We start from the raw sequence: 56,443 nt of genomic DNA, 5'->3' as shown, positions 1-56,443 counted from the left end.
GTCTCTCTGTCAGCAGGTAACACTACGTGTGAGAGTGATCATCAGTGAGGTCGGGTTTGATCAGCGTGACGTGAGTTCTATTTATCCTGAAACTTTTAGCCTAATAAATCATTTTCATTGTTCATGAACAGACAGTATTTGGACTTATTAAATAATTCATTCAGATCAGATGATCAGTGATCAAAAATGTAAATAATGAACAAATAATATAAACACATAGTGCTGGTAAGAACACAGACTGCAGCCTGTTCTTCATGTGCAGGTTTTTGTTACACAGGTAACAGCATACATAGAGGAAACACTGTTACTGTGTGTTTTATTAGAATTAATACAGTGCACATGTCAGGGCCGGCTCTACCTAATTTAGTGCCCTAGGCGAGATTACTCTCCGGCGCCCCCCCCACACACACACACACACCCCGCCCCCCCCCCCCACACACACACACTCGATTAAATTACACCAGCCAAATGAACAATCACAACAGTTTAATTTGAACAAGAACAGCAAACTTTCAGGTAAGTTGTCAGTTGTTAATATACTAGTGATGACTATGGTAAAATTAATTTTCAACTCGACCAAACATAATGATGACGTGATGAAACTGAAATAAAATACCAAATCAGACCGGACATACAGGCAGAGATGATAACTGTGTAGAAAACTAATGAAAACTCATCACAAACATAAACAGCGCCGATGCAGTGCACATTTCACATTAAACACGGTGTAGCTAGCAAGCAGAAATAAATAAAACGTCTTCACACAAAATGGCATGATTAAAAAATGGTACAGCCTAATTTTACCTTTATATTGTAACTTCCTCTTCTCCTCCTCTTTTCTTCTTTTTGTTCTGCGCACCCGAGGGCTTGGACGGCCTTTTCATCGCGTAACAAAATCATCACCTGTCTGTGACCTGACCTCTGATCCCTCTGACCCGTCATGTGACAGCACCACATTTTAGGAACATCATTGTTTATTTATTTGTTAATATTTTAATCATTTTCAAGAGAGAACACACAAAGGAGGGCGACTGGGCATAGAAAATTATTTTTATTTTTATTGTTTTTAATTTTATTTTTTTTTTTCCTCAAGGCCAAGGGTGCCTGGCGGCGCCCCTCCAGCAGATGGCGCTCTAGGCGACCGCCTATATCGCCTATGCCAAGAGCCGGCCCTGGCACATGTGTACACACACAAACAGCTGTTAAAGCAGACTGACAGCTGATCCAGCGGTGATCAGCTGACGCCATCATCACAAACGGACGTCGCAGCACGTGACGCTTCATCGGAAAGGACGTCTCATGTCTCTTAAAAAACCCTCGTTTCCTCTCTCCTCTCTTGGTTTCCTTGCGTCTCTCCTTGCATCTCTGGTGGGGGGGACTAAGACGCAAGTGAAGGAAGCATGGATGCAATTTAAGAGACATGAGAAGCAGCCAAAGACAATGAACCAACACTGAGACAAGGGAGCACAGAGACTAAATAAACTTATCTAATCAGACACAGGTGACACAATCAAGAGGCAGGTGAAAACAATCAGGGCAGGGCACATAATCAAACAAGCAGGAAACTGAAGCATGTTCTAATATCTAAATAGGGAAGGGGAAGGGGGGTTTTAAGAAAAAATTGTTCCTATTTTTTCTTCTCCTTCTAAAAACGGGACGCCCTCAGAAGCGTCACAAAACTGAGGCTTTCCCGTCGGCGACGACACGTTCATTAATCTGTCGCCGTAGTGCTCACGTATCACTACTGGGACTATGCTAGCGGGCCCTTAGCCCTCAGGGAAAAATACGGCTAGTTTCTCTGTCCCTTGGTCCGGTCCCTACCGTGAAACCCCTACACGTCCTTCTCCCACCCTAAGGCCTCGTCCCTGACTTATGGCTAAAATACAAAAGGGAGAGACGCGAGAAGGGGAGAGGGCTGAAGGAAAAAAGCCCCCTTATCTGACTTTATTCACTGGCCTAAACACCCATAAGATTTTATCTTCCTCCGTAGGAGAGTCCTGTTAGTGGGACCCCTGTATGATTTAAATCCTAACAGCTATGAAGGCCTCAATAAACATAGATGCCTAACATAGCTCAAGAAGGGGCTCTCTACCCTGTGTGTGTGTGTGTGTGTGTCTATAAATCAGTAATGTCGCCGTAGTGTGAATCTCATGAGCTTACCTCGGGGGCGTAACGGAGTCCTTTGAAGAAAACCTTTCTCACTTTTTATTTAATACCACTCACTCCGGAACAAAAACTCCCTCCAAAGGATTTCTTAAAGTTTTACATGCCTTTAATTTGTTCACTCAGTTATAAATGACACAAATAATAAAAAAGAAAAAAAAAGAAAAGAAAAAAAAAGCTAAAACTCAAATTTGTCAGAACTGGTCTGGTTCTGTTTTCAGATGCCTTTAAATAAGGCTGATAATTTAGGAGTTGGACAATTTGGATGCAATTTAAGAAACCTTAAATTACATTCTATCTATTTATCAGCTAAATTTGGGAGTCTCTGGCGGGCATTGATTATTCACAAAACCTCGAGTCCTGTTTAGGTTTGTCTACCAAGAGATACCATGCAAACCCTCAATAGGCGTATTGTCGCTAGGAGCTTACAAGCATCCCCATTATGGCAGGCCCAACAGTTGTCAAAGTCTTGCTTCAAATCTAAATTACGCCAGAAGTTCAAGTCACAAACGGACAAGAGTCAGATTTAAAGTTTTTCAGGCTATCTGCTTTACCTCTTCCTGCGAATGGAGAATCTCTGAGAGACGGGAAGGCATGTCCTGAGGAGAGTGGAGCGGAGAGTGAGCCCCGATCTCCGGACATTTGCCTTTATATAGGCCTCTGCGCAAAAGCTGGAATTTCCCAGCTCCTGCACCTGCAAGTTCACGAGGCCCGTCCACCTGAGTGGAGGGACACTTTCCCAGCCCACCTATAACTATTGGTCAACCAGAGCCCTACCCCACGTGGGCCAGCTGCGTCCGAGGAGCCAATCATAAATCTGTGCACAGACAAGACCAGTTTCAACAACTCTGCGACCCACAAATAAGGACTCAAAGAGAAGTTCTCTGACAACTCAATAAATGTAAGCATAAATGATAAATGTTTAACAATACATAGTCAAAAGTCCAATAAATGGATATATGACATGGTTACATGAGTACATAAAAGTACATTGACAGAAAAATCAACCATGCAGATTGATGAAAAGACTAAAGTAACTACTAGAAGGGAGAATAGTTGCACAAATCATTGATTAAAAGTCAAGGTCAAAATAATTCCTTGCAATTCACAATTCACCAATAAATTGTGTTAATAAAAAGTCAACATAATTGAGTAATACTCCAAATACAAATAATATGTAATCAAACATCATTCTATTTTTCCTAGTTAAGAAATCAGATAATAATCCATTAATTAATAAACTCATACTATAAGTTGTGAGCTATAAGCTACACAGTGAGTTTACAATGTTCAAACTTAAACGCACACATATAATAAATCTAAAGAAAAAGACCAAGAGAGCAAAGGCTATAGTACATAAAGCTTGCTGGCTATAATGTTAAAGGCTGACATAAAGTCAGTGTAAATGAGGGAAAACTGGATATAAATCAAGAATAGGATCGTTAAAGACTCAACTGCAGTAATTCTCAAGACACTCAACTAAGAGCATCAGAGGCCAACATGGCAGTAAAACTTAAAGCATACATGTTAGACTCTGACACCTCAAGAGGAGTACAGGAGGAGTAGATTTAAGATAATACAGAGAACATAAAAGTGATATATTCTCAAGACTCAAACGTGCACAAGTTATTCATAACAAGTGTTCTGGCTACTCTTTCATGCCAGTGTAAGCTTATGGAGATTTCCTCCTTATCATTTGTTTTTGTTATTTTTAACTTGTTATTTATATAGTCCCATAAGGAACATGGGCGAAATGCAGGAGTCCAAAGACATGTAACCCATTACTTCCTACATAAACGCTCATTTAAAAAATATTTAATTATAGTAGTCAAATATTAACAACAATTGCATTTAATTTTACCTGTCCTGTCTAACAAAACACAAAGGCAGGAAGTGGATCAACACGAGAGACATGGTGACAAAGTAAAACAAGAAATGATCTAACCAAAGAGACACAAGTGAAATACTTAAAAAAAGACTAAATTGTGACCAGAACATAGACTACACTAAACACAAAACTAAACAATACGAATACGAATACATGACAACAAGAGACAAAGTGACCAAGTAAAACAGGAAATAATATCTGAACCCCAAAATACAAATCAAAACCATAACTAAACTAGAGTAACTCATGACACCTTTTCCTCTGCTCCACCCAGTGCAGCGTCACTTTGCCTGCTGATCTCTCTCTCTCTCGCTTAACCACTCGCTCACTACGTCCCTGCCCCACCGACACAAGTTACAGCAGGTGGAGAGGAGAGATGATGCAGCGATCATGTCATTGTGGAAATAAACAGTTTTTCCAGATGTTCCAAAACAGTAGTAAGAGTAAGAAGACCCTGAAGTAACTCGACTAATAAGATTATTAGAAGGATTTGTTGGATTTGGGTTTACAGGGGCTTTGACTGAACGACAGTTCTGCCTCTTCCATGTCTAATCCACACACTGTGGCTTCTACACCTGAACCACTTAGTCTCACCTACACAGACAGATGTAGATGATAAATAGAGAGGAGAGATAGACCAGCAGATGATGAGAGGTAAACAGCAGACACTACACCTCATTAATGTATCTGAAAATGTGTGTGATTTTATGAAAACCCTTTGTAATATTAAAATAAACTTATGGTAACATAAATGCATTTAACTTATTCTTCAACTGTAATCATTAAATGTTTAATAATTGCAGCTGTGCATCACATGTGAGGTACACACCTCAAATTATTTTACATGATTAATGTATTAAAGGCTCAGACGTTGTTGGCTCGGACGGATGTTTCATTGTCTGATGCAAGTTTTGAAGTTATATTCTATTGTTTCTAAGTTCAAGCGACAGAACGGCTGTGTTTTCACCGTGTTCTAGATTTAATGAAGTACACATGGCGATAATAAGTCCGTGAATGGACAGCATTATGCAGTAGCCGTTTTCCGCCAGCGGGTGATGCTATTGCCATTTGTATAGCCTTATAGTAAATAAGCCTCTATTAAGCTGTTGAGCCAAATAGAAATGTTTACATTTGTATGTGATTGTCTGCAAAGGAAATAACATATCAGTTGTATACAGTATTTATGTTAAATGAGTGCTGGTTGTTTAATTTAATCCCTTGTACTGTGAGTAGATATAACTTTTATTCATGTCAGTGTATTATGACCTTTGACTTTAATATACCAGTGCCTTATATTGCTAATGCTTATTTGAAATTACAGACTGGTGACAATTAGGAATAAAGACTGCTGGAAGCTGAGGCAGTAAAGGAATTACATCTCCTCACCTCATTAATGTATCCTGAGCGATACACCATCCTGTTTACAGTCTAAAACCCATGAAGAACTAGCCCTACATACTCACCTCACAAACAATTAAGACAGGTTCTGAATGTAAATAAGGGGCCCAGAGTGCATAAATAGCATCAAAATAGAGGTTGACTATTCAAAAAATGGGATCTTAAGTTGTGAAGACCTTGTTTTTGAAGGTGGTTTACAGTGAAGAATAAAGTTAATCACTCTCAAAATTCTGCCCACTTTCCAACACAATTTACTTGTACTTTTACTTTCAATACTTAAGTACAATTAATATGATGTAGCCCACTTCTCTCTGCTTCAATAGAGAAAGACCCTGAGTTTGTGTAACTAAATGATTTTTCTTAACGAATTGCTCAAAATAATATTTCTGTTTCTTGTTGAATCTACAATGATAGAAGTTATCTTGGTTTTGGAAATAATTAACTAATGAGCAGGATAAACAGTAAGATTTGGCTTAATTAACCTCTCATCTCTACAACCTCTTCCATATATGATAAATATCACACCAGAAACAGTTGTGGAATCAATAAACTCAATTATTTACTTAGGATTTCAATGCAGGACTAACAATGAATGTCAAACTTTTTATCACATAACCCCTCTTTAAGTGACACGGTTAATAGTGATATTAAATCCTGTTATGGTCTCTGAACACACTCTCTAAACACACACTCTGAACAAACTAACTTCAGTGGGCCCACGCTCCAACACACGCACACACACGCACACAGCCGGCATAATAAAGAAAAACCTCTCGTTGCAGGCCTGATGCAGTGATGCTTGAGAGCGATAAAATCCACAGCAGTTATCCGCTCAGTCCACAGAGCAGTGGAAGTCAGAAACAAACAGCAACCGCCTACCAGTCGGTGTCTCTGATGTCCGATAGGGCAACACACAGGCGTCCAAGGGCAACGTAGTCTCCAGCCAGGCAGCAGGCAACAGTGTCCGAGTGATGACCTTTGGCACACTTTCATTGCGCGTCTCATAACAGCTTCAGCGTATGACAATTCTCTTCCAGCTCTGATCCTATTCACTTTCTCTGCTTTTATTCTTTTTGGACAGTTTAAAGACCAGCCGTTTTTTTCCACATTTCCCACATGTTCTGATTCCTCTGCAAACAGCAGCAACATGTCTTTCCTTTCTGCTCAGCATCTCTATCCTATCCGTTCTGTTGTGCGTGATTCACAAATGTCTGGAAACTTCCCCCTTATTTTTAAATTAAAGAGAAGTTCAGCAGAGCTTTTTCCTGTTGTGGCATGTTCAATGCTCCAGTATACAGATACATATTTTCTTAGTTCATGTCTCCAATTAAGTCCTTCTGCTTGAGCAATCTTTATTCTTTTCATTAGTGATGCGTTTTGGCACTCAAGTTTACCATTTGCTTGAGCCCGTTTTTGTGATGTTTTGATGTGTTTTTTTCCGTTAGTGTCACAATATTCCTTGAATTATAGATTAGATACTTTATTGTCATTGCACTGATAAAACAATGCAACTCAACTTAGTTCAGCAGCATTTCATAAAGCAGCATCCTAATTGTCTTCAAATAATAATGTCTTTAAACCACTGTTAGAATGACCCGTTCCGCGGCTGGATGATGCAGTGCTCAGGTGGAAAAAATGCCAAGGTGGTGGTAAGGTGTACCAAAAGTCATTATGTTTATTTTAGCAAATATACAGCAGCAGTGACCAGTTTGGCAACATCGCCAGAGATCTGACCAGCAACACAGACAGATGGTAATTGGTGCCTTTTATACTGTGCCACAGGTAGACTCACATTAGACTCAACCTATCATGGGGTGTTCCCCACAATATTAACTGATTAGATGAGCCTTAACAATATGTATACATTATATCCCATATTCACAATATTTACAATAAATACCTACTGCAATTAAACAGCAAATAAACCCATTGTACATACCTACAATAAAATATAAATGTACACCAAACTATTTCACCTCCCCTCTGCCTATCATATTATCATAGTACTTGGTCCCTCCCGGAACGTTTATCTGAGTGTCCGTGCCCCTGGGGGAATCTTTTGGCCTCAACACCCTGGAGCGGACACAGGACAAGACAGGTGAGTGATCACACAACTATTACCATGACACAACTTCTATCAATTTCCTAAATTACGGCACGAGCACACACTTATTAGAACGATCATTACATCCCATTTACTGCACACATTAAACGGAACGCATGTTACCATTCGTCAATCATTAACCAACATAAACAGTATCATCAGTGAATCAATCATGGGTTTAAAGCATGCATAAATACTGTTGTTAAATAGTCAATAAATAACGTTGTTAAATATGCAATGTGCAAATATGCAATGTGCAAAATGTACTGTGCAAAGATTGATAATAAAGTGCAAATACCACAATCAAAGTGCAAAGTGCCATTAATAATTTAAGTTGTTGGTAAAAGTGCATAAAACCAAACCCAGTGTGCAATATTTACATGGCAACAAAGCCGTCAGTCACCAGTAACGATGGCTCTTCATTACAACCACTAATCAATCAATCAAATTTTATTTGTGTAGCGCCACAAAAAGAGCAGGTCTAGACCGACTCTTTGTTCTGTTATTTAAAAAGAGGCCCAACATGACTCACCATGAGTAGCACTTAGCAACATTCGGCACATTGGCAGAAAAACTTCCTTTTAACAGGCAGAAACCTCGAGCAGAACCAGACTCATGTTGAACAGCCATCTGCCTCGACTGGATGGGCCAAAAATGGGATAGAAGGAGATGCAGGATAGAGACAGGCAAAGAGAGCAACAACAACATATGTTCTTGTTATATCAACAACAACAGGTAATACATACTTATGGTTACAATGCCAATAGTGTCTTAAAATAAATAATTGCCTTAAAATAGTGATAATAAATAATAATAATAATAATAACCTTTATTTATAGAGCACTTTTCAAAATTGAAGTAAGAAAGTTTATTGGTAACTTCTAGTGGTTTATGATTCGTGACTAGATCAAATATTCTGCATACACATGCATGTAGCCTCTCACAAGCCCATACCAGAGCTAAGGCTTCATGCTCTTTCTGAGAGTACCTCCTCTCACAGTCCGTCAGGCTGCAGCTCACATAGCACACAGGTACCATCTTCCCCTGCTGGTCCTGAACCAGTACTGCTCCTAAACCTTACAGGACTTGCATCAGCTATTACCTTGGTTGGTGCCTCCTTGTCAAAATAAGCTGGGTACCAGCTCAGGCCAACTCATCTTTTATTTTATTTTTTTATGCATTTACACAAAAATCTTAAACTATGAAATCTGAAGTAAGCAAGAAAGAATAAACAAACAGATAAACAAAACATACAATAATATTAATGATAATAATAGTAATACTAAGCAAAATGTACCAGAAATAGACAACAGTAAAAAATTAAGTGGGAAAAAAAAGAAAGATAAGAGAAGGGGAGAGGGGCGGAGATACAGCAAATAGGTCCGATGCCAGTTTCGTGTGTATACACATCAAATTACTCACACTAAGGCCCTGGGTATATACACACATATCCTTATTCACACATTTACTTAGACACATATTTACCTATTCCTTTTTCATACAAATGTAGACACGTACATATCCACACATGTTCAAATAACAATTATATGCATATGTGTACCTATGAAAACAGAAAATACACGCATAAATAAATATAAAGACCCATTCATGTCTTCTGATGATGCAGTTATAATTTCCCTCCTAACAGATGCCATCTCTTCTCAGAAACATCTTCCATATTCCTTATTTTGTGAGCCCCTTTTCCATGCATTCTACTTTTTGAATCATTGTTTTCCATTTGATTACATCTGGGGGTTTAGTTTGTTTCCATCCTTTTGTTATTTGCTTCAGTGCTGGGATTCTGAATATTCTGAATAAATATCATCTCTACCAAGGCATGTAAGAGGTTTTCCAAATATGATATGTTCTGCTTTTACGTACAGAGGGTTTTTGAAAGTAATTTGCATCACCAATCAATCAAATCAATCAAATTTTATTTGTATAGCGCCAAATCATAACCAGAGTTATCTCGAGACACTTTACAGAAAGAGCAGGTCTAGACCGACTCTTTGTTATGTTATTTAAAGAGAGGCCCAACATGAATCACCATGAGTAGCACTTAGCAACATATCTTATCTTAGGAAATATCTTATGTGCATTTTCCAAGCAAATTCTCTCCAGAATAAGGAGTTGGTAGTTTTATATATTTATATATTTCTTCCCATTTCACCTTTGCATTAATTGGTTCCTCTTTCCCTCCTAAGACTTTACTTTACACATCGTATGTTTGAGTTTGCCATTATAGTTGTTCACGATAAGTTTCAAAGGTGAAGTGAATTGTCTATATATCTTTTATTTGTTTACTTTTTATATAACTTCTTATGTGCAGGTATTTGTAAAATTTATATTATGTTATATATTATGTTTGGAGATATTTGCGAAAGAGTCTATTTCATTGCCAGTAAATATAAATATCCAGTAAATCTCTTTTTTCCCATCTGTGAAATACAATGTCTGTTTTATTTGGTTTAAATTCTGGACCCACAGCAATGTCCTTCAAATAAATCATTTTATTTTCTGGTATTTTCATAACTTTAACAATCCTCTGCCACGTTTTAACTTACTGTTTGAGATAAAATAGTTATCTGTCCCACTCCTTATTTCTACAGAATATTACAGAGCCTAATGATTGGACTGAGTTCATCTCTATTGATTTCAAATTTTTTTTTATTTCACTCTTGGTTTTTTAACATCCCATATGAGTTTTCTAAGGATGTTGTCCCATTCCTTAAAACATTTTGGTGTTATATATGTTGGTAGATTTTGGAAGAGAAATAAAATTCTTGGAAGTATGGTCATTTTAAGTGATTTGATCTTTTCAGAGAGTGTTAGATTTAATAGTTTCCATCTGTTAAGGTCTTCTTTAATTTGATCTATTAATCCTAAATAATTAATTGGACACACCTCCTCCAAATGTTTTTGTTCTCAACACCCTCAATACCAGCTAATGCATTTGCTATTTCATGCTGGTATTGCGCTCTGGCTGACGATACACTGAATATCAGTCTCTTGAATCTGTATACTCTGTTGTCCACTACAAATGTCGTTTTTTCTTGTGAGTCTGGGGTCAGTTCTAACTGATGGTAACCCCACTTAAGGTCTAGCTTGCTAAACACAGAAGAGCCATTCATGCCTTCTAGAATCTCATCCACCGTAGGTACGTTCCCTCACGATTGCCTCATTAGCTTTTCTCATATCAAGGCACATCCTGATATCCTTATCGGGTTTTGGCAAGACCACCACTGGGTTCACCCAGGGGGTGGGGCCTTCAACAGGTTCAACAATGTCCATGTGCTGTGACGGTTTGGAACCGTGGTATCAACCCGGACTCAGAAGCAGATCAACAGACAGGGGAGATGGACAAAAAAGGGAATTTATTATCAAAAGTGCACAGAAGAAACTCAGGGGCTGTGGTTGGACTGGGCGCTGGGCATCGTGAGGCTCTGGTGAGGGATCCAGGTGAGTCCAGAGGTGAGGGGCAGCGCTGAGCCAAGTGGAGCGTGAGACTGGTGCTGGCTGGTGAAGCTTGGCTAGGGTCTCGGAGAGATGAGGGGTTTAACTGGTGAGTTTGAGACTGAGATTTATGCCGATGAGGAGGGGACGTGGTGGAATAATATGGGTACTCATGGTCCAGTGGAGGAGGGATGAGGACGAGCAGTACGGTGGGAGCATGGAGAGGCTGGGCGATGTGGCGCCTGGAGTTCGGTTACGGAGGCACAGGAGGAAAAACAGAAAGATAGCTCAGGATAGTCACAATGAAAAAAAGCTTCAGGAAATCACTAATTACAGTAGAAATTGAGAGTAGAGACACGATGGTCCTTCCACAAGAAACGATACGAGGTTAACTGGCTGACGTTACAAAGAGAAGAGACGGAAATAATCTGGCAGCATGGAGAAGGAGAACCACAGTGAAATAAATGCTGCAGCAGGTGATTAGTAGATGGGAAGCAGGTGTGCGCACCGAGAGCTCCAGCCACCACTAGCTAAGCCCAGCCTCTGCAGGGGGAGAAACACAGGGGAGGCCAGTACACAGACACACAGGAAAAAAGAACACTCAAAAACTACAGGACCACCACAGGTCCATCAGTTCAGCACTTTTCAAAAAAGCAGTTCCAAAGTGCTTCACAGTTAATAACAGAAATGCATAATAGCAGCATGAAGACAACAAATAAAATATATTTAAAATGCACATTATAAAAATGGAAGAAGATACAGTAAAAGCAATAAATATAATAACAAAAAATAATTACAAGGCAGCCGATGACATTGCAAGCAACAAACTTATAAAAATGCAAGCCTGTATAAGTAGGTTATTAAAAGTTTTTTTAAATTGTGGTACAGACTCAGCTGACCTTGCATTGAGGGGAAGGGAATTCCATAATGTTGGTGCTAAAACAGTAAAAGCACGGCTCCCCTTTGTTTTGAGCCTGGACCGAGGGATATCTAAAAACAATTGTTCTGACGATCTGAGAAATTTTGGTGCAGAGCATGGGGTGATAAGTTCAGAAATATAAGAGGGTGCCGTGTCAGGGAGAGCTTTGAATGCGATTAGGAGGATCTTGAATTGAATTCTGAAATGTACAGGAAGCCAATGTAAGTCAACTAGAAGAGGGCTAATATGCTCTCTTCATCTAGTGTTTGTCAAAAGCCTGGCAGCTGCGTTTTGTACTTATTGCAGATTCACTTAAACAAGAAAAAAGCGGCTTTACAATAATCCTGTTTGGAAGAGATAAAAGCGTGGATGATTTGCTCTATAATGCTCTTGGGCAAAGTTGAACAGATTTTAGAAATATTTTGGAGTTGCAAAAAGCAAGTCTGAACCAGTTTGCTAATGTGATGGTCAAAACTCAGGTTATGATCAAACCCAACAGCAAGATTCCTGGAATATGGTTTTACATTCCCTGCCAAATGCCCAAGGTTTGGACTAATGTTATTTGAAATTTAGTCTGGGCCAATGACCAAGATTTCAGTTTCAATGACATATGAGCCGACGATGACACAAAATCATCAATGGTCATCCTCAAGGATCTATCTGTAAGATATGATGAAAACCAAATAAGGACAGTTCCAGCTATGCCGACCCAGTGATTTAATCTATCAAGCAAGCTGTTATGATCGACCCGTCTATTCCGGGGATCAACGCTGCAAGAAGAGGGCGTAGCTGCACCTACACCAGAACCACTGCGATTCCAGTGCCTCTAAACTCATCTGGATAGGGGAAAAGAAACACTACAACGGGCAAACTAAAAAGAAATAATAACAAATGCACAAAAAAGAAAGCCCTGATGCAGTAGGTCTGGTGCCGATACCGCTACTGCCTCTTTTCTCAAAGTTAGAGACTACACTCTGTGCTTCCCCCTACTTCCCCCAACACGTGCCCTATGCATGAGCAGAACGCGACTGAGCAGAATATAAGCAAAAAAAAAAACTAAAGGCAAAGCAATGCTTTAACTCACGGGCAAGTTTCAATTAAAGGCAACAAAAGCTTTAATTAAAGGCAACAAAAGTTTCAATTAAAGCATAGACTGTATAAATAATGGACGTAGTCTCAGTGACGTCACCCATTGGTTTCTGAAGCAGCGTCTTGAAGCCCGAATTGCGCCGCCGCTGGGGGTCGCCATGTTGGAAATGCCAGAGCCGGCTAATCCAGAGGCAGGCAAAGAGGCGGAGCGCGACCGAGCTACAGCCTATGGCGGAGCTCGATGGGCGGGCCGCATGAATCAGCCAGCTACGGCTATGAAGCTAGGCTATATGCTCCTCAGAGTAGCTAGCGGTTATTAGTCATAGACTGTATAAATAATGTATGAGCTAGTTTGACTTTGCCAGGAGGAGATTCTGTCGGTGACTGACTGCAGGTGTTTAGTTATCAGACTATAGAAGTACGGACTCGCTGCTCACTCGCCCGGTGAGAGAGCGGCGAGCCGACACGTAACGGGAAACTTAAAATAACCGATCTTCTCATCACTGCAGTCCGCTGTAATCTCTTAAACTCCTGACTCCTATTTACTGGCCGACGATTAAATAAATGTTTGATAAACAAGCAGCTAATGTGAGCACAGAATGCCTGCTACTTAGTGCTAAAAATATTTCAATACAATAACACTTAACTCACCGAAAAGCTGGAGCTCAGACTTCTTGCACAGCCATAAAGTTCCATAAATCCCACAGAGAGATTATTTGTCCAAACTTTGAATGAAAAAAATCCCCAAAAGTCTCCAACAAGACAAACAGGTGGAGTTAAGCTCACTGTCTGTGTCTGTGTTGACATCTAGCAGACAGCCAGCAGGATCCACCTGTCAATCAAGTGATCCGGCCCCTATGATTTAAGGCTTAATATAATTAAAATGGGTGTGTTATAAAAAAATTCACCCCCCGTACAGTTATCGTGAACAATAAAATGAGCCATTTATAACAAAACCGTTTTCTGTACCAGGCTGTAAACATGTTTATTTCAGCTGTAAAAATTGGCATTTTCCCACCTGCTGTAATGTTATTTCTTGTTTTCTGGAGCCAGCCTCAAGTGGCCACTCGAGGAACTGCATTTTCCCTTCTGCATTGGCTTCATTTTTCAACACCGGAGGTTGCCACTTGAATTAAAGGCAACAAAAGCTTTAATTAAAGGCAACAAAAGTTTCAATTAAAGGCAACAAAAGCTTTAACTAAAGGCAAGAGAAGGCAAGACAACAGTGGCTGTCTGCAACAAAAAAAAAATTGAACATATAAATAATTTAACTAATTGACATGACACCAGAATCATAATTAAAGTAAACAAAAATAAAAAAAAGAGGTTACCTCGGCTGTCCGCAGCACTACAGCGGCATTGCTTAGTAAGCTCGTCACCCCGACATGTCATAAAACACACGCTCACCGACACAGCAGCGACAGCGACAAGTCAACCGCCGGCCTGGAATAAAGTTAAAATCAAGATCTAAACAGATACAACAGACCGCATGAAACTCAGCACGGCCCAGACCTGCCCTGGAAACAGAAGTACTGCAGAGGGCGAGGGGAGCGAAGGCAGGGTATTTTATCTCCAGAAACTGGATGAAGAGCCGCAGGCATACCCTGCTAAGCAGCCTGTTACAATAAGAATGGCGTTTGTGACGAAAACCAGATTGAAATGGGTCGAGAATATTATTAGCTTCCACTTTTGTGTAGCAACAGTTTCTTGGATGATTTTTGAGACAAATGTCAGCAGTTGTTGACTCTTCCCCGAGAGATTACAGCGGACTGTAGTGATTATAATACCGGTTATTTTACGTTTCCTGTTACGTGTCGGCTCTTCAGAAAACCACTTCTTCAGAAACCAATGGGTAATGTCACTGAGCCTACGTACATTACTTATACAGTCTATGATATCAGCGTTGAAATTCATCCTGCCGTCACGTCCTGACGTTGAATCAACAATGGAGGAAAAGCTATCTTTGCCATGTGCGGACATCCAGAGCTCTACGTTACGACTAAAAGACGAAGAAAAAAGGGTTTCTAGGAGGAAAGTGAGCGAGGAAGTTGTGTATTATGTGTTAATTCGAGCTATCACTTGTACTTTTCTGTGAACAAAGTTAGCACTAGCATTAGCCTAAGTTAGCACAACCGTTCACAGCAAACTTTCCCAGGCATACTTGTCTGGTTTACTAGCAATTTAGATTTAAGTTTACGTGTATATATTGTCAGAGTAGATATGCCGCTGGAAGTGGAAGGGACATTTACCAGAAGGAGAGGAGAAAGGAGACGGAGAAGAAGAGTGGGTCAGCAGCAGGGCCAGTGAAAAGGCTGAGGTACTCTGCGGTCCTGTCTTTCCTCAACCCCTTTGTAACCCTGAGAGAGATGAGCAGTAACATGTCTCGTGGGGGCGAGGAAGACAGGACCGCAGAGTATGATGCAGAAGTGGAGGACCAGGATTCAGAGGCTGCAGCAGGGCTGTCACAGAGTGACATGAGAGGTTAGTTAAAGTGAAGACACACATGCACACACACAGCGTGGGAAACTCGTATGGAATATTTTTTATAAATGGATAACTATTGTTTTTTGTCTCAGTAGAGATAATTCTTTACACGATATCTAGAATGAACAATACAAAAGGACAATTTAAGGGATAATTTACTGTACATCAGGGGCTCACTGCAATAAAAGGTTGTGGGAGAATCATAGGCTAGATATTATCATGGCTGGAAATGTGTGATGTATTCATGTGGGTGCATTTGCAAAATGCTTTATGTGCTGTAAATGGCACTGCAAGTTATAATGACCATATATCTGTCAAACAAAAAAAACCAAGACATCTTGGTCACTACAGACAAGCCACATAATCAGTCATCTGATGTCAGTGAGCCAGAGTCTCCCAGTCCTGCTGCTGCACCTGCAGCAGAGATGCCACCCATAGGTACATGACAGAAGTTGGATTTCAATTTATTAATGGTATCATTTTATGCATGAATTGTATGGTTTTTTTTTTACTATGACTATGACTATGAAGTCCTAGTAGAATTCATTGCTTTTCATGTTTGATTCATGTTTTGTTTCTGTTAACTGATTTCAATATTTTAACAATAATTTCACAAACTATGACTGATAAATATTGATAGATGGAACACAGTGGTTTCACAACATATGTTGTTTAAAGCGAATTTTACGATTTTTGATCCGGCGGTCCAACTTGCTCAAGTAACGCGAGGCGAATATTCGCTTCGCGTTACTTGTGAGCGCACAGTAAGAGGTATTTTAAAAAACAAATGGACTTTGAGGGAGAAATATCTTCTTTTCTTGTGATGACTTTAGTGGAAAAGAGGCTTTAAAACAAATGGAAAATAAGGGATTACAAGATGCAGCTTCAGCTGTATATTCTAGACAGAGACAAGTGTGCGGCAACCGATTTCAACGTTGATTTGGTTGAAAACAGGGTATGAGAACTCAAACTTCTACTGTGATTTACAGCTCTAAATGCGACTTGGACTGTCAAGTTATTGCATGATCTCTGCAGGTTACTTGTTATCCGGCAATCAGTGAATGGTCACTTGATCAGTCCATTCAGAAATCTCAGGTCCATCACTCACTCAGCCCTTTCAGCCTCTCTCACTACTCAAATATCTGCCTCCCCTCCCCCGCTTTCGTCAGCTGGAAAGACTCTCCAAGAAAACCAGTTTAACAGTTCACCTCCATGCCTACTCAGACTACCTGCAACAGTACAAGAACACTCTCAACACAGCGCGGTCCACCTACCTCATACACTCTGGCTCCAAAACCCCAAGACTCTCTTCTCCACAATAAACAAACTTCTCAAACCCACCGACAACACCTCCACATCCTTCATCCAAGTGCAACTCTTTCCTGTCATTCTTCCAAAGTAAAACCAACAACATCTACAGCAACCTGTCCACCTCCCCTGCTCCTTCAACCCCCCCACCTGCCTCCCCTCCTACGACCACTCAGCCTCTGTCTCAGTTCTCTCCGTTGTCCCCACAGGAGCTCTCTAACTTCACTATAGCAACATGTGCTACAAACAAATTCCTGTCATTCATGGATATAGAAAAAAATGCATCTATCACAGACAATGTAACCCCAACAACCTCTCTTCACTCTGAAAAGCCTCTTCTACTCACTCCTCCATTTACTTTGGCCTTCAGAACTGCCACTCTGCCGTAAATAAAATACTTTTCCAAACAAATGGTAAATGGTAAATGGACTGTACTTATATAGCGCTTTTCTAGTCTTTGCGACCACTCAAAGCTGCTTTTACACTACATATCACATTCACCCAGTCACACATACATTTATACACTGATGGCAGAGGCTGTTACGTAAGTGCCCAACTGTCAATCAGATATCACATTCATACCCGTTGGCTATGCCACCGGGAGCAATTTGGTGTCTTGTGTCTTGCCCAAGGACACTTCAACATGTAGCCTGAGGTAGCTGGGGATTGACCTTCCGATTGAAAGACGACCGACTCTACCGCTGAGCCACAGCCGCCCCACACTTACAAAACTGTCAGATATTCAGGTACTAGCCTTGACTGAAACCTGGATCCGTCCGGAAAACACTGCCACACCAACTGCACTCTCTGTAGACACAGTGTTCTCACACACCCCGCTCTGTTGGATGTGGAGGCGGTACAGGTGTCCTCATTTCAAAAACTGGAAATTCAGTAAGCTAACCCCAGTAAGCAATAACTCATCATTTTAATACCATGCAATCATGATTATTGCTCCCATCAAAATAAATGTTATTGTCATATACCGCCGACCAGGATACCATCTGGACAACTTTGTTGAGGAACTGGACATGTTACTCTCAGACATACCTGATGATGGCACACCACTTATTGTCATGGGAGACATGAACATTTACATGGACAAAGCCCAGGCAACAGACTTCCTATCTCTTCTGTCCTCTTTTGACCTCAAACAGGTCCTTACCCCTCCAACACATAAGGCAGATAATACTCTGGATCTCATTTTTACTCGCAACTGCCCCACAGCAAATCTGACCATCACCCCGCTACATCTGTCAGATCACTTCTTTATTCAATTCACTGTCTCGCCACTGGAACTCCTCCAAACTCCTTTGAACATCCGATCCATTACACAAACCCAGTTTTCTAATGAGGTCTTGGCTACCACACCTCCTCATAAGGAATTCACCACACTCTGTGTAAATATGGCTACAAACACACTCTGTTCCTTACTAGCCTCCTCGATAAACAAACTCTGCCCCCTAGTGTCCAAACCAGCTCGTAACACCCCCCCAGTACATGGCTCGCCGAGGTCATCAGAGAGCAAAGGGCAGGGCTCAGGACAGCAGAGAGAAAATTATGTAAATCCAAAGAGTCCACTGCCCTCAGTGATTACCATCAACGACTTCTTCCGTGTCTTTTTCCAACAGTTTAAAAACTGCTGAGACTGCTTATTATCAAAACAAGATCTGTGGTGCATCTGATGTTTGAAAAAATCTGCTTTTAACTCACTCCTCTATTCTCCGTCTCCCCCAACCTCCACTCTCACTCCAGACATGCTCACCACATTCTTTACAAATAAGGTTTCTACCATCAGAAATCAGTTCTCTGAGCCTGACCAACTCAGCCTGCAGCCACCAGCCAATAGCCCCACCCTGCAGTCTCCCAGATTATCAACTCTTCACTGTCAACAGGTGTGCTCCCCACTGCAAGCTCAGGTCACCCCACTGCTCAAAAAACCCACCCTCAACCCAAACCAGGTTGAAAACTACAGACCAGTTTCACTTCTACCCTTCCTGTCAAAAATACTTGAGCGCAGAGTTTTTAATCAAGCCTCTGACTTCCTGTCCAAGAATAATCTGTTGGACCCAAATCAGTCTGGCTTTAAGCGGGGCCACTCCACCGAAACGGCACCACTGTCGGTAATGGAATCACTTCGTCTGGCTAAAGCTGCTGGACAGTCCTCAGCTCTATTGCTGCTAGATCTGTCAGCTGCCTTTGACAAAGTAAACCACCAAATCCTCCTCTCCACTCTCTCTGAGCTTGGTATCTCAGGATCTGCCCTCCTCTGGTTCATGTCCAACTCTCAGGGAGATCTTTTAGAGTATCTTGGAAAGGAGAAGTGTCCAAACCCCACAGCCTATCCACGGGGGTGCCTCGAGGGTCAGTGCTCAGTCCCCTTCTATTTTCAATATATACCACCTCACTTGGAGCAATCATTCGCTCCCAGGGTTTCTCATACCATTGCTATGCAGATGATACCCAGCTCTTCCTGTCATTCCCACCAGATGACACTACAGTCCCGGCACGTGTCTCGTCATGCCTTGCCGATATCTCTAAATGGATGAAAGAACGACATCTTCAGTTCAACCTATCCAAGACTGAGCTCCTTGTCATCCCAGCCAGTCCCTCTATGCAACTACAGATCAACATCCAGCTTGGACAAACTGAAGCTAGCCTTTAAGGTTCATGTGGCCTCGATTGCTCGGTCCTGACGATTTGCCCTGTACAACATCAGGAAGCTCAGACCCTACCTTTCAGAGCATGCACAACTGCTGGTACGGGCTCTCGTGATATCACGCATTGATTAATACATTTCCCTACTGGCAGGCCTTCCTGCATGTACATTCAAATCTCTGCAGATGATCCAGAATGCAGCAGCGCGACTGGTCTACAATCAACCCAAAACAGCACATGTCACTCCACTCCACAGTCGCAGCTCGCATCAAATTCAAACCCTGTTGCTTGCTTACAAAACAGCAACAAAAACGGCTCCTGCCTACCTGAACGCCCTCATCCAGGTCTACACTCCGTCCCGCCCACTAGGCTCTGCCAATGAAAGGTGCCTGGTACTCCCATCACAACAAGGCCCTAAGTCGCTAACTAGACTTCTCTCCTCAGTCGTCCCCAGGTGGTGGAATGAGCTACCAAACTCCATTCAGTCCGCAGAGTCCCTTTCACCTTTAAGAAGAATTTAAAGACCCAGCTCTTTATGAACAACTCTGACCTTAATGATAATGATGCCATTTATGATGATGACACTGAGGATGTGGTTTACGTTGATTAGGATTCTCATGATGATGATGACTATATTGACCTTGTTGATGTTGCTGATCATGATTATTATAAAAAAAAAACACCCTGTGCACTGCCTGTCTGCACCAGTGTCCGATCGCACTTGAAACTGTTTGTTGGCACTCATTGACTTCGTTCCCTCCTGTCTCGATCGTTGCTTGTGTTGTATTAGCTCTCAGATGTACATCGCTTTGGACAAAAGCGTCTGCTACATGAAATTGTAGCATTGTAACATAAAGCACAGTAGGGGGTTACTTAAAGTAATTTATACAACAGTTATTATGTTTATTCTAAAACACTATATGGGTATAGAGAAAAGTTTATTAAACATTTAGCCCAGATGTTGATCTATTTTCAATATTGAAGAAACAGTGTTTCGGCTACATATAGGAAAGAATGAAAGTATGTATGAATATACAACAGAAAACAAAAATCAAAAAACAAATCAACATTACATAAGTTAACCTAACAAAGAAGACAGGCCAGAGTTGAAATTGTCTTTAGATATCTAATACAATAATAAAGCATCATCTAATGGCCTATAGGCTAGTCACTTATATATCAAGAATTATCTGCCATAATTTAGAGGGTGTAGATAGCCTACACAAATCATTAACATGAATAAAATATACTCAATGTTGTGTTTGTACCACATAATATTGGCAAATCCAAATTCGTTTATGTAAGTATAATGAAATTATCCACGTCCCAATGCTGCGTTCCGGACAACTGGGAACTTGAGATTTTGCGACATCCGACTAGAAAAATTGCTCTGGAACACCATTCAAAGTCTGAGTTCCTACTTGTGAAATCGGGGCAGATTTATCTACCCCCCGACTTCACGTGAATCAGATTTCTGAAGTCACAAAACAATGGTTAACATCGTTAATGGTGAACTATCAACTGAAAAGCAATGTTATATATATTTGCCTGTATGTAATTGACAAACAATTCTACTGTCACAGAAGATCACATGTTCTGCATGAAAATGTTTATAAGAAATGTCGCCGAGGTGATAAGGTGGCTGATTACTTTAAATAATCTCTGAAAGTTATCTTTTCTCCACAAAAGTTTTTCTGGAAAACATTAAAAATACAAAAAACTAAAGTTAAATTGGCTAAAGACCTGCCAAAGAAACATCAGTTCATCACGGTCGGCCATGTTTTGTATTTCAGTTTGGCATCGTGCACCTGGAACGCTCTGAGGTCGGAAGTCGGAAATTTCTATTGGGAAGTCATCGAGTTCCCAGCATCATCATTAACCCAAGTTTAAAACATCTATTTTGGATTTTATCCACTAGATGGAGCCATTGTTACAAGCAATGTTACAAAATGAGAGGAGCTATTCCGGGCTCCCCTGGTTCCGCTGTAACACAAACAGCAAGACATATTGAATGCAACATCCCTTGTGACGATATCACATATCAACCTTCAATGCATTAAGTGGCATACTCATTAAAGAGTGTGAGTCCCCCTGGAGACGACCCCTGAACTATTGATGTATGTGATGGACTTAACAACGCAAAACACTGACGACAGTGTAGCCTATTCACATGTAGATGTCACAGGACTGTCTCCTTCAGTAGGTTATCCGTGGTACTACTATCCACTCACTATCCTGTCTCCTTTAGTAGGTTATCCGTGGTACTACTATCCACTCACTATCCTGTCTCCTTCAGTAGGTTGTCCGTGGTGCTACTATCCACTCACTATCCTGTCTCCTTTAGTAGGTTATCCATGGTGCTACTATCCACTCACTATCCTGTCTCCTTCAGTAGGTTATCCATGGTACTACTATCGACTCCCCATACCAACCTTCCGATTGACAGACGACCAGCCCTACTACTGAGCCACAGCCGCCCCAATACATAGATGGATGAAGTTGGATTCAATCCCCCGACCGCTGCACCTGTTCAAGCACTCACAACCCTTGCACCACCGGTATGGGGTGCCGATTGTAAAGTGTTGCACATTGACATTTACAGCAACATTGTGCCACATTTAGCTCCAAACACCTTTGAAAAAAGTGGTGTGAATTTTTTCAAGTCAACATTTACCATTTAAATTTAAATCTAAATATTAAGTGTGAAATATAAATGTAAATGTTAAATCTTAATTATTATATCTTATCTTATTTTATTATGTATATTATATAATATAATATATATAAAATATATATTTAATATATTAAATATTTAGATATATTTAGATCAGACATTTATATTTATATAACATTCAACATTTGATAAGTTGAATGTTACATAAAAATAAATGTTAAATCTAAATCTTATATCTAAATCTAAATGTTAAATATAAATATTAAATTTAAATATAAATATTATGTCTAAATATAAATGTTGAATATTAAATATAAATAAGTGCAGCGCTGAAACTAAACATTTAGCCAATATGCAAATTCATGTCGCTGGTTATTGGAAGTACATCATAATAAAAACTCTAGCGCAAGCAAACCGCCGATAACCAGCAATGAATGAAGTTTGTTTTCTAACTTGCATGTTTTCTAACATGCTATCCAATGTTAGCATGCGTAGCCAGCTAACGATAACCCAGTAGAGACCAGCTATGCTGGCTTATGTATTGTGTCATTTGTGTCATGGCAGCTTGCGGATCGCCCTGTTGTAGGTGAGTCTAGTCCATTTTCCCTCTAAATGCACATTTGGCAGAGGTGCCAACTCGTAAGAAAGACTAGTTTATGTGAATACACAGCATTTAACTTGAGAGCCATATAGCCTATGTAGGTAACGTTAGCCTTGCAAGGAAGTAGACAATGCAGAAACAGCATGGGAGAGAAACAAGAGGTAAAGATAACAGAGAGCAGAGTATAACGTGAGTTTAGCTCCAGTCGAGAGTGGCAACAGGGTATGTTAATAGCATACATTTTGCATCTAATAATTAGACCATCAGTCCTGGCTTACTTCTCTACGACTGGACGCTATAGCATGCAGTGTGTCCATGCTTTAGAAATGCTTACAGATGCAGCCGCTGCACAGATTGAAATAAAAAACAAAGACAGATTGTAGAAGTTAGAGTGTCAAGTTGATTAGCTGAGAAGCCCCCTCACTGGCCCAGGTAAATGCATACTGTGAGTCAGTAGGAATTGGTGCTATACATTTCTAAATGTTTCTTTGGAGATGCTCCAGCAGCTCAGTGATGTAACGTTAGGATCTGAGCTGTTGAATTAAAATCCCTCTTTTCCCTTGCATGTCTCCTGTAGTGATGCTGTCGTCATCCTGCTTCCTGGCTGTCCAGCTGCTCCATGTAGATCCTCTCATCTCAGCTAAGGAAATCCCTCAATCGACAATCAAGTGAAAGAAAAGTGCAGCTCCATTAGCATTCGCCAGACAACACCAGAATTGGCAGGTCCGCCATTGGTGCCCCGTTCTCTTCACAGATGAGAGCAGGTTCACACTGGAGATGCCGTGTTGAACGTTATGCTGCCTGTAACATCATCCAGCATGACCGGTTTGGCGGTGGGTCAGTGATGGTCTGGGGAGGCATTTCCTTGGAGGGCTGCACAGACCTCCATGTCATAGCCAATGGTACCCTGCCTGCTGTTAGGTACTGGGATGACATCCTCCAAGCAATTGTAAGACCTTATGGTGGTGTAGTGGGCCCTGGGTTCCTCCTGGTGCAGGACAATGCCCGGCCTCATGTGGTCAGAGTGTGTAGGCAGTTCCTGGATGACGAAGGCATTGATGCCATTGACTGGCCCTCTCGTTCCCTTGACTTAAATCCAATTTAGCACCTATGGGACATTATGTATCGGTGCATCAGACGCCTCCAAGTACCACCACAGACTGTCCAGGAGCTCACTGATGCCCTGATCCAGGTCTGGGAGGAGATCCTCCAGGACACCATCCATCGACTCATCAGGAGCATGCCCAGACATTGTGGGGAGTACATACGGGCACGTGGGGGCCACACACACTACTGAGTCACATCATGAGTTGCCATGGTGACATTCATGCAAGTTGGATCAGCCTGTGATTTCAATTTTTTACTCTGATTTTGGAAGTGATTTTGAATCCAACACTCAATCGGTTGATGATTTTGGTTTCCATTGACCGTTGTTACATCATTTTGTTCTCAACAAATTATACAATGTACATCAGTAAAGATTTTCCACTTGAATTATACGTTCATCAAGATCTGAAGTGTTCCCTTAATTTTTTTGAGCAGTGTATGTTGCCTCTGATTATTTTTAAGTAAACAACTTTACTGCAAGACTTGCCCTTTGTGTGTGACACAAAATGATTTGCAACATTAATCCCTCATGACTGGGCTTCATTTCCCAAAATCATCTTCAGGCTAAAATGATCTTAGTCCATGGAGTTACAACAGGACTAAAATTGTCTCAGCCTTGAGATGCTTTAGGGAAATGGGGCCACACTCTGAAGACCTACCTTGCTTGTAACACTCAGCAAGAAAGTGAGAATACCAGTCATACACGTTTGGTAAACTGAATGCTATCAAGTTTTTTCTTATTTAAATTGTTACAATATGAAAAAAAGCTGCTTTTGAACGTGGCTCAGAACAGGATGAAAGAAAAGGCATGAGACTGGAGGCATAATTTCATTGGTTTCTTTTATTTGGCAAAAACCTAAAATCAAAGGCTGTGTCTGCCTAACACTGTAGTTTCACCTGAGAACATTCAGACAAAGCTAACATTTGGACTGAAGTGCCTTACAGAGGCTGTAGCAACTGTGCTCAGTAGTTCAGTGCCTCACAAAAAAGAAGTATAAAAGACAAATGATTGGTTTGCAGCTATGTGTAGCTACAATGCATTGGTTGCTGGCTAACTGATGAACAAACTCGTACTGAAACATGTTCCTAAAGACCTAATGTGGTTACTATTAGCGGTGGTATTTTAGCTGGTTGAAATTAGGTCCAGTTTTCCCGGTGAAATCTGGTCTAAACATAAACCTTTAAACCACTTCTGCAAATAGCCGGTGAAAAAACGTTCACTTCTGAACGTCTTTTAAACAAAAGTGTACGCACTGGGTAAGAAAAGACGATCAGACCATTTATTAGTATATACTGCACACGGAGAGCAATTTGCCATAGAATATAATTCTTTATTGACCCTGCAGTGGATAAAGGAGAAGAAAATAAATAACTGACAGCTTGTCAGAGCTGTTGGATCATCCTTTAGAAAAAAGATGTTCTACTTAACTGTAGAAAATATAGCATCAAGAAAGATCACACCAGAGTGTGCTTTGTCTGCAGGAATGTTTTTTAATATTGTATGCAAGCTTGTCTTTTTAACCTTATGCACCAATCAGGTGTGTTCATCTCGTTGTATCCTGTCATACAATGACAACAAAGGCTTTCAATTCTTTATCATTAACTGAGTCTGCACAACACAATGACTTCATTTTTCTCAGGTCTCTGCGAATTACAGCACGCCAGAAACTCTGACAATTTTTCAATGAAACAAGACTCTATTTACAGATTCTTCATAAAATTGTAGAATCTGTGGGCAGCAGCCTGGATTCTAATACGGGAAGTGTTCTAGTTTCTAGTTTGTAGTCCAAGTAGTATTGACCAAGCATTTATCAGCAGGCTTCAGTGTATGTAGGAAAAACAGTCCATGTGGAGAGCAAAAGGCAGAACATTTTTGTATATAAACAGAAATCTGTATGTAAAATCTGTTCTAGATCAAATATTTCCAAGCAGTGTTTATTGCAGACATATCTGGAGCACTGGAACACATGGTCGCTTCTCAAGTTGCCAACTGGACTAACTTGGAGGCCTTGGCTGGAAGTCATTTCTTGCAAACAGCTGGCTACACCAGAAATTGGTCATCCTTATCTGAGGCATGTATCCTCGTCACAATACAGCCAGCGGATTCCAAGATTGCTTGCTCTAAAGATTGACGGAGTGATTCTAAGATACCGTAGTCAATTTGGGAGAAAGCTGAGTAAATCAATGTCGTCTGCGTAACTGTGACCAGCAAAGTTATTGTCCTGTATGATTTGACTCAGAGGCAACATGTACAGGTTAATTAATAGATTTCTGCTGCGATCAAAATCTTTTCCTATTCCTGGTCTGACAAACTGTGTTTCTATAAGTCTGTATTGTACTAACATATGTATAATTGCTAACAGTCACAGATGGGATAATGGGATTTAAGACAGAATTATAATCAGGGAAAACGGTCTCTTGTAAGCTAAAATGAGTAAACCGTGTAATGTTACAACACTTGGTCTTTGTTAAGAAAACTAAAGAGAACTTAAAAGTGAATCTCTGGTTTTCATGAAAGTAATGACAGGGTGAGCCTGCACCAGAACAAAATCAAATCATGGCTGCTGAGAAAAAGGTCAGAGGTGACAACAATCTGGTCCAAAAGTACCACATGAACATTTCCCACAGTAGGCCTGCTGTCTGCTCACACGTAAACCTCTGGAGTCAGTTTATTTCACATATTAAACATGTCCATATAAAGAGACAGCCATTAGATAGTGAACTCATCTTAACCAATGTACTGAATAATGTGTGGCCATCAATGTTTTGTTGCTGTTATCTGTCCCAAGAACTTGGGGGAGTGTGGAGTTAACAGAAGTCAAAACAAACCCCAAGGACAGTAGAGAGACGTGAAGTAAGGCTCATCATCCTTACCAGGAAGATAGAACATGCCTGGAGGATTAAGGCAAAGCAGGAGGGTGCAATGGATGAAGTGTGCAAAACACAAGACCCAGGAGGGGGCGCAAGGCCAAGTTGCGACCAGCTATTAAGTCTAGCCGAGAGGGTATATATGAAACAGTGACAGAGGAAGGATACTCTGGTACTCTGGTTCCATTAATGCCTCTGTGTTGGGTAGCACAAGTTCTCGAGACAGCTCATTTGTGACCTTGAAATTAAATAAACTGATTAAGAATACCATCTACTAGTGTTATTTTGTGTTGAGTTTCTTAAGTCTCTTTGGTAGAGAAAAGTAATTCAGCAGAGCAGACACAGCTAGACACATTATTAAAGTAACATTCACTTTTATTGTTTCATGTTAACTGGATAAAAAGAAAGCAATGGTATCTTGTTTAATTATTCTCATGTGTGAGCTCAGATGCCCTGTTAATTTAAATGATTACCACACTCAGAGAAGCTGAAGGGTTTCTCTCCTGCGTGAATTGTCTTGTGTCTGGTCAGATTTCCTCTTCTGTTAAATCTTTTACCGCACTCAGAGCAGCTGAAGGGTTTCTCTCCTGTGTGAATTCTCATATGTAAGTTTAGTTGCCCAGTTAAATCAAAATGTTTACCGCACTCAGAGCAGCAGAAGGGTTTCTCCCCTCTGTGATTGCCCATGTGAAGTTTCAAATCATATTTTCTGATAAATTTTTTACCGCACTCAGAGCAACTGAAGGGTTTCTCTCCTGAATGAATTCTCATGTGTGCGCTCAGATGACCTGTATGGTTAAATGTTTTACTGCAAACAGAGCAGCTGAAGGGTTTGTCCCCTCTGTGATTGCCCATGTGATGTTTCAAATCATACTTTCTAAAAAATCTTTTACCGCACTCAGAACAACTGAAGGATTTCTCCCCTGTGTGAATAATCTTGTGTGTGGTCAGACTTCCTTTTCGGGTAAATCTTTTACCACACTGAGAGCAGCTAAAGGGTTTCTCTCCTGAGTGAATTCTCATGTGTGCGCTCAGATGACCTGTATGATTAAATGTTTTACTGCAAACAGAGCAGCTGTAGCGTCTCTCTCCACTGTGAACTAACATATGTCGAGTCAGATTTTGAGTATAGTTGAACCTTTTACCGCACTCAGAGCAGCTGAAGGGTTTCTCTCCTGTGTGAATTCTCATGTGTAAGCTCAGTTGCTCAGTTAACTTAAATGTTTTACCACACTCAGAGCAGCAGACGGGTTTCTCCTCTCTGTGATTGCCCATGTGGAGTTTCAACTCATACTTTCTGATAAATTTTTTACCACACTCAGTGCAGCTGAAGGGTTTCTCCTCTCTATGATTGCCCATGTGACGTCTCAAATCATACTTTCTGATAAATTTTTTACCGCACTCAGAACAGCTGAAGGGTTTCTCTCCTGTGTGAATAATCTTGTGTGTGGTCAGGTTTCCTTTTCGATTAAATCTTTTACCACACTCAGAGCAGCTGAAGGGTTTCTCTCCTGTGTGAATTCTCATGTGTGCGCTCAGATGCTCTGTTAGTTTAAATGTTTTACTGCACTCAGAGCAGCTGAAGGGTTTCTCTCCTGTGTGAATTCTCATGTGTGTGGTCAGTTTCCATTTATTTTTGAATGTTTTACCACACTCAGAGCAGCTATGTGACTTCTTATCAGTCTTTGGTCTCTTATCTTTGAAGTTTTCCACAGAGTTTAAACCTGACTGATGTTCTCTGGTCTCCTTCCAATAATCATCACTGTCTTCAGTCTCAGGTTCAGAAGAGTCTTCAGTCTTGACCTCAGTTTCAGGTGGTAAATGTCTCTCTGGATCCGAGTTCCTGGCTGGTTCTGCTCCTCCACAGTCCTCTCCATCAGCTCCTGTTTCCATCTGTTCAGTTTGTCTCTGATGAAGCTGTGAGGACTGAGGTTTCTCTTCATCATCTTCACTCTTGACAGAGACAAGCGTGAAGGGGAACTTGGTGGTATCAACCTCCTCCAGTCCTTGAAGCTGCTCTCCCTCCTGACTGATCCAGAGTTCCTCCTGTTCTTCTTTAATGTGGGGGGGCTTAATGTCCTCCTGGTCCAGACTGGGGTTCCACTCCTGCTGCACAGAGGGCAGCTCTTCTTTACTCACCAACAGCTGCTGGACGTCTGCAGGACACAGTGCATAAAAATAAAACTGATGTTAAAGAAAGCCACCACTAAAATCTGAAACTTGCAAATCTGAATCTTTAGGATCGTTGAAGAAAGATGGAACATTTGTCTTCACGGCTGGTGAATGTTTTCAGCTGTACTTTTAAGACAATCTCATAAATTGGCCGAATGCCAATATGAAACTACTGCCTGTTGCTGGGTCACTGATCTCTATGCAGGGATAATGGTGGATTACACCTGCTTCCATACATCGGAGAGAAAAGATATGGTTAAACAAATTTTCAAATTACATGTACAAGAAATTAAACCATTGTCCAACATTCAGCAGTCATGCAGCTGAACTACAGTAGAGGAGTATACATTATTATGGAATCAGCCCTCCAAATATTCAACAGTTGACATTCTGGTCAAAATCGATGACAAAATCAGTTGCCAACTAATTATATTGTCGGTTACGTCATTGCAAGTTTTTCATGCCTAGCGCAGACATGATATCGTTTTCCGGAGCCGAGTTTGCTGAGGGGTGAGCCATCTTGCGTAATTGCTATCTCTGAGAGTTGCACATGCAAGCCACTGGGAAGAAACAGGTAAACAAAACATAGTGGTGGCCGATGCAACGCCATTGCGTCCTGAAACTGCTAAAGTCTGGGAGCATTTCACCCTCAATGCTGCAAAGAAATGGATCGCCTGCAGGATTTGTAATGGGGACTTTGCTTATCATGGGAGCATGTCGGTAATGCGCGCGCATTTGAAGAGAAGGCATGTAGGTGTGACAACAAGTATCCTGGGCTCTACCACAATAACATCTTCCTTCGGGGTTGAGGCAAGGATCCCCCACATCCTGTTTTTTATTTGTGATGTTGCTGAGATGTTTATTAGAAAGATCAAACAACAATGTGGAGATGATGCTTTTCTGAAATGGATCCACGGTCTAATGCTGATGGATGACAGTTATCCTTGCAACATCAAGAGAGGCATGCTTGTTCATAAAGATTAAACAAAGTTTATGCCTATTTTGGGATCTGAAGAATATAGGAAGCCTATCAGCTTGGCTCAGTACCTCACTTGCCCTACATGTAAAAGAGAAGACAAAGCCCTTAAACAAGTTAATTATATTCTTAGCTACCAACTATGATGCCTCTTTTTGTGTTAAAGTTAAGTCTTTAGAAGTTTTTTTTTTAGCTGCCTATTCAAAAGCTATCTTTTATGGGTGTGAGGCTTGGTTAAAAGTGCCCTGTAAAATCCACAACTTGATCAAAGTTGCTATGGACCACTACCACATCCCAGATTCCAGATCGGATCCAGGGCCTGATCACTAGCTAATTTGCAGACATCAGATTAAGATTCCAATCCTCCGGGTTCACAACTAAATTTCAGGCTGTGGAGAAAGAAATTGTAACAGGATGCACTCTCTCTCCTATCTTGTTTGTCATGGGGATGAACCTGATTGAACCCGGCCAGCAAAAAGACCAATAACTGCGGCGGAAAGTCAACAGCCAGCAATCGGGGGATTCATGGATGATCTAACGGCGACAACACCCTGACAGACAAAAACAACATCTCCAGCACAGAACTTCAAGCTGAACAGTAGCTGAACAAAATAGACAAGTCTGGCCTGCCTGGAAAATATAAGTGCTGGATCTACCAACAAGGCTTCTCACCGTGTATGAAGTGCCATTAACAACTGTTGAAGTTCTAGAAAAGAAGTTCAATAATCACCTTCGTAGATGGTTGGGGGTGCTTTTACCCAGGGAAGGTGTAGGTGGCGCCATGACAAAGTATTAACAACACTTGCTGACCTTTTGGAGCAGGAGAGAATGAAGAAATACCCAGCAGAAACAAAACCACTGCAGAGCAGCACCATCACCTTTGTTAAAGAGGGACAGAGGCCTGTTGGACAGGGCGAAGCTGAACAAAAACCTGCTCCAGTCCACCCAAGGATGGAAAATGAAAGTTGACCTCGGGAGGAAACTCCAGTTTTCAGAGGAGATACTGTCCACAACTCTGAATCCAGACATTATCCTGTGGTCTCAAGAGGGAAAGAGAGTCATCATGGTGGAATTTACCTTCCCTTGGGAGGAGGGTTGTTAAGGAAGCGTCTGAGAGGAAAAAAAACAAAGTATCAGCAGCTGGTCCAGGACTGTTTGGCCAAAGGCTGGATGATGTGGCTGTTGCCAGTGGAGGTGTGATGTCGAGGATTCCAGGCCAAATCAGTGTGGAACCTGCCGACAAAAGTGGGGGTAAAGGGAAAAAAAGAGGAAGACAGCTGTCCGCAGGCTGGGCGAAGCAGCCGAAAGAGCCCCCTGTTGGCTCTGGCATAAGAGGTAGGACACTAGCTGGAAGCTTGGAGGAGAGGGGCATTGATTTGGCCACCACTGCCGACCCACCAGAGGAGAGTGGAGAGTGTTGTAGTCAAGGGTCAAAACACTGTGAAGGCTGGATACCACCTGATGACCTTTCCTCCAGGCCAAGGCTATATCCATTGGAATGGATGTAATAAGGCATCTCTGATGTATTTTAAAACTCAAAACTGTACCCCTAACCTAACCTTTCTCCTGGAGGCAGGGAGCCCTGCACTCAGTGCAAGCTTTAGTGAGAGAAAAGCAAGCCAGGTTTTTTACTGAGATGAAGCAGCGTCATGGCATGCTTGATGACTCTTTGTGGTATGTTCTTGAACTAACAAGAAGAGAACCAAACCATGAATAAACATTTGTTTCTCGCCAATTTATTTATTTATTTATTTAGCCAATCTTCACCCTAGTCTACCACTATTATTGGCATTGTAACCATAAGTATGTGTCTGTTGTTGTTCATGTAACAAGAACATATGTTGTTGTTGCTCTCTTTGCCTGTCTCTATCCTGCATCTCCTTCTATCCCATTTTCGGCCCATCCAGTCGAGGCAGATGGCTGTTCAACATGAGTCTGGTTCTGCTCGAGGTTTCTGCCTGTTAAAAGAAGTTTTTCCTTGCCACTGTGCCGAATTGCTAAGTGCTACTCATGGTGGATTCATGTTGGGCCTCTTTTAAATAACTTAACAAAGAGTCGGTCTAGACCTGCTCTTTCTGTAAAGTGTCTCGAGATAACCCTGGTTATGATTTGGCGCTATACAAATAAAATTTGATTTGATTTGATTTTGATTTGTCTGAGATCATGGAGAAACAAGACCACATTGAGAGTGACCGTAGGGAGATGATTGAGAAATTATGATCCAACTTTTACACGGTTCACATTATCCTCTCACAGATTGCGGGTGGAAATGGGAAGGTGGAGCCATACACTGGCTGAACTACGTGTGTGCTGCTGTAAAACTGGCATTCAAAATAAAGGACACATACTTGTGTGCCCTCGCGCACAGGATATCAGTGTAAAATATGGACTTGACTCCAATGAATTGAGCTCACTTTTTGTTTGTACTGATAAAAGGATCCTAACAATTTTACTCGCATGCCCATTTTTGTGTCAATAAAATAACTAACTAACCAGGACATGTGGATGATGCAGAGTCGCCCAGATAAGACAATTAGCTTCTCCGCTAGCTAACGTTAGGTATCAATAGACGGACTTGTATTGGCTTTTAACATTGATATAACACTGTACTACTATAGAAAGGACCTGACTCATTTTTCTTTTAACCATTAATTGAGAACTCATATTTATTGTCTTTATTGGTGGTTAGCACATGCTCAACTAAATTTAAAAGCTCATAGCTAAATATAAGGCTTTAAGTATGGCCCATCCAGTCGAGGCAGATGGCTGTTCAACATGAGTCTGGTTCTGCTCGAGGTTTCTGCCTGTTAAAAGGAAGTTTTTCTGCCAATGTGCCGAATGTTGCTAAGTGCTACTCATGGTGGATTCATGTTGGGCCTCTCTTTAAATAACTTAACAAAGAGTCGGTCTAGACCTGCTCTTTCTGTACAGTGTCTCGAGATAACCCTGGTTATGATTTGGCGCTATACAAATAAAATTTGATTGATTGATTGATTGAAGTAATTGTGCAATTTATTAGTCGACTAATCGCTTAAATAATCAATGACTAGTCGACTATCAAAATAGTTGTTAGTTGCAGCCCTACCTCAGAGTGACTTCTTGTTTCTTGTTGTTTTGGCGTGCAGTGCCTTGTAACGCCTTCAAGAAGGGAGGAATTTAAACAGTTGTGTCCTGGTTGTGATGGGTCTGCAGTGATTTTTCCTGCCCGTTTCCTGACTTGAACAAGGGTAATCTTGGGCATTTAATGAACTTTCTATGTTTTGCGAGTTAATGACTGACCAGAGAGGAGAATGACTCCTGCATACAGGCAGAAATTAAAGCTCTGCAAACCTGTTATGACATCAAAGCATTGGACCAGTGAAGCTGTGGAGGATTTAAAGAGCAACTCGAAGGTTACATTTTTTACGACATTAATACTCAATCTTGACTAAAAAGTGTTGTGGAAAAGGTGAATCCTTGATGTTATGTAATTTACATAAGGGAAAAGTGGTTGCTTCTCCTTCTCCCTCCTGCTCCCCTGATCTGCCCTGTTCGGTGTGTCAGATGTTTAGCTCTACCTCGACCTCCTCACGGATAAGGGTACTTGTATGAAATGTAGTATTTTTGGAGCTATGGAGGCGAGGATCACGGAATTAGAGACGCGGCTCCGCACCTTGGAAAACCAAGCATCGCTAGCTGCTGTAGTCAGCAGCAACCCCCCAGGGCCAGTAGCCGGTGTGGGCCGACCTAGCGTAGCTTCTCCCCCGGCAACTCCCGAGCAGCCGGGATGCAGTGGCTGGGTTACTCTCAGAGGGAAGCATAGCCGCAAGACGAAGCACACGGTTCACCACCAACCACTTCACGTTTCGAACAAGTTTTCCCCACTCAGCGACACACCCGCTGAGAAACCAACTGTGGTTATTGGCAGCTCCATAGTCAGAAACGTGAAGTTAGCGAAGCCAGCGGCCATAGTGAAATGTATTCCTGGGGCCAGAGCGGGCGACATCGAGTCAAATTTAAAACTGCTGACAAAGGATAATCGTAAATTTGATAAGATTGTAATTCATGTCGGCGTTAATGACTCCCGGTTACGCCAATCGGAAGTCACTAAAATTAATGTTGAGTCGGTGTTTGCATTTGCAAAGACAATGTCGGACTCCGCAGTTTTCTCTGGACCCCTGCCCAATCTGACGAGTGATGACATGTATAGCCGCATGTCATCATTCAACCGCTGGCTGTCGAGGTGGTGCCCAGCAAACGATGTGGGCTTCATAGATAACTGGCAGACATTCTGGGGAAAGCCTGGTCTTATCGGAAGAGACGGCATTCATCCCACTTTGGATGGTGCAGCTCTTTTGTCTCGTAATATGGCTAAGTTTGTTAGTCGTAAAACCTGACAAACCAGAGTTGAGACCAGGAGGCAGAGCTGTAGTCCTACACACTCCTCTGAGCTTCCCTGTGAGCAGTTTCCCAGCCACAATGTTAATGTTATAGAGACTGTGTCTGCCCCCCAACCCAGGCCTTTTATTACAGTTAATTCAAACTCAAATAAAAAAGGAGTAAATCAAAAAAATTTAATAAAAATTAAAACAACAACCAAAGTTATGCCAAAAAATATGAGAATTAAATGTGGTCTGTTAAATATCAGATCCCTGTCATCTAAAGCTCTATTAGTGAACGATCTGATATCAGATTATCATATTGATTTACTCTCTTTAACTGAGACTTGGCTGTGTCAGGAAGAATATGTCAGCTTAAATGAATCCACTCCTCCCAGTCATCTTAATACTCATATTCCTCGAGACACTGGTCGAGGTGGTGGAGTGGCAGCTATTTTCAGTTCTAGTCTTCTAATCAACCCTAGACCAAAACTTAGTTTCTGCTCTTTTGAAAGCCTTGTTCTGAGTTTTTCACACCCAGCCTGTAAAACTTTACAGCCTGTTTTATTTGTGATAGTATACCGCCCTCCTGGCGCATTCTCTGATTTTCTAACTGAATTCTCAGAGTTTTTATCAGATTTAGTCCTGAGTTCAGATAAAATAATTATTGTAGGGGACTTCAAGTCTTAATAAATACAGGAAGGCCCTACGGCATGCTCGAGGTGTCTACTACTCCTCCCTCATAGAAGAACATAAAAACAATCCCAGGTACCTTTTCAGCACTGTAGCCAGGCTGACAGAGAGTCACAGCTCCACTGAGCCAAGTATTCCTATAGGCCTCAGCAGTGATGATTTCATGAGCTTCTTTAATGACAAAATCCTAAAGATAAGAGACAAAATTTGTAACCTCCGGCCATTAAATGGTGCAGATGTATCTTTGGAAACTGCTCAAAAACCTGATGTTTACCTTGACTGTTTTTCTCCAATTGACCTTCCTGAGCTAAATTCTCTGATATCTTCGTCTAAACCATCAACCTGTCTTTTAGACCCGATTCCAACCAAGCTGCTTAAGGAAGTCTTTCCCTCAATTAGCACTTCTTTACTAGATATGATCAATATGTCTTTATCGACGGGCTATGTACCCCAGTCTTTTAAACTAGCTGTAATTAAGCCACTTCTTAAAAAGCCTACCCTAGATTCAGGCACCTTAGCTAACTATAGACCTATATCTAACCTTCCTTTTATCTCAAAGATCCTCGAGAAAGCAGTCGCTAATCAATTATGTGACTTTCTTCATAACAACAGTTTATTTGAGGACTTTCAGTCAGGATTTAGAGTCCACCATAGCACTGAGACAGCCCTTGTGCGAGTTTCAAATGATCTACTTACTGCTTCAGACAGAGGACTTCTCTCTGTACCCTGTTAGATCTTAGTGCCGCTTTCGACACGATAGACCATCACATCCTGTTACAGAGATTAGAACATTTAATTGGCATTACAGGATCTGCATTAAGTTGGTTTAAATCTTATTTATCAGATCGATCTCAGTTTGTTAATGTTCATGATGTGTCCTCTATGCAAACTAAAGTTAGTCATGGAGTTCCACAAGGTTCTGTGCTCGGACCGATTCTTTTTACCTTATATATGCTTCCTCTGGGTAATATCATGAGGAAACACTCCATTCATTTTCATTGTTATAGAGATGATACTCAATTATACTTATCTATGAAGCCAGACGAAACCAATCAGCTATCTAAACTAGAAGCATGCCTTAAGGACATAAAGATCTGGATGACTAGAAACTTTCTGCTACTTAATTCAGACAAAACTGAAGTTATTGTGCTCGGCCCAAAACACCTTAGAGACTCTTTCTCTAATGATATAGCTGCCCTAGATGGCATCAGCCTGGCATCCAGCACTACTGTTAGGAATCTGGGAGTTCTATTTGATCAGGATATGTCCTTCATCTCCCACATAAAGCAAATATCAAGGACAGCCTTCTTTCATCTTCGCAACATAGCAAAAATCAGACACATCTTGTCTCAAAACGATGCAGAAAAACTAGTCCATGCATTCGTTACTTCCAGGTTGGATTATTGTAACTCGTTACTATCAGGCTGCCCTAATAAGTCACTAAAAACTCTGCAGCTGGTACAAAATGCTGCAGCACGTGTGCTGACAAGAACTAGGAAGAGAGAGCACATCTCTCCTGTATTAGCCTCTCTGCACTGGCTTCCTGTAAAATCTAGAATAGAATTTAAAATCCTTCTTCTTACTTACTTACTGCCATATTACCCCTCTAGAACATTGCGCTCCCAGGATGCAGGCCTGCTTGTGGTACCTAAAGTCTCTAAGAGTAGTGTTGGAGGTAGAGCCTTCAATTACCAGGCCCCCCTCCTCTGGAACAATCTACCAGTCAAGGTCCGGGAGGCAGACACCCTCTCTTCTTTTAAGAGTAGACTTAAAACTTTCCTCTTTGATAAAGCTTATAGTTAGGGCTGGCTCAGGCTTGGACTAGCCCATAGTTATGCTGCTATAGGTTTAGACTGCCGGGGGGATCTGACACACCAAGCTTCTCTCTCTCTCTCTCTCTCTCTCTCTGACTCTCTCTCTCTCTCTATCTCTATCTGTCATATTAATGCAGCTCATTAACTCTGTATTTTCTGGTCCCATTAACATTACTAACCACATATCTTCCCGGGAGTTCTTGTGCTCCCTTGTCTTGAAGGTTCCTGAGGATCGTTGCTGCAGACCACCTGCTGCTGTGGACCTGCTCGACTGCAACAACTACTAACATCAGCCTTCCCCATAGTATCATTATTGTTGCTGCTAATGCTAATAGTAGACCTGTTGACTTCAACTGTTACAATTACGATTACCTCAGCCTTTATCATTACTCTGCTTCTCTCGCTAATTTATTTATTTATTTATTTATTTAGCCAATCTTCACCCTAGTCTATCACTATTATTGGCATTGTAACCATAAGTATGTGTCTGTTGTTGTTCATGTAACAAGGACATATGTTGTTGTGGTAACAAGAACATATGTTGTTGTTGCTCTCTTTGCCTGTCTCTATCCTGCATCTCCTTCTATCCCATTTTCGGCCCATCCAGTCGAGGCAGATGGCTGTTCAACATGAGTCTGGTTCTGCTCGAGGTTTCTGCCTGTTAAAAGGAAGATTTTCCTTGCCAATGTGCCGAATTGCTAAGTGCTACTCATGGTGATTCATGTTGGGCCTCTCTTTAAATAACATAACAAAGAGTCGGTCTAGACCTGCTCTTTCTGTAAAGTGTCTCGAGATAACCCTGGTTATGATTTGGCGCTATACAAATAAATTTGATTGATTGATTGATTGATACATGAAAGTATGCATTGTTTCTTTATTTTTATTTTTTTAACAAAATTAACATTTTTAGAGGGCTTTTGTCAACAACTTATTTGCAGATTTAATGTTGAAGTAATCCAAAAGTAACTGAGTAATCAGTACAGTTAATTAAAAATGGTTAAACTTGGATTAAGTTACTGATTACATTTTTAACAGGTAATTAGTAACTGTATGAGAATACAAAACATACATTTTTGAAGTAACCCAATCCACTGTGGGGATTGGCATACACCAGTCCAACGATTGCACATGCCACTGGTCCCCTAGTGGCATGATGTCATCATCAACAGCACATACAGCTGAACTACCGGCGCACACAGTAGCACAAGCAGTAACACCTGGCTGCAGCACGCGAAGGGACAGAAGGGAGGGAATTTGTCAAAGCACTTTATTTTGTTTGCATGAATAAATGCTGGTGCCTAAAATCACAAACAAAACATTATTCAGTTTTCTTTTTTTATTCTTTTATATCGCCATGACACTAGACGAAAAAAAACAACTATTGCATTTTCTTTTGCCTGGATCATCTTGAAATATCAAGTGTATGCAATGGCCCATGACCTCTACATTTGGGGATGTCTTTTATTTGATTCGTTTCCTTCCAATATGTCAATCCCAACAAGATATTGTTAACCAACAGAACTGGTGGATTGGTTCATTTCAGTTTTGACTTAAGACAATAAAAAAACAAGTTATGGTTCAAGATGATAAAAAAATGTCATTGTAAGTAAATAGATTTTGTCCAAATAACACTTGTTGCACTTACAACCAGCAGAAGAGTCGTCTACAGGACTCCAGTCCACAGTTCAGGTCATACACTTCACTAAAGTAAAAATGATGCAGTGGAACATCTCTCATAATCAAATGACCACTTTTTGCGTTGCAACAGTGCTGTTAATATGCATGCACACTCCCCCCCTCTGTCTCCCTGGTTGAGTGCAGTTTGATTAGATATTATAAATAATATAATGAATTAATATCGCTGCCTTGACGTCTGTGGTTGCAGCATGACATTTGAAATAGAAACAACCCATCACGAAAGCATGTGGTGTCAAAAGTTACAACCTGTAATACAACAAGTAATTTCTTCTTTTCAGTCTCAATCAGTGATGAAACAATAATCACCTGATAGTTATTTGTTTGTGAATTCATAAATCCCTCATAAGGCAGGGAGAGTGCAGTTCGTCCCGACCAATGTCAAAATGAAAACTACGCCTTTGACTTAATGGCAACAGGTTCTTCTCCGTTGATCAGGACGGTATGGTGTCTGAGGCAGGTTCATATCACATCAAGGAAATAAATGAATCGTCACTTATCCAATTTAACATTTAAGTCTGATGACCCTAAACAACAACAGCACACGAAAACAGTATTTTTCTGACCTTCCGTCTTTCGTTCCCATGGTTAAACATCCTTTACTGTAAATTTCAAAACGTTTAAGCCGATGGACACACTCGGCACGTGCCGTGGATGTCGTTTTCTTTGCAGGAGCTAGCTGCGGCTAACACGCTCTGTGCGTCTGTGAACGTTAGCTAAAGGCTCGGCTCCCTGAAACATTAGCAGGAAACACGTTTCCAGCAGTGAAAGAAAACCAACCTGCTCTCCGCAGCTTTATTTCAGGTGTTAAAATCACATCCAGCAGTTTTCTTTGGCGGCGGAGCTCCTCTTCGTATCCGCATGTTGTTGTTTGTCCTGCCTCGTCTCTGATAACCGCAGCGAGCAGCCGCCGTCTGAATAAATCTTTAAGATCCTGAAACCCGGACATTTTCCACACATCCAAGAGTCAAAGAAGGAAAAGAAAACTAAACGCTGACGGCTTTTCTACGATCACTTTGCTCCTTTCGGACACTAGCACATCCATACATGCTAACTGTGCTCTGCCTCACAGAGCCTTCGAGACCCGGAAACAAAAACACTACTTCCTGTCTTCTTCCTCTTCTTCTTCTGTCAACTTTATTGAAATAAATTTCAAGTACATATGTAAAGATATGTCAACATGTACAATAATGTATCAAAGTTACAAACTGGGGTGATCAATATGACTGTACAAAAAATATTACCATGAAATAAAAACAAGCAACAACAAAGAGAGACAAGGGGGTTCTGCTAATTAAGAGAATACAAATTAAACTTTATAAATAATGTTTTTGCCATTTTTTCACGATTTGTGAGTTTTAGGTTTTCAATGGAGGTCAAATATGTTTCAAAATCTGTAGTTGTACAAAAGATCGTCAATCAGCTGTGACAGCGTACTGCGCGCGCTGGATGTGTATAGCGCGAGCACGTCTGAGACCGGGAGCGTGCACGCGCAGCAGAGTGCAGAGAGCGACATGTGGATGAGAGAAGACGGATGGTTGTTTTGTACAGGTTAACGGACTGAAGTGACGTGTTCGTGTGTCCTTGAGAACTGTAAGTTGGACACTTTAAGTTACTAGGCTTGTTCGAGATGAGCGAGGCCTGCGCAGAATCGATCGGCGCCTTGCCAAGCATATTGCATGACGGTTAGATTGTTGTCCGACTTGCTCTGAAAACCCGACTGCGCGATACTTTAAAGTCCCGCGGGAGCGAGGCGGCCGCATTTTTCATTGCCAGGCGCTGCAGTTGCTCTCCACCGACTGCACAACTCCATGCATGATGGCAAACGACTTGCTCTGGTTTGAATGAAGCACCTATTGGCTGAAAAAAGCCTTGACACCCCCACAAGGAAGTGATGAGACGTCTGTCTTATTCATCTTTATTCATTAAACTTAATGAAGGCGTCAGACAGACACCAAACGGGTTTATCAAAGTACTGTCATTCACATTGTAATGCTTTACTCATTCCTCATGAACGCTGTCTTAATAAACATAAATACAATGACGTTTATATCGAAATAACTATCAAAATATAAATATAATGAGAACTTAATATTAAATCCAATTAAAAATCAATGATAGTAATAATAACAACAACAACAACAACAAATGAAGACTTTATTTACTTCAATTTACAGTGAGGTGTTGGTATTATCGATGCTTGACGAGGCCAGCAGCAAACTTGTCAACAAAGAAGTGTCCGACTTTAAGACTCCTCCCACGACTGCAATCGGCTACTCTCGCCTGTTGTCGAGGCGAGCCGGCAGTCATCTCGAACTAGCCTATTGTTTCTTGTTCTGTTAGATTGTTAATCACTCATGTGACCTGGGCAACTTGTGCTAGTAAATAAGCTAGCTAATTAGAGGCACGTGTCTGTTAGCAGTAACTCATTAATGAGCATTGTCGTTTTTGTATTTTGAGGACATTATTATTTCACAGACTGTTCGTGATTGTTATGGATGTACACAGTAGATGGATGTGTGTATATGTACATGTTAAAATGCATATGTAGGTGTATATATGGATATGTAATGTTCTATGCATGCATATGACTGGATTTATATTATTTCTTTCTTTACAGAACCACTCACACATTTCGTAACAGCCCGTGTCTGTACGGTGCCTCAAGCTCATTAAAGCCTTTAAAAGAGAGAAGTTGCCTGCATCCGTGTTTAACAGACACACCTGAAGCGAAGTGAGAAATCAGGCACAGCCGTAAATCAAGAGTTAATACAGTCCTTTAGCCCTCACTAACAGTAGTTTTAAAAAATATAAAATGAGGGTAATCTTTCAATCCATTTCATTTGGTGTATGTAATATTTTGCTCGAATAAGAATCAAATTATTTAAGTATAATTCATCAGCTAAGAGATTGAAATTGTTGAAAATTAGTTATATATCTATTTTTGTAAGTTTTTACATCTTTTCCAGACATTTCTGAAAGGTACTTCTGTAAATCAAACCAAAAGGCATTAGCATGGAAACATTTTGCAAAAACACGTTCAATAGTTTCTCCCTCACGATCTCAAAAAGTGCATCTGTTACTTATGGTTGGGAAGTATTGACACGTAATATCTTAAACAGGAAAGTACCTGTGTACAAGTTCGAATAGAAACATTATTCTCGATTCTATTCTTCTGTCAGTTGCTTAGATATAAATCAATGACTGTAGATGCCGCCTTGGCCGCTGCAGTCTACAGGGGCAATATGTCAACGCGGCGGCCATACTGGAAAAGGTAGCAGCGGCTCCGAATGGACAAAAGTCTATGACAGCAGGAGGTTTTTCCCCAATTAAAATTTTCATAACTCGCTAAATTGTGAATCAATTTTCAAGCGGCTTGTTTTGTCAAAAACGTCAGACATTGATCCAGGATACTAATGTAAATTAAAAATGCAGGTTTTCATTCCAAAATGCTTTATCTTATAGCTTATACAGAGTATGGAGATCTTACATAGAGAATCACAGTAATCTTTCTGTTACAGAGGCTATAATAAATACACTTGACCTAATAATTTTCTTATAGTTGCAATGATGTAATTTTGTTTACAAAATCGGCAAGAAATGCTTATTTAAGTCACAAATTATGTACAAAATACCCTTTATACAATGTAGTATAGCAGGGTTGTGCAAAGTTGCAGTGTAAAAGTTACACAAACTGATGTTTGTTCAGTGAGAGAGAAAATGAATAACTATAAATAACCACAGCAGTAATGTTGTCACTTAGAGGTAAACGTATTCCATGCTTGCTTTGGTTAAATATAGATTTTGTGTTTAGTCTTTATTGAGGACTACATCAATATGCAAACATTACATTTAATGGGGGAAGAACAAAGCAGACAAACCTGAGGCTGAATTTTCTGATTCAGCAGTTAAAGATGAAATTCAGGGAAAGCGTAATGAAAATATCAACGACAAAAAAAATAAAGTGAATGTAATTCATTTAATGAACATAGTTAAATGTATATAATTACATATTAGATATATTATATTAATTATAATTACATTGTGTTTTTATATTTATACTTTATAATATATGTTATATAGTAAACAAAAATATAATGTATTTAAAATACTGTGTATATATATCATATATATTATATTTGATTATATTTTAATATATTATAAATATTAATATTATATATGATATAATGTATATATAGTACAATATATAATTATCTATTATCAATTATATTATACTGTTTTTATATTATATTTTTGTCATTTATTATTATATTATCACATCCTTCTGAATCCTCTGCAAATTAATTTTTATTGATTGTTTACTGTGAATGTATTAGCGTACATATAGACGTGTTCACCTGAACTTGCGTTAATGGCACTGATTATATTTTATAGCACTCACCTCTTTACTTCTGGGTATTGGCATTGACGGACAGGGGGTGAGCTCGAGATAGGATATTTTCTTTTGACTGCATGCACACACAAACGTAAGGACCCCCGACAAAAAAACAAACAAACAGAAGTTTCAGGTGAGCACAGAAAACTATCCTGTGCACACCAGAAACTTTCCACGTGAGCACTGGAAACTGTCTCGCAATCACGAGAAAGTATTGCGTGCTCACGAGATAGCAGGTGCGCACTGGAGACCAGCCAGTGCATTTTGACCTGCTGTATTTGCTGTGGTGTGTGAAAATGACAGTACAGGCGGTAGTTGGGCTTTTTTTTTAACCTTTGGCTTCTATATAAGGACATTTCTGCTTTGCTTTCACATCGTCATGGTTAAGTTGAAAATTAGCCATTTGGCTAACACTGGCACTTTTACAGTGATGTTGATTAATGTGCATTTGCCCTGAGAATAAAGAAAGAAAGAAAGAAAATATTGTCCCAGAAGGACTTTTTAAACCGAAATTGAAGTCTTGTGGTCTGTTTTGACGCAAGGGATACACCTGTATTGATTGGGTAATTACTTTCATTTATGAACAGTTAGAAACATCCAGCCAGCTTCATGGGTACAGGTGGATATACACAAAATGCAAAAAAAATGTCAGGAAAGAAGATGTTTGTTTAATTCTAACAGAACTTGATCCAAGGGGTGTTGAACTCAGAGGGACCAGATGTCTCCATCGCCGAAGCTATTTTGCAAAAGGGCCCAATCATATTTGGCACCTGGACTCCAACAACAAACTCGAGCCAGGTGGCTGTTTTTTATACTTAATACAATGAATATAATATTTTAGTAAAAAAAAAAAAAAAATTACTACTGATTTTTTGGCATAAGTTGGTAATGCATATTCATCATGTATAAAGGAACCAACCACTAATTTTCTATTGTAAAAAGGCCCACCTGAACTAAATTCAGCAAGCCAGGGATATTTGAACCTGGTGGGCCTGTGCTGTGCATGTTCTAGACGTTTCTCTGCTCCAACACATCCAATTTAAGTGAATGAACCAGCTCCTCCTCGAGTTCTACAAAAGCCTGATAAGGCCCATTCATTTCAGTCGGGCATGTTGAAGCAGGGAAGCGTCTAAAACATGGAGGACATAGTCACCCACCAGTAGCAGGACTAATTAAAACTGCTGTAGGCTGTTCAGAGTCAAGTCAGAATCCTGTGCTTCGTTTGATGGTACTAAAGTGACAGGTGAAACAGGCTGCGCTCAGGGTGTCAAACCTGAGACTTTCTGCCAGCAGTCATTGGGACCATGCTAGCAGGCCCTTAGCCCTCGAGGGATGATTAAATTAAAGCTCCTGTGAGTTTTTCACTGCCAATGAAACAGACTGAAATCTATTCTGATTATTCTGTATGACCTACAAAAGCAAACCAGACCATCAGCAACAAGATTTGTCCAGAGGGGGCGCCAGAATCGACACAAACCGAGAGTTCCTCACAGGAGCTTTAAGATTCCGATTTTGGTCAACAATGATTAAAAGGATTATTTTCAATCCTATTTAAATTTTAAATTTTCGTAGTATAAAATAATTAATACAAATTTTACCTTAAATCTCAATGCTAACTTCAGCTAGTTACTCAGTCCCTTTGTCTGGTTACAACTATGTGCCCTACGCAACTACTCTCACCCACTGTTAGTTTTATGGCTCTGGGCCAGGCGGAAGTAAACAATAACCGCCGCTTCTTTAGCTATAGCGTCCCCTTCTGCTGGAATGCTGCTGCTGTCCATCATTTCAACTGCCGCTGTGACGTTCCAGGGCTTTGCATTGTGGGATACAGTAGGCGAGGCAGACTGGTCTGATGAATACTGGAGATTTTTTCTGAATCAGTACGACATCCGGGCATTTTTGGCCTACTGCACATTTTGCTTTTGTTTACATACTACATACTACATTTTGGCCCAACCAGCACGTACTGCTAGTATAGTATGGCATTTCGAACACAGCATGTGTGTGTGCCCTAAGGTCATCAGTGTAGCTGTAGTGTGGACGTGCTGGAGCTTACCTGCAGGGGCGCCACAAAGATCTTTGAAGAAAACTTTTATATGTGTGCTTATTTGGATGGATGGATGGATTGATGGATGGATGGATAGATAGATACTTTATTGATCCAGAGGGGAATTTAGGCATCCAGTAGCTTACAAGACATATGAAATCACACATCTGTGGTGGTGGGCTTTGTCCAGGATGGATAACAGTTATCCAGGGTCCTTCTCTCTGCCATTGTCACCAGGGAGTCCAGCTCAGACAGCATAGAAGAGTACACTGGCCGCCACAGACTGATTAAACATGAGCAGCAGTTTCTCACAGATGTTGAAGAACCCCAGCCTTCTCAGAAAGTACAGAGTAATGGCTCTGCCCTTTCTTCTGAAGAGTGTCCATGTTAGCTGTCCAGTCCAGCCTGTTGTCCAGCTGCAGCCCTAGATATTTGTAGGACCTGACCACCTCCACGTTGACCGCCTCAATGGACACTGGTTGTATGTTTGGCCTGTTCCTTCGGAAGTCCACCACCATCTCCTTGGTCTTGGAGGTGTTCAGCTGCAGATGGTTCAACTTGGACCATCTCTCGAAGTCCTCCACCAGACTCCTGTCCATTCCCCACACAGCCGACGATCACAGTGTCGTCTGAGTATTTCTGCAAGAGCTCAGAGCTTTGCTGGAAGTCAGAGGTGTAGAGGTGTCAGAGATGTTTTTGTGCAACTCACAGAAACAGAGAAGTTTTTAAGGGTTTTTATTAAAGCCAAATGCATCAATACCAATTAAGTACCAAAGAAAAATAAAAGAAAGAATTAATGGGGCTCTAAACTAGGGGCACCGTGATTTCCCTATCCTAAACTCCTATGTTTTATCTCTATAAAGATACTAATCACATCTTTTGCACTAAAGCCATCTCAGATAAACTAATGTTGCTCCACTTGTAAGTCTGTTTAAAAGGCTCCTGAGCTTCACAACTGTGCTCCACACTTAGGTCTGTTTAAAAGATCCCTGTGCTTCACATCCTGCTCCACACTTTGGTCTGTTTAAAAGATCCCTGTGCTTCACATAGTGCTCCACACTTAGGTCTGCTTAAAGAATTACACACTGCTAAACCTGTCCAAGAGGCTCTCATACCATGTGACTTTTATATCTTTATATTTAATAAAATTGCAGTCACAATCCCAGAACTTGTGGTTTTTTAAGACTTCCTGTGCAGCTGGTTGTCACTTAGCACACACACTTTCTTACAGCAGTTTCAGAGATCTTAACAAAATATAATGACATTTTCTTTAAGGAATACAAAATGAAACTTATTTTCTTCGTCTTTACCAAGTTATAACAAAATTAAAAATAAAAATTCAAATATAAAACTGTTTCGATCACAAGAAAGACAACTTATCTTTTGTCCATATCACACCAAGCAAATTATATAGTATTATATATTTTTCAGAGAGTATAATGGTAATTAAACAATATTAAGAACATACAAGTAATTTCAACCCATTCAGATGACTCATAGCATCAGCATAATTCTTGGAGATTCCCTCCTTGTATATATTTTTAGTTTTTTGTCTTTTTTCTTTCTTCAGTTTGTTCTGTAATCAACTACTGATAAGGATTCAGTAATCAACTCTTATAAGCTATGCCATCCTAAAGACAGCCTGTCCAAAGGACATATGAAACAGAACATTGTAATTGCACAACTTCTTCAATTCATTCAACACTATCTTGTTTCTTACTGTTACTATGTTTCCTTGAAGGCCTCTGTGTTGGGTAGCACAACATCTCAGGACAGCTCCTTTGTTTTGTTTTTTGTTTGTTTTTTTAAAGATTTTTTTCCCGGCTTTTTCCTTTATTAGACAGGACAGAAAGTGAGACAGTAAATGTGGAGAAATTAGGTTGAGGTTGATTTAATTGAACACCTAAATGTATTTGTGTTTTCCATTTATGTTACTGTATCAGAACTTGTATATATATTATATATACAGTATATATTATTTTTATTGTATTATGAGGTATCATTACATCCCTGGCAGGAACAAAATTTAAAACCTGACTGATGTTCTCTGGTCTCTTTTCAATCATTCAGTCTCAGGTTCAGAAGAGTCTTCAGTCTTGACCTCAGTCTCTGGTTGTAAATGTCTCTCTGGATCTGAGTTCCTGGCTGGTTCTGCTCCTCCATGGTCCTCTCCATCAGCTCCTGTTTCTGCCTCTCTTTTCTCCTCAGTTTGGTTTTGATGAAGCACTGAAGACTGACCGCAAACATACTTGTGTCTTGTTAACTGAGAGGGCCAAGAGAATCTTTTACCACATTCAGAGCAACTGAAGAGTTTCTCCCCCCTGTGATGTGCCATGTGAAGTGTCAAATAAGTCTTTTGGGTAAGTCTTTTACCACACTCAGAGCAGCTGAAGGGTTTCTCTCCTGTGTGGATTCTCATGTGTCTGGTCAGATAATGATTATTTTTGAATGTTTTACCGCACTCAGAGCAGCTATGTGATTTCTGTTCAGTCTCTTGTCTCCTATCTTTAAAGTTTTTCTCAGAGTTTAAACCTGACTGATGTTCTCTGGTCTTCTTCCAATCATCATCACTGTCTTCAGTCTCAGGTTCAGAAGAGTCTTCAATCTTGACCTCAATCTCTGGTGGTAAATGTCTCTCTGAATTTGAGTTCCTGGCTGGTTCTGCTCCTCCACAGTCCTCTCCTTCAACTCCTGTTTCTACCTCTCTTTGCTCTTTAGTTTGGTTTTGACAAATTTCTGAAGCCTGACGGCCCACACATTCGTGTTTTTTAAACTCATGATGCCCCGAGAATCTCTGGTCACAAACACTGCAGCTGTATCGTTTCTTGCCTCTGTGAAGTGCCATGTGTTGTTTCAGATAAGACTTTTGGTTAAATATTTTACCACACTCAGAGCAGCTGAAGGGTTTCTCTTTAGAGTGAGTTCTTATGTGCCTGGTCAGACTTCCTTTTTGGGTAAATCTCTTACCGCACTCAGAACAGCTGAAGGGTTTCTCTCCTGTGTGAATTCTCATGTGTGTAGTCAGATGCTCTTCTTGGTTAAATCTTTTAGTGCAAATAGAGCAGCTAAAGCCTTTCTCTCCTCCATGATGTACCATGTGAAGTGTCAGATTAGATTTTCGGTGAAATCTTTTACTGCAAAAGGAGCAGCTGAAGGGTTTCTCTCCTGTGTGAATTCTCATGTGTGTGGTCAGATGACCTGAATTGTTAAATCGTCTACTGCAAACAGAGCAGCTGTACGGTTTCTCTCCTGTGTGAATTCTTATGTGTGAGCTCAAATGACCTGTATGTTTAAAACTTTTACCGCACTCAGAACAGCTAAAGGGTTTCTCTCTTGTGTGAATTCTCATGTGTGTGGTCAGATGCCCTTTTTGGATAAATCTTTTACTGCAAACAGAGCAGCTGAAGGGTTTCTCTCCTCCATGATGTACCATGTGAAGAGTCAGACTAGGTTTATGGGTAAATCTTTTACTGCAAACAGAGCAGCTAAAGGGTTTCTCTCCTGTATGAATTCTCATGTGTTGGATCAAAAGCCGTTTCTGTTTTAATCTCTTACCACACTCAGAGCAGCTGAAGGGTTTCTCTCCTGTGTGAATTCTCATGTGTTGGATCATATTCCCTTTCTCTTTGAATGTTTCACCACACTCAGAGCTGCTATGTGTTTTCTTATCAGTCTTTGGTGTCTTATCTTTAAAGTTTTCCACAGAGTTTAAACCTGACTGGTGTTGTCTGGTCTCCTTCCAATAATCATCACTGTCTTCAGTCTCAGGTTCAGAAGAGTCTTCAGTCTTCACCTCCATCTCTGGTGGTAAATGTCTCTCTGGATCTGAGTTCCTGGCTGGTTCTGCTCCTCCACAGTCCTCTCCATCAGCTCCTGTTTCTGCCTCTCTTTTCTCCTCAGTTTGGTTTGGACAAAGGTCTGAAGACTGACAGCCTACACATTTGTATTTTTTAAACTGATGATGTCCAGAGAATCTCTGGTTGCAAACACAGCGGCTGTAGCGTTTCTCCCCTCTGTGAAGTGCCATGTGTTGTGTCAGATAAGACTTTTGGTTAAATCTTTTACCACACTCAGAGCAGCTCAAGGGTTTCTCATTAGAGTGAATTCTCATGTGTGTGGTCAGATGTTCTTTTTGGTTAAATGTTTTACTGCAAATAGAGCAGCTAAAGATTTTCTCTTCTCCATGATGTACCATGTGAAGTGTCAGATTAGAGGGTTTCTCTCCTGTGTGAATGCTCATGTGTTGGATCATATTCCGTTTCTCTTTGAATGTTTTACCACACTCAGAGCAGCTATGTGATTTCTTATCAGTCTTTGGCCTCTTATCTTTAAAGTTTTCCACAGAGTTTAAACCTGACTGATGTTCTCTGGTCTCCTTCCAATCATCATCACTGTCTTCAGTCTCAGGTTCAGAAGAGTCTTCAATCTTGACCTCAGTCTCCGCTTGTACATGTCTCTCCAGATCCAAGTTCCTGGCTGGTTCTGCTCCTCCACAGTCCTCTCCATCAGCTCCTGTTTCCATCAGTTCAGTTTTTCTCTGATGAAGCTGTGAGGGCCAAGGTTCCTCTTCATCATCTTCACTCTTCACAGATACAGGAGTGAAGGGGAACTTGGTGGTATCAGCCTCTTCCAGTCCTTGAAGCTGCTCTCCCTCCTGACTGATCCAGAGTTCCTTCTGTTCTTCTTTAATGCGTGGGGGCTCAGTGTCCTCCTGATCCAGACTGGGGCTCCACAGTTGCTGGACATCTGCAGGACACAGTAAACAATAACTAAACAGATGTTATGGAAAACCAACATTGAACATTTAAGCAAATCTGAGAAACTTAAGGAGCATTGAAGAAAGACAAACTTTTTCTACCTAACTGGTGACTGTTGTCAGCTTTACTTTAATGACAATCTTATAAATTGGCTGAATGACAATATGAAAGTCCTGCCTGTTGCTGGGTTAGTGATGGATTACACCTGTTAACATACATAAGATACGATGTCAAGACCAAAGGTAAAATTTACCTCTGGTTGACCATGAGCACAATTTTCCACTGCCATTAAAACAACTGGCCCCTAAATAATTTGTTTTCTGAATTATTTTAATGTCAAACTTTGTTTCTCCTTATTTAAGGATTATTATTATTATATTATGTGTTCAACTGTGAAACTATAATAAACGAAAATAGACCAAACATTATCATATGGGTATACACAAAGAGGTCCAATATTGACTGTCGGTACACACAACCTCACGTTGTGTGTGCGCTAAAGGTGTCAAGTAAACAGTCCGAGGCACGTCCGCCCCGTGAAGGGTCCGTTTATGTGGCCATAGCGTTAACGTGCACCGGGACAGGAGCTGCTCTTAACCAGAATACACACACTTATGGCCGGAGTGCCGGCATGGCACAAACAGCACACACAGCTGATCCGACACTGTGCGCTGCAGGTGTAGTAACATGTATGTGTTTCAGTCCACACAAAGTAGTGCCAAAAAAAAGAGGCTTTCTTCCTGAAAAGTGAAACGTGGTGAAATATTAAAATTTAGCATTCAATTGATACCACTATTGATTTTTAGGTGGGACGTCCTTTTAAGTAGATAAATTACATGAGAAATTGACTATCTGCAGCGGCATATAGCCTAGCTTCCCTGCCGGCACTCCGGCCAGTTTCTCAACAACGGGGCCGTGCTGACCGGCATCCACTGTATATAGAACACTTACTATTGATAAGTATCTCATACAACCCCACTTCAAACAAACCGAAATATCCCTTTAACCTACACATCTGCCCGTGTACAGATTTCTGACAGTTTGTGAATTCTGTAAATTCACAAACTGTAATATCAATTACTACAGCAGGAATTGTGCATAATGTGGATTTCCTTTAGGCGATACTCACTATGTTTCCAGGCTGGCTCTCAGGCTGTACAGCATCTGGGCCCTTTTACAAACATGGTATTTTCTATGGGCACCGCAAAAGTACCAGGAACTTTTAGTTCCAGGAACTCAATGGTTCCTGTGGCCCATTGTTGTCTGCATTTCTACTGTCTGCCTAAAGTGCTGGGAAGATTATGGAAATCAGGCCAATGATGTATGTAGAAGAAATAAAAGTAACTGCACTACACCGCCAGTCCAGTAGATGGTGGTAATAGACCTTTGAGCTTGTTTGCCAGCCGCCATTAAAACTTAAAGAAGAAGAAGAAGGTAGATGAAGGTTAGCCTGTTAGCATGGAGGAGATTCAACTTGTGCTGTTTTTCATCGTGCTTTATTGCATTGTAAATGGATTGAGCAAGAAAGCTCGCGGGAAATAGGAGATGTGAGTTTTCTTTTCATAAAGTTACTGTCATGGTGCAGATCACGCTGATTAAACTTACGTTGGAACACCAATAGAAATGCATGATGACATACCGTATAAATAACACAACAGGAGCCCACAGGTTTATTTGCATTTATTTTAAAAGGAAACGTGTCACTCCACCTGAACTATCCCCATTTTTTCATAAGGGTGTCTTAACCAAGAGTGGTAAAAGTAAAAAAGGGGGTTGTTATGTTAAAGGAAAATAGACTTAAAAGTCCCAAATAATAAGAAATATGATTAATTGTTTATATGGACATGAAAACACACTGCATTAATCTGGTTAAATTTCCTGTATTTTTAAATCTTGCAATAAATATCACAGAACAAACAAAAAATGTATCGCTATGTATGTTTTTTTTTCAATATTGTGCAGCACTAGTGGGTCAAATAAAATGCTGTGAGTACTCGATCAATCAGATGTGATCAGCACTGCAGGCCCTGCCCTGAAAGTTCCTGGGCCTTTGGAAAGTATAGCCCCCTGAGCAGGAACTTTTCAGGGGGTAAGTCAACTACCCTGGAACTAAATTTAGACCCTGGTTTCTGTTTCCTCAAAAGGTTCCTAGTTCCTGGGGAAAGTTTTTGCTGTCAAATAGCGCCTTTTGACTCTTATCCATTATGGATTACATAAGTATTTCCACAGAATTAACATGATACCTCAAGCCTTCTGGAGTCCAGTGGCACAGTCTCCTCATCATCTGCTCGAGAAGTGTTTTCCCCCTGCCATGCCATATGCAATAGAATCTGTATAAACCTAGACTTGACAACACTTGCCAAGCCAATGTGAAGAATATTGCAACTGTAGGATGTTGGGCTGGTTGGAAGGGCTATTTGCAACTCAGTGGTGTGTCAGTTAGAACAGAGGAGCACAGTCTCGGGTCCGGTTTATGAGTTTTATTTTGAAAGTTTGAGCAGTTTATCTGACAGAAAAGGACAAAGAGTAAAGGATATTAAACTAAACAGATGGTCTCTCGTTACAATAATTAGGATTTTAACTAAGGTTATCTTCACTAAACAAATCACAGTAAGCACTCAGGAAATACTAAAAAACAATAAACTTAGAGACATAATGCAAGTAACATAATGATAATAAAGAGTGCTATAAAACAATGAAACAAAGGAAACTCACTTATCATTTAACAGTCAAACAATCGTTGATGGAGGAGAGGATGTCAGCCACACTCCTTTGTCTGCCAGAGTCTGGGGGAAAAGGCAGACCTCATGTAAGGAGGCGAATTTTATTGCTTCCTGGTTCCGGCCACCAGGGAATGGAAGGCAGGTGGGTGTGGCCGTAATTTTCCCTCAGGTAAAGGGACACAGGTATTAGTGACTGTGGGTGGGATTTTCTACAGCCACCCATCGTATATGTGCAACGGATTTGATTCCAGGAAAATCTTCAGGAGGTATGGTTAGGTTCCAGGTCATCCTTGATTTCCGAGAGGGCAATTAACCGAGAGACAGGACGCACATAAAGTTTTCCTTTTATCAGGATCTACGCCACTCTGACTCTGTCATCTGAGCTTGTGAAAACTTTTTGCACTTTTCCAATTGGCCATGATGCATGGGGAAGATTGGGGTCAACAACCATAACCATGGCATTTACAGTGAGATTTGGGTTTAAGTAATAAGTAATATTTAATTAAACTTGCCCAGAATTCGTCAGCAATCACTTGACTGTGACGCCTTTTCCTGGCACCCAGTAGGTCAGAATGGGCATAGAGGACTTGGGGAAGAGCAGCCTCCAGCCGCCCCATAAGAAGAAGATTGGGAGTTACTGGGTCCAGGTCAGATATGTCTGATGACACGTATCCGAGGGGTTTTGAGTTTAAGATCACTTCCACCTCAATTAACACTGTATTCAAGACCTCTTCTGTGACCGTTTGATCGCCCAAGGTGACACGTAAGGCGGACTTGATGGCTCTCACCTCTCTTTCCCAGGTTCCAACAAAGTGTGGAGCATGAGGGGGATTTCTCAGGAAACGGACTTTGGATTTTGCTAGTTGCTCTTGAAGGGCAGGGATCATCCGATCAAAGGTTTTCTTTAACTCTCTCTCTCCTCCTATGAAGTTAGTGCCGTGATCAGAAATAACCTCGAAGGGGGTTCCACGCCAAGCAACAAAGCGGCTGAAAGACATGAGGAAGCTGTCTGTGTCAAGGCTGGTAAGGAGCTCTATATGGAGGCAGCGTGTGGTCAGACATTTGAAAAGTATCCCTCATCTCTTTTCCTGTCGGCGGCCAATTTTAATGGAGAGAGGGCCAAAGCAGTCCATCCCTGTGGACCAGAAAGGAGGCTTGAATAAGCGCAGACGTGATGGAGGTAAGTCAGCCATGCGGGGAACCAAAGGTTTTGCTTTCCATTTCTTGCAGTCAATGCATGAATGTTGGTGTTTCTTGACTGCTTGTCTCCCATACAGGATCCAATACTGCCTCCGGAGGCTGGAAAACACTCTCTCGGGACTAGGATGGTGCAACTTGTGGTCATAATCTTTGATGAGCAGTTGTGTGAGGTGGTTTTTTGGATCCAAAACTATTGGGTGGATATTATTATAGTCCAGATCATCACTATTTCACAGCCGTCCACCAACACAGATCAGTTTGGTAATGTGGTCAAACTCCAGGCCAGACAGTTAAGCCGACTTTGAGGGGGGACAGATTTACTAGCTTGCAGTGAAGCATACTCATTAGGGAAACTCTTCTGTTGTGCATGCTGAAGGAGGAGGGTTTCTACCTGGGATCTCTCAGGGGGTTGAGATCCTGGTTCTGCGGTTGAGATGAGGTATTTAGATGTGCCATTAACCAAGTCCTCCCAGCTCTGGTAGTTTGGGATGTTTGAGGGAACATTTGATGGCATTACATGAGTTGTCCCACAGAAACCAGATTTTCTAAGCTCTGTTTCCGCAGTGGTGGAAGGCAGGGATGGATTTGAGGGCCACTGATCAGGAGACAAGTGCAGGAAAGGAGGGCGCTGATTCCATCTGTGTGGTGTGTAGAGCTCTTTAAGGATTTTCCTCTAGTGATATCATCGGCTGGGTTGCTAGCTGAGTCAATATACCTCCAGTATGAGGGGCTTGTATACTCAAGGATCTCAGTGATCCGATGAGCAACAAATATCTTGTACTGACAACAGTCTGATTGGAGCCAGGTAAGTACAGTTGTGGAGTCCGTCCAAATCACCAGACGGTGGAGACGGAGAGTTAGCTCTGTTTGCAACATTTTTGCCAGTTGAGCTCCAGTAAGAGCGGCACACAACTCTAAGCGGGGGATTGTAATCTGACGTCTTGGGGCCACTCTTGAACGCGGCATAACAAAGGAAACATGGATTTGTCCTGTTGAGTCCAGTGTTCTAAGATATGCCACAGAACCATAAGCTGTCTCAGAAGCATCACAGAACACGTGCAGTTCTGTGTTTATTGAAGGGTCTTTGTCTCCAGTGGATCCGTAACATCGGGGGAGTTTAATCTGGGCCAGATATGGAAGTTCCTTTTCCCACAATGTCCAAGCTTTTATGAAGGCCTCAGGAAGGCATGGTTCATCCCATTCTCGCTTTTTGGACCACAGTTGCTGTAGAAGGACTTAAGCACGGGTGGTGAAGGGGATGATGTACCGCAGGGGATCATACTGACTGGCCAATATCCTGTACACTTTGCGGAGTGTAAGGGTCTGATATTCAACAGGCCTGTAGCCCAGGGTATCCGAGGAACAGTACCACATTAAACCCAAAGCCCCTTCCCATGGGTCTGTGCGGTCCTGATGAAGCCACGGCTCAGTGTTCTCTGATCGGGCATCTTTGGGTAGATGCTCTTCTACTGAAGGGATATTGCTAATCCACTGTCTGATCTCAAATCCACCAGAAGCCAGCAATGCTTTGAGCCGGTCAAGGAGTGTTGTGGCCTGTTCTGCAGTTAGAAAACTCTGCAGACAGTTGTCCACATAGAAGGACTGCAAGACTGATGTTAGGACGTCTTCCTGGCCCACTTGATTCTCTTTTACATGCCGTTGAAGGGCATATGTGGCATAACAAGGGCTGCATGTTGTACCAAATGGCAGAACTTGCCACTCATAGACCTCCACTGGTTCTTCACGTTGCATGTTTCGCCATAGGAAAAGAAGGAGTGGTCTGTCCTCAGCCAGCAATCTGACCTGGTGAAACATGGCTTTTATTTCACCAGAAATGGCAACAGAAGCTCAGCAGAACACCCATCAAGGTTGGGCCTAGGACTGGACCGGGGAGAAGATCCTCATTCAGGATCTGCCCTTGGTATTGGAAAGAGCAATTAAACACCAGGCGTTTTTTTCCATTGTGTACGGCCACAAGATGGTGGGGTATGTACCATGACTCTTTGATGTGGACCACCTCCTGAGGGCTAGGCTTCTTCACATATCCGGCCTCTAGCAGCTTGTTTTTTTCCTGATTATAGATGCCTGCTTGCTTTGGATTCTTTGACAGTTTCCGTTCTGTACTTCTGAGGGTTGGTAGGACAGCTTCCTTCGGAGCCAGTAGTTTCGGGGCATTCACCTTGCGTATAAGGGGAGTAGCATAGCGGTTGACTCCATTAACCTCCACTCGTACTGTTCGGCTCTCAAGACAAGCTAGGGCTGCATTATCTTGCTTAGAACATGTGCTGACCTTCTCGTTTTGATAAGGGATAACATCAACTTTCCACAGTCTTTCTACAGCACGATAAAGGTCAGCATCTGGGGCTAGACAGGATAGGAATAAGGATTGAACTTCTGGCTTGGTCACTTGAGAGGAGAAACTTGCGGAGACAAGGTGATCACCAGGGAGCATTATAGGCCCTTGCAGAGCCCAACCAAGACGTGTGTGAACGGCTGCTGGGCCACCCCCTGGACCCAAACAGACTTGTTCAACAGGACAGACAAGATGAGGATGATCTGAGCCAATAAGGAGTAAGGGGTGAACCTTCTGAAAAGCCTGGAGTGGTAAGCCATGGAGATGCTTAAATCTCTGCAACACCTGTGCAGGATAAGACTGAGGGGCAAGGCCTAATTTTTCAGCAGTGAAAGCATTATGAATTATGAATTTCTTGTGGGGATTTGATAGTGAGGAAATATTGAACGTGACTGCGGTACCAGCTAGAGTCTCAGTCCCTTGACGGACAGTTTTCAGCATAAGGGACTCAGCCGCCCCGTCGAGACCAAGGAATCTGGCTGCAGCTACTAGAAGCATGGTTCGCTCTGAACCGTCATCCAGGATTGCATATGTTTCCAGGTTTCTTC

The 56,443-nt window shown here is 41.2% G+C and overlaps 2 protein-coding genes and 1 pseudogene across 2 annotated transcripts; 1 reads left to right on the top strand and 2 right to left on the bottom strand.

Annotated features, from left to right (window-relative positions):
* Positions 1-15,392: 15,392 nt before the first annotated feature.
* Positions 15,393-20,071, top strand: LOC138585243 (uncharacterized; annotated as a pseudogene).
* A 6,965-nt stretch (positions 20,072-27,036) lies between these two features.
* LOC138611102 (zinc finger protein 737-like) lies at positions 27,037-39,434 on the bottom strand. The gene is given in 3 exon segments (XM_069684027.1): positions 27,037-27,225; positions 27,228-28,867; positions 39,200-39,434. Coding segments are annotated over 3 exon segments (1,845 nt in total). The 5' UTR covers positions 39,369-39,434; the 3' UTR covers positions 27,037-27,189.
* Positions 39,435-45,602: 6,168 nt separating this feature from the next.
* On the bottom strand, positions 45,603-48,502 carry LOC138611310 (zinc finger protein 665-like). Its single transcript, XM_069684342.1, has 2 exons — positions 48,418-48,502; positions 45,603-48,249 (listed from the first exon to the last, which is right to left on the bottom strand). Exons 1-2 carry the CDS (start codon positions 48,473-48,475, stop codon positions 46,925-46,927), a joined length of 1,383 nt encoding a protein of 460 aa, XP_069540443.1. The 5' UTR covers positions 48,476-48,502; the 3' UTR covers positions 45,603-46,924.
* Between the last annotated feature and the right edge of the window lie 7,941 nt (positions 48,503-56,443).

This window comes from Semicossyphus pulcher, unplaced genomic scaffold (assembly GCF_022749685.1).
Source record: "Semicossyphus pulcher isolate SPU_LCO1_2020_fin unplaced genomic scaffold, fSemPul1.0.p SCAF_11, whole genome shotgun sequence".
Classification (NCBI taxonomy): domain Eukaryota; kingdom Metazoa; phylum Chordata; class Actinopteri; order Labriformes; family Labridae; genus Semicossyphus; species Semicossyphus pulcher.
This window is presented reverse-complemented; position numbering and strand designations above follow the sequence as displayed.

Excerpts from the sequence above, each read along its gene's own strand:
- LOC138611310 (XM_069684342.1), bottom strand. The coding sequence starts at position 48,475 with ATGATCCAACACATGAGAATTCACACAGGAGAGAAACCCTTCAGCTGC. Across the intron at positions 48,250-48,417 it reads CTTCAGCTGCTCTGAGTGTG|GTAAAAGATTTATCCAAAAA; the intron begins GTAAGAGATTAA and ends GCTCTGTTTGCA.